Source organism: Danio rerio, chromosome 8, assembly GCF_049306965.1.
Source record: "Danio rerio strain Tuebingen ecotype United States chromosome 8, GRCz12tu, whole genome shotgun sequence".
In the NCBI taxonomy this organism is placed as follows: domain Eukaryota; kingdom Metazoa; phylum Chordata; class Actinopteri; order Cypriniformes; family Danionidae; genus Danio; species Danio rerio.
Window position 1 is genome coordinate 37,204,083 of NC_133183.1, and position 72,089 is coordinate 37,276,171.

The 72,089-nt window shown below is 37.8% G+C and overlaps 4 protein-coding genes across 6 annotated transcripts; all 4 read left to right on the top strand.

Annotated features, from left to right (window-relative positions):
* Positions 1-256: 256 nt before the first annotated feature.
* LOC141375891 (E3 ubiquitin-protein ligase RBBP6-like) lies at positions 257-2,623 on the top strand. Its single transcript, XM_073910966.1, has 4 exons — positions 257-1,915; positions 2,109-2,205; positions 2,309-2,384; positions 2,531-2,623. The coding sequence occupies exons 1-4, from the start codon at positions 1,756-1,758 to the stop codon at positions 2,621-2,623; spliced, it is 426 nt and encodes a 141-aa protein (XP_073767067.1). The 5' UTR covers positions 257-1,755.
* A 7,209-nt stretch (positions 2,624-9,832) lies between these two features.
* Positions 9,833-12,418, top strand: LOC141375755 (E3 ubiquitin-protein ligase RBBP6-like). The gene is made up of 2 exons (XM_073910703.1): positions 9,833-11,630; positions 11,824-12,418. The coding sequence occupies exons 1-2, from the start codon at positions 11,471-11,473 to the stop codon at positions 12,018-12,020; spliced, it is 357 nt and encodes a 118-aa protein (XP_073766804.1). The 5' UTR covers positions 9,833-11,470; the 3' UTR covers positions 12,021-12,418.
* A 149-nt stretch (positions 12,419-12,567) lies between these two features.
* LOC141375753 (E3 ubiquitin-protein ligase RBBP6-like) lies at positions 12,568-16,203 on the top strand. Its single transcript, XM_073910701.1, has 6 exons — positions 12,568-13,781; positions 13,885-13,960; positions 14,107-14,195; positions 14,272-14,332; positions 14,435-14,574; positions 14,670-16,203. The coding sequence occupies exons 3-6, from the start codon at positions 14,161-14,163 to the stop codon at positions 14,842-14,844; spliced, it is 411 nt and encodes a 136-aa protein (XP_073766802.1). The 5' UTR covers positions 12,568-13,781; positions 13,885-13,960; positions 14,107-14,160; the 3' UTR covers positions 14,845-16,203.
* A 5,940-nt stretch (positions 16,204-22,143) lies between these two features.
* Positions 22,144-26,532, top strand: LOC141375725 (E3 ubiquitin-protein ligase RBBP6-like). 3 transcript variants are annotated; one of them, XM_073910642.1, is made up of 7 exons: positions 23,023-23,738; positions 23,932-24,028; positions 24,132-24,207; positions 24,354-24,442; positions 24,519-24,579; positions 24,682-24,821; positions 24,917-26,532. In XM_073910642.1, exons 1-7 carry the CDS (start codon positions 23,579-23,581, stop codon positions 25,089-25,091), a joined length of 798 nt encoding a protein of 265 aa, XP_073766743.1. In that variant the 5' UTR covers positions 23,023-23,578; the 3' UTR covers positions 25,092-26,532. The 3 variants fall into 3 exon arrangements, with proteins under 3 accessions (XP_073766744.1, XP_073766743.1, XP_073766745.1); XM_073910644.1 differs by lacking the exon at positions 23,023-23,738 and adding an exon at positions 23,782-23,836; XM_073910643.1 differs by lacking the exon at positions 24,519-24,579 and having other exon boundaries at positions 22,144-23,738.
* The last annotated feature ends 45,557 nt before the right edge of the window (positions 26,533-72,089 follow it).

Here is a 72,089-nt window from a genome sequence, read left to right on the forward strand (position 1 = left end):
TTTGAACTCTCAGTAATGATTAAATCACACTGAACTGAGCTAAACTGAACTGAACTTAAACACTAAAAACTGAACTACACTGTTCCAGTTACTGAACCACACTGTTCCAGTTACTATGACCATTTATGTGAAGCTGCTTTGACACAATCTACATTGTAAAAGCGCTATACAAATAAAGCTGAATTGAATTAAATTGAATAATGCCAGGTGATCCTTCAAATGTCAGTGTAAATTGTTGAGTGTACCATTAGTGCTCAGTCGTGTTTTTCATAGTTACCAGTGCCGATGGAGTTTTTTTTTTAGAGCGTCATATTCTGCTGGAAAAGTTTCATTTTAATGGTAATATGCCATGAGCGGAGGTGTATGAGTAACTTCACAAGTTGACCATAGTCTAGACCGATGACATGCTCATCTACTCCCAGAACCTGGCAGAACGAAATGTTGCAGCTCGTCCGGTCTTCAATGATGAGCCCAAAAGAGGCCACTTCACAGAGCCGGCCCAAGGCTTAAGAGAACTGAGAGGCAGGACAAGATGGCGGGCTGGACTTGGTTAACTTTAGATTTTACACAAATCTCATTGTTTTGTTTTTTACCTAAAATAGTAATTAAAACATCCAAGATGTGTTTTGCCTCATCAAAATGTGGAATTTGATCAGCAAACTACTCATTCTAAGACAACTATGCCTTGGGCTAAATGACTTGGCTTCAAGTACGATGCCACACGATTCAGAAATGAAGGTACAGACTGCACAAACAGATAAACGACATGATGCATCTCATTTCACCACAACTAAAGGCAGCGACAAAAAAAAAGTCAAGCTCTCACGATGATGACATTTCTCATGCAACCCTTTAGCAAGCCTACATAGTATTTATGCCTAAAAGTCACTGCATGGGTAAATAAGAAACAAGCAACACACACACACACACACACACATATATATATATATATATATATATCCATGGGCCACTGTAAAGTAATATGGTTCTGTCATAACGTTTTGAATGAAAATCTGCATTTGGATAAGACACCTTTAGTATAGTTTTGATTTTAAGGCATAATAAAGATCAAATGCAAGTACGAGTGGATTTACATTGAAAATTTCAAACGCATCAAGAAAACCATGTGCTAAGGAAATTTCAAACCATTTGGAACGCACAGAGACGAGCTTTTGTGCAAAAATGAACTTAAAGGTGCCTTTAAAAAAGTGTCAAAGTACTTTTGAAAACAAAAAAGCAAACCCCCAATAGGTGGCAGCAAGAGGCCGCTTTATTTGAGTAAAGCATTGAACGATTCATTCAGCCAAAGAAGCCAATAGGATGAACGGACAGTTGAATCAATCCCTGAATCATCGACTCACCCGAGTCTTCTTGGCGAAGGCCTGAATCGTTCGTGCAGGGAAACGTCGCTGTGTATTATTCAGAGATGGCCAACTGTTCTGCTGTTTATTTTATTATACTTATCGCAATGATTTTACTACTACTATCAATAAAATTAATATTAATAATGATAATATTGCCGGAAGTTGTACAGCGCATGCGTCACGTGTTCATCATCAGCATCCATGACAACCGTCCTGTGGGTGTTGTTTGAATCTCGCTGTGTCGATTGGCATCTGATCTCTGCGTCCTCCGTGACAATTTTTCCAGATTATCGATATTATTGATCGTTGGATACGTCGATTGATCGCCTGCTGTTCCCATCACTCAGGTTTGACCCTTTTTATTACGCTGTGCTTTGTGTTTGTGTTCAGTATGTCTTGTGTTCACTACAGGTTCCAGAGTCGACTCACCTACGACTCGCTCCAGTTTGAAGGCCTCAACATCAGCGCGGGGGAGCTGAAGCGGCAGATCATGAGGAGCAAGAGGCTGAAGTTCTGCCAGCTGAAGATCAGCAACGCCCAGACTGATGAAGGTGAGTTGAGGAAAAGACACTTCAACTGTTCTACGCTAACATTAGATGCGTTACATCAGACACTTCTGGAAGCTGTAAGGTGGTGCTGATGCTGACATGTAGGGATGTTTTGGCTGTTTTAAAAGGCTAATGGCTCTCAAAGTATACCGTGCTCCATAATTATGTGCTGATTCTGATTTTATTTTGCTGTCAGAATACACAGATGATGCTCTCATCCCTAAAAACACGTCGGTCATCATCAGACGGATCCCTGCGGCGGGACTGAAGTCCTCAAACAGAAGATTTGTTGGGTAAGTGCTGTGAAATGAGCACACGCGTCCTCTGTTAGATGTTATATGAAGACTCCTGGTCTGTCCCTGGTGTTTTAGTCACACAAGCTCCTTTGTTTTGCAGACATCAAGCTGGACGCTGGCGTGAACCTTCACCTAGAGCTGATCCTTCACTCCTCTCACTGGAGCAGTTGTTGAAGGTATTGAACAAATGAATAGCACAATAGCAAAACGCAATGTAAAGCACACAATATACGCACACGCACTCAGCTTCTTAGGGAGATTTGAGATTGTTTGAAGGGTTGAGGGTGAAAAAGATTCAAATGTGCAAATGCCTGTGAAACAGACTGAGAATCTGGCTGAGGCAAAGGCGTCAGAGGAGGACAAGCTGAAAGCGGTGATGTACCAGTCCAGCCTGTGCTACTACTCCAGCAGGTGAGCGTTCAGACACTGACAGGTTTGCTTTGTGAGAGATGTCTGAGCTGATTCTCATGGTTCTGATGTTCACTAGTGAGGCCATGAGGCTGCTTGGGATCCCGGGACACCACATTAGGCACTGCCCCACTAATGTGGTAACTGGGTTTTCCAAGCTCACGGTTGCTGTGAACTTGAGCTCTTGTCCTCATCAGTCAGATTGTTTGCTCAGAGTTTGACTGTCACTCCTCAATTCACAGGGCAGCCGCTCCGCGCCGCACAAGCGCATCCGGAAGAGCACAGGGATTCCCCGCAGCTTCCTGTTGGAGGTGGACGACCCAGACCGAAAGGGAGTCATGATAGACGGCAGCGGCCGATACGTCATTCCCATCATAGACGCGTGAGTAAACTGTACTTCAAGAGTTCACACTTAGATATTGCTTGACAGCTGTAAGCAGGTTTGGCATGCTGTCCCGGGAGAGAACCCTGAGCTCGGAGATAGTTGAGCCCAGGGCTCCCGCCAGGTCCATAGAGCATGTGAGGGGAGTACGAGATCAGGTGGTTCTCGAGAGCTCCCCAAATGCATGAAGCTCGGGACAGCAGCCGTGTATTCGAAGAAACTCCCCAAAAGGCTTGAAATGCTATATCCGGCTGCTGGATATAGTTATTTGAAAAAGAAAAGGTAAAGAGGGCTCCTTTGGAGCAAAGGGTGAAACAGGTTCCTGCGGGAACCCGAGCAGAGTTGGCTTGGGCTGTGAATACTCCTGCTGGAGTAGAGACTCAGGGAGACCCCTGCGGGGGTCAGAGCCATGGGGTGGGCGGGAATCCTGCTGGAGTCATTACAAGGGAAGGGGAGTGAAGGACTCCGGCTGGAGAGGGGGGTGAAGGGGGGCAGGGGGGGCGGGGACTCCAAAGGAGTAATTTGCTCGAGGAACACTCCTTGCGGAGATTGAGCTGGGAGGTGGCAGCACTATATATAATTATATATTTATATGAAACATATAGATATATAAATATATAATGGGGTAATCTAGGGCCTTGGGGGGGCGTTTTTACTGACTCTTGCGAGAGTCGAAGCTCTTGGCTCTCCTGCGGGAGAGAGAGCTGTATGTGCCATCTCCAGCTGGAGTCGGGAAAAGGAATGGTCGGTGAAGCCCCAGCTGAAGGGGGAAATGGCAATTGGGCAATGACCCCTGCGGGGGTCCGGTGCTCGGGATTAACTCCGCGGGAGTTAGAGCTTGAGGGTGACAGCACTATATATAAATATATATTTATATGCGTGGGTGCATATATATATACATATATATAAATAAATTTAAAAAATAAAAGATAAGTGTGAGAAATAAACAAAAAATAAACATAAATAAAAGCTAGGGCCGGGGAGGGTCGGTGACATGACTCGTGTCACAGCTCGGGGTTGGGTGAGCTATTTAGCTGCTCCAGTAGGAGTCGGGAAAGATGAGGGGGAGGTGAAGACTTCTTACTGGAGGGTGACGGGCGGTATAGGTGCTCTGGGGGTGTTCCTGCGGGAACAGAGCGTGAGGGTGACAGCACTATATATAAATTCATATTTATATGCGTGGGTGCATATAGATATAAATTTATATAAATAAAATCAAACAGAGATAAAAATAAATAGTGCTATACTATATGTCATTATGGAATGACATAATATAAAAGCTAAGGCCAGGGCAGTGAGATGATTCCTGCGAGAATCGAAGCTCGGGGTAACGCCCCTGCGGGGGCCAGAGCCATGGGGGGGGTGGGGTCCTACAGAAGTTAGAAAAGTTGGGGGGCAGTGAAAACTTCTGTGGCAGCGGCCGGGGGGGGCGGGGGTGACAAGGGGGCCTGGGCAGGGAGAGAACTCCTACTGGAGTTAGGTGAGTGAAAAGGGGGAGAAGGCTGAGTGCAAATCAGCTGGAAGGAAGAAAGGAAGCTAGATGGCTGGGTCATGCCCGCGCCCTTGGGAGACTGGGTAGTTCCTCTGCCCTCGGGAAGCTGGTATGGTTGGGTCGTATTCTCTCCCTGGACTAGGCCCATGCCCTTGGCCGCTGGGATTACTGCGTCTGCTGGTGAGGGTCCTCTGAGCTTCCCTGAGATGGCTGTGGCTGAGTCAGATATAAGATTTGAAGGCGTCGGGAGACTACTTTCCTAGTGTTTGTATGTGTTGTTACGATAGCCCTTGTGTGCTGCTGTGGTGGTGGCTCCAATTCTGAATGAGTGACTGGATTATGAATCTGGTGGGAAGCCTGAATGGTCCTATGACTTTAAGGTGTTATGAAACCAAAAATGTTATTGAACGGAATGTGTGGATGTGTTGAGCAGTGAGAAACTGATGAGGTGTTCTGGGGTAACTTAAAATGTATAAATGAATGCTGACGCAAATTGTGTATGCTGTGGTTATGGGATTATCATCTTAAAAGGAGAGATGGAGTCAGCTGCGGCTCTGCTTCTGATACCAGTTTCTGAAAATAAAGCAAAAGAGAGTCAGCGATTTCCTATGCAACTAGGAACATGTACAGCAGTATTTGTTTTTTTTTTTTTTTTTTTTTTTTTTTAGAATGTATTGACTATATTGCCCGTTAGAAGCGCATTGGCGGCCCCGATAATATACCCCACGAAGGGGGCAGCATCTGTGTAAAAAGGATATACTGAGGATGAAATTGGATAGCTAATAAATGAATGGCTTCTATTCCAGCGCTTAAGGAAGGAAGCATAAGCAGGTCGCATGCTTTAAGCGCTACCTGATGGTTACGAACCTTTATGAATTTCATTTCTGTTAAACCAGGAGTCACCAAATATGGTACCGATGGGCACCAGATAGCTCACGAGGCTCTCGTGTGTTGCTCACAGGCCTGTTCTAAAATAGCTCACCATAACACCACTTACAAGTAAGCTTTCTCTAATAAAGAAGTAATCATTTAAAAATGTAAATATTTGCAAAGATAAATAAAATAGTGTTGCACGTTGATATATTAATTACGGGGTATTTCCTACCCTGTTAAATCATTGTTGGTAACTTTGAGAGAATCATAACGTGATCAGTGACTACACCTGGATGAATATTATTCATTATTAAAAATACCCAAACTTAAATTATAATTATAAGTAAATTGAGCAATTTGTTATTTGAGAAGTGTTTATCCAACTGGTAGCCCTCCACGTTAATCGGTGCCCGAAAGTAGCTCTTAGTTTCAGAGGTTAGTGACTCCCGTGTTAAACGCTAAAGACAACATTTTGAAGAAAGCTGAAAACCTGTAACCATTGACTTTCACAGGAAGGAAATAAATAATAAGGAAGTCAATGCGGCTGTCCGTAGTGCCCAGCCACAATTCATGACACTTCGTATTCTGCCGCGCCGCGGAGCGCTATTTGTATAATTGATTAGTTTATTTGATAAAGTATGAATGCTTGAGTCTGGTGTGCATTAATCTACTATTCTCTGTCGTAAGTGCGTCGCGTCACCGCGCCGTCGGCGCCTCTGGTGCGCGACGCCCTTCAGGCAGAGTTTGTTACGGCCAAGATCGGATTTAGATCATTTCTCTTCTATTCCGGAGATTGCTGCTGCGAGATGAAATAGGTGAGTGACGAAAAGGCATCCCAGCGGGATAATGCGCATGTGTGTTTGATGTTCTAGATGGAGAGCAGTTTATGCTTAGCGTGATATTTTTCTTCCAGAATATAAAAGGGGACTGATTGTCGATTTATTCAAGTAGCTTATTAATGCTTGAATTTCTATCACTCCAAATTGATGCTTAAGAATTCTATAGAAGTGCTTAAGCCGGAGGTTCTTCCGCAATGAGAATGCAAATATTAGAAAACCGGTCACTAGTTTAGCTGGGGGATATTAGGGAGAGAGAAACGGGAACTTGTAGGTGAATTACGTGCAAACACCGTAGTTATTGGCGAAATCCAGCGGATCGTTTTTTAGCATAAATGTGTGGGCTACTTTTGCATCCGAATGTTAAACGGACTACGAAATGTAATTGTGACCTCCGATTGCCAGAAATCGGGTGGCGGGTGTAATGTTGATTGCAACCGAGCGCTGCAGCCGTCTAGATTAGAGAGATTGCTTGGTTTATAACGTGATAATTTAGGCATATTCATCAGGTAGAATCATGCTGTTAAAGCTGAAAAAGGCAGAATTATGAGGAGATGAAAGAGCCGTTATTAGACGTTTTTTAGAAACGTTCTAATGTCCATTTCAGTAGGGCTGGTATGGATGTGCTTAACAGGGAATTGCTCTGTGATTTCTGGTGTAGCGTTGGTGGACGACTAGTGAGGTTGTGGGAAGGGAGCGCCGAGATCGGCTGTGCTTCAGTAGACGAAACCTGGAATGAGAAATTCAGAAAATTAGGTCAGTTACAAACGTAATTCAGTAAAAGCATAAACATATTGACAAAAGTCGACAAGTAATTTCTATTTTATAATAGAAAATAATCAGCAGTAGCTGCGAGCTTGTAAAAATGAGAGGGGGAAAAAGCAATGATACGCAAGGTAGAGGGGCGGGGTGCGTAGGTGGTAAGGATCGCTGAAAGAGGAGGACTGGAGTGTGCACTGGAATCGGGAGCTGCAGGATGGAGGAGGTGAGGTGGGATTCCCAAGAGTTGCTTTATTGTCCGGGAGATAGGTTTTATCCGTGTTTAGAATTATGATTGCTGCAATATGTCCAAATCCAATATTGCTTTTTAATCCTTTCCTTGATTCTCCGGGGAGGCGGAGAGATTGCGGGTTTAATGTCTGTTTAGGATAGGGGGTGTGGCAGGAGCGTGTTATGTCCTGGGGGTGGCGGTGAAGACGTGGATTCGCAAGTGTTTTGGGTTTAATGCAGCGGCTTTGAATTATGGTCCCGGCGTCTAGGAGTTTGGAGGAGTTCCGTAACAGTCGTTGTTGGATATGAGTGACACATGATGATGCTGGAGAAGGTACGTAGCGGAGCTGGGGATTGCATTGTGATCTGGCTGGAGTGGATAGGCCTACGGCCTCTCGTTGGAGCCTCGGTCTCGAGCTGACTTTCATGCTGGGCTGGTTGTTGTTAAGACGGGGCTGGTGTTTCAGGGAGCCCGGAGCTTTCTTTCTTGTATGTAGCTGCGCTGATGCTGTTGTGATCTCAGCCGTCGTCGCTGTTGTTGTTGTTTTTGTCATTTTTGTAGTTGCTGACGATGGTATTAAAGGTGGTGTGGTATTGTAGTTGAAGAATAGTAGGAGATGTGGAGGATCCGTTTTGTCCGTGAGTAACTTTTGGAGGAGCTAGAGCGGACCTGTCGTTTGTTTCTTCGGAAAAACGAAGATAAGGGAGTTATGTCTAGCTAGGCTACTTATAGTGGGTTAGGATAGATCTGATTGGCTAACTAATGAGTGTAGATAGGTGGCCAGCTGATGTCAATTATATCACGTGCTCCTCTCGAAATTAGTTTAAAAACTTCACTTGGCATAGCCGCATGTTCTAGTGTTTGTCCAAATCTCACATGATGTCTGCTTGTGTGTGTTTGCGCTCGATCTGTTCAGTGAGGCCTATGCTGCTGAGAAGAGAAAGAGGCCGTCCTTCTCCTGCCAGACCGAGCCTTTGCCCTCCTCGTCCTCAGCAGGTGCGGCATCTTCGGTCCGGGACGCCGGAGGGAAACGGTCCCGCTCCCCATCTTCACCAGAGACGCGCGGCGACCAGAAGAGACCACGTCGCTGAGAGACCTTCATCCAAGAGACCTGGAGCCGACGTGTAAATATTGTACATAGTTTATTAATAAAAGATAATAAAGATTATAGCCGCATGAACTGTGTGGACTGGTTAACCTTCACTCCAGCAGTGCAACACACACATACACACACACACACACACACACACACACACACGAATGAATTCATAAACACAATATCATGAAGTTTTGCTTTAATTTAGGAAAAGAGAAACTCTTCTGGGCTAAAATCTGATGGGTTTTTTTCAGCGTTCTTACTTCAGTCTTTAATGTCAGGTGATCCTTCAAATGTCAGTGTAAAGTGTTGAGTACACTATTAGTGCTCAGTCGTGTTTTTCATAGTTACCAGTGCCGATGGAGTTTTTTAAAGCGTCATATTCTGCTGGAAACGTTTCATTTGAATGGTAATGTCCCATAAGCGGAGGTCTTGTGAGTAACTTCACAAGTCGGTCAAAGTCTACACCGGTGACAAGCTCATATACTCCCAGAACCTGCTACTCTCTACCTACACGCTGTCAGCTGATGTTTCAAAACCTCAACACTCGCATACAGAACAGCCTCAGCGTCTGCACCACTTATCGGCACTAGCTGCAAGTCTACACCCCCTCTGTCCAGAAGTGAGCACAGCCTCTTGGTACCATCCCAGCAAGCATTTTTTTGGGGTGTTTAAAGGTGCCAACTGACCATCAAAAGTAAAAATTACTCATTTTATCTCATCCCAACAGGGAAACCACCAACAATAAAGAATGAGTTACTATCTGGTGTCATGGCTTTGCAATTAAAACAAGTTTAGTTATAATGGAGGTCATTGGGGGCAAAAACAGCCACTTGAACAATATGAACAATACATAAGGGTTAAAAGTCTAATAGACGGCTTGGTTAAAACCAGGCTAAATCTAGGCTGTCAGTGAGTGTGCACCCCTAACCCCGCCTCTCACAGTGACCTCACTAGCTCCGCTGAGTGCTTTGTGTCTCAGATTGCATGCAAGTCTGCAGCCAGATACTGCTGGAAGCTAGTCATCAAATACACAGGAACGAATGACTACACGTGTCAATCTGTCTATTAAACTATCTAATCTGTCTAGTCAGTCTTTTATTATCTTTTATATGCAAAAATATTCATTCATAAAAACATATGTATATATGAACACTGGGTCAAATAGGGTCCGTGCATTTTAAATCTAATAACAAAAATAACCCAATGTTGGTTTTGTCCATATTTAAATGAACGTGTGTAAACGCACGCTTTGATCAAACCTTTTATTCCCCTTGATGATATTGTGCTTTTTTTTCCCCTCAATGCCCTCCAAAGTTTCAATGTTTGGCCGTGTCTGCCATATCTGTTTTGTTTAAAAAAAAAAAAGGAAAAAAAAGGAATGCATCGGTTCCTGCATGTAGAATTCAGAAATCTCATGGCATTGAAAGAAAACTGGCAGCAGTTGAGTGCCGAGGTCAAAGGTCAGATGAGCAGGCATCACACCTGATAAACACCTGGGGCAACTGTACAGTAAAAAAAAAAAAAAACAACAAGATTAAGAAATATTGCTTTAATTTGAGAGAGACAAAAAAAACTCTTCCGTGTTAAAATTTGATGTTCCTCCAGCGTTCTTACGTCAGTCTTTAATGTCAGGTGATCCTTCAAATGTCAGTGTAAATTGTTGAGTGTACCATTAGTGCTCAGTCGTGTTTTTCATAGTTACCAGTGCCGATGGAGTTTTTTTTTTTAGAGCGTCATATTCTGCTGGAAAAGTTTCATTTTAATGGTAATATGCCATGAGCGGAGGTGTATGAGTAACTTCACAAGTTGACCATAGTCTAGAGCGATGACATGCTCATCTACTCCCAGAACCTGGCAGAACGAAATGTTGCAGCTCGTCCGGTCTTCAATGATGAGCCCAAAAGAGGCCACTTCACAGAGCCGGCCCAAGGCTTAAGAGAACTGAGAGGCAGGACAAGATGGCGGGCTGGACTTGGTTAACTTTAGATTTTACACAAATCTCATTGTTTTGTTTTTCACCTAAAATAGTAATTAAAACATCCAAGATGTGTTTTGCCTCATCAAAATGTGGAATTTGATCAGCAAACTACTCATTCTAAGACAACTATGCCTTGGGCTAAATGACTTGGCTTCAAGTACGATGCCACACGATTCAGAAATGAAGGTACAGACTGCACAAACAGATAAACGACATGATGCATCTCATTTCACCACAACTAAAGGCAGCGACAAAAAAAAAGTCAAGCTCTCACGATGATGACATTTCTCATGCAACCCTTTAGCAAGCCTACATAGTATTTATGCCTAAAAGTCACTGCATGGGTAAATAAGAAACAAGCAACACACACACACACACACACACACATATATATATATATATATATATCCATGGGCCACTGTAAAGTAATATGGTTCTGTCATAACGTTTTGAATGAAAATCTGCATTTGGATAAGACACCTTTAGTATAGTTTTGATTTTAAGGCATAATAAAGATCAAATGCAAGTACGAGTGGATTTACATTGAAAATTTCAAACGCATCAAGAAAACCATGTGCTAAGGAAATTTCAAACCATTTGGAACGCACAGAGACGAGCTTTTGTGCAAAAATGAACTTAAAGGTGCCTTTAAAAAAGTGTCAAAGTACTTTTGAAAACAAAAAAGCAAACCCCCAATAGGTGGCAGCAAGAGGCCGCTTTATTTGAGTAAAGCATTGAACGATTCATTCAGCCAAAGAAGCCAATAGGATGAACGGACAGTTGAATCAATCCCTGAATCATCGACTCACCCGAGTCTTCTTGGCGAAGGCCTGAATCGTTCGTGCAGGGAAACGTCGCTGTGTATTATTCAGAGATGGCCAACTGTTCTGCTGTTTATTTTATTATACTTATCGCAATGATTTTACTACTACTATCAATAAAATTAATATTAATAATGATAATATTGCCGGAAGTTGTACAGCGCATGCGTCACGTGTTCATCATCAGCATCCATGACAACCGTCCTGTGGGTGTTGTTTGAATCTCGCTGTGTCGATTGGCATCTGATCTCTGCGTCCTCCGTGACAATTTTTCCAGATTATCGATATTATTGATCGTTGGATACGTCGATTGATCGCCTGCTGTTCCCATCACTCAGGTTTGACCCTTTTTATTACGCTGTGCTTTGTGTTTGTGTTCAGTATGTCTTGTGTTCACTACAGGTTCCAGAGTCGACTCACCTACGACTCGCTCCAGTTTGAAGGCCTCAACATCAGCGCGGGGGAGCTGAAGCGGCAGATCATGAGGAGCAAGAGGCTGAAGTTCTGCCAGCTGAAGATCAGCAACGCCCAGACTGATGAAGGTGAGTTGAGGAAAAGACACTTCAACTGTTCTACGCTAACATTAGATGCGTTACATCAGACACTTCTGGAAGCTGTAAGGTGGTGCTGATGCTGACATGTAGGGATGTTTTGGCTGTTTTAAAAGGCTAATGGCTCTCAAAGTATACCGTGCTCCATAATTATGTGCTGATTCTGATTTTATTTTGCTGTCAGAATACACAGATGATGCTCTCATCCCTAAAAACACGTCGGTCATCATCAGACGGATCCCTGCGGCGGGACTGAAGTCCTCAACAGGCCCGGCGCTACGGGGGGGCAAAGGGTGGCATTGCCCCCTCAGACAGAGTTTGTGCCCCCCCAGTTTTTATAAAGGATTGTTCACTCAAACTGAAAATTCTTTCTGTCATTAATTATTAACACTCCCGTCCTTCCAACCTTCAGAACACACATTTAATTATTTTAAAATATATGACATAGCAATTAAATTATGAAAATGGTGAGGTTAAAGCTAGTCCTATAGTCCAGAGATCCGGTCCCCGCGTCAGGTCTGGTGCGCCCGTAAATAGCCTTTAAAACGCGCACACGGCGATGGAGGCGCACTCAACTCACAAGGGAGAAAATGGGTGACATAATAGAAGCAGCTTAATTCATTATATGTTTTGGTTAACTAATTATTTAAACACAACTCTCTTGAACTCTAAAAGGAAAAAACACATAAGAAATTTGCTGTTAAATTAATTTTAGCAGAGACGCAACTGCCAGTCATTTATTAGTTATTCGGGAAGATGTAGCCTAATAAAAATGTTTTAATAAAAATAAATAGTTTACTGCACAGTCCCACAGTAGGCTACACTATAAATAATATTTTAATTTATTTATTAATATTATTATTAATATTATTACAATTAAGCTAAAATTGACAAAACGCAGAACCCTTTGAATGTTTGCTTTCATTTTGCTGAAAAGTGCACTTTTACAGTTGCGTAGAGAAACATCCCATTATGCAACTGCAGTCAAGGTATAACACATAATAAATGCATTTTGCGTTTAAAGATGATCGGCCTGCGAAGTCAAGTTTGCAGTGTTATAAATGGAATAGGTATAGTGCTTAAGTGGATTTACCGCGGATCAACCGAGAAATCTCGTGCGCTGCAGGTAGGCAGAATGATAATCTTTTAAAAGTATGTAACTTAGGCTATACTGCTATTTGCTCATGCAAAATTAAACAACATAAAATATATTGTAGATCTGTTTTAAGAGCTAAAATACAACATATCGAGTTTGTTTTGACTTAGCTCATGGCCCTAAAATGAAAATAACCTGAAAACAAGCTATTAAAAAAGGCCTAATAAATAAAATAATTAATAAATAAAATGACGGGTAGGCCTAGAAACTATGGTACATATGGTTTATGATGGTTTACAATATCACGAAAAAAGCACATTTTTAATAGCCTTAGACAAATCTTTGTTTTTACATTTAAAATGATGAAAAAAAAAGTTATATAGCATATAAAAATTTAACCAATTTTCACGGTAATAACTGTGAATTTTTGTATCTTTTTTAGGTATTTTTCTGGCTACACTAAAAATGTAAAATGTTAAAATGTAACTAAGTAATTGTTTTGAATGACATTAGATTGTCACATTTAGCTTTTCCCCAACACTGATGTTGGTTGTGAAGCGGGATGACTCGGTTAAGCTGATTTCACTATATTTATTTACCGGTTAAATGAATTGTCTGATCGTGGGTCAGCTTGCATGCGTGGGCATAATTTGACGTCTTTACCTAAAACTTTAAACATTCATAGGGCTGTTATTTGAAATAAAACGGAAATAAGGAGAATAACATATGATTTAAAGCACTCGTTTGGCACTGAAGCCATCATCCGTCTGCATTAATAAGCGGTATGCATTACCATCGTTAATAAAATTCGTAATAGCGAAACTGCGTATTGTTATTACTATTAAAACGTAGCCTATATTACTGCCTTAGGTCAGTAACTTAGGCAGTAATGCAAAGTAATAATAAATGCGAATAAATAGCCTAAATGAAAGAAACAAGAGACCAAAATCAGTCACCAGGTCTAGTGCCCCCCTATGGATTTAAAGTGCCCCCTCAGTTTTGACTTCCTGGCGCCGGGCCTGGTCCTCAAACAGAAGATTTGTTGGGTAAGTGCTGTGAAATGAGCACACGCGTCCTCTGTTAGATGTTATATGAAGACTCCTGGTCTGTCCCTGGTGTTTTAGTCACACAAGCTCCTTTGTTTTGCAGACATCAAGCTGGACGCTGGCGTGAACCTTCACCTAGAGCTGATCCTTCACTCCTCTCACTGGAGCAGTTGTTGAAGGTATTGAACAAATGAATAGCACAATAGCAAAACGCAATGTAAAGCACACAATATACGCACACGCACTCAGCTTCTTAGGGAGATTTGAGATTGTTTGAAGGGTTGAGGGTGAAAAAGATTCAAATGTGCAAATGCCTGTGAAACAGACTGAGAATCTGGCTGAGGCAAAGGCGTCAGAGGAGGACAAGCTGAAAGCGGTGATGTACCAGTCCAGCCTGTGCTACTACTCCAGCAGGTGAGCGTTCAGACACTGACAGGTTTGCTTTGTGAGAGATGTCTGAGCTGATTCTCATGGTTCTGATGTTCACTAGTGAGGCCATGAGGCTGCTTGGGATCCCGGGACACCACATTAGGCACTGCCCCACTAATGTGGTAACTGGGTTTTCCAAGCTCACGGTTGCTGTGAACTTGAGCTCTTGTCCTCATCAGTCAGATTGTTTGCTCAGAGTTTGACTGTCACTCCTCAATTCACAGGGCAGCCGCTCCGCGCCGCACAAGCGCATCCGGAAGAGCACAGGGATTCCCCGCAGCTTCCTGTTGGAGGTGGACGACCCAGACCGAAAGGGAGTCATGATAGACGGCAGCGGCCGATACGTCATTCCCATCATAGACGCGTGAGTAAACTGTACTTGGCATAGCCGCATGTTCTAGTGTTTGTCCAAATCTCACATGATGTCTGCTTGTGTGTGTTTGCGCTCGATCTGTTCAGTGAGGCCTATGCTGCTGAGAAGAGAAAGAGGCCGTCCTTCTCCTGCCAGACCGAGCCTTTGCCCTCCTCGTCCTCAGCAGGTGCGGCATCTTCGGTCCGGGACGCCGGAGGGAAACGGTCCCGCTCCCCATCTTCACCAGAGACGCGCGGCGACCAGAAGAGACCACGTCGCTGAGAGACCTTCATCCAAGAGACCTGGAGCCGACGTGTAAATATTGTACATAGTTTATTAATAAAAGATAATAAAGATTATAGCCGCATGAACTGTGTGGACTGGTTAACCTTCACTCCAGCAGTGCAACACACACATACACACACACACACACACACACACACACACGAATGAATTCATAAACACAATATCATGAAGTTTTGCTTTAATTTAGGAAAAGAGAAACTCTTCTGGGCTAAAATCTGATGGGTTTTTTTCAGCGTTCTTACTTCAGTCTTTAATGTCAGGTGATCCTTCAAATGTCAGTGTAAAGTGTTGAGTACACTATTAGTGCTCAGTCGTGTTTTTCATAGTTACCAGTGCCGATGGAGTTTTTTGAAGCGTCATATTCTGCTGGAAACGTTTCATTTGAATGGTAATGTCCCATAAGCGGAGGTCTTGTGAGTAACTTCACAAGTCGGTCAAAGTCTACACCGGTGACAAGCTCATCTACTCCCAGAACCTGCTACTCTCTACCTACACGCTGTCAGCTGATGTTTCAAAACCTCAACACTCGCATACAGAACAGCCTCAGCGTCTGCACCACTTATCGGCACTAGCTGCAAGTCTACACCCCCTCTGTCCAGAAGTGAGCACAGCCTCTTGGTACCATCCCAGCAAGCATTTTTTTGGGGTGTTTAAAGGTGCCAACTGACCATCAAAAGTAAAAATGACTCATTTTATCTCATCCCAACAGGGAAACCACCAACAATAAAGAATGAGTTACTATCTGGTGTCATGGCTTTGCAATTAAAACAAGTTTAGTTATAATGGAGGTCATTGGGGGCAAAAACAGCCACTTGAACAATATGAACAATACATAAGGGTTAAAAGTCTAATAGACGGCTTGGTTAAAACCAGGCTAAATCTAGGCTGTCAGTGAGTGTGCACCCCTAACCCCGCCTCTCACAGTGACCTCACTAGCTCCGCTGAGTGCTTTGTGTCTCAGATTGCATGCAAGTCTGCAGCCAGATACTGCTGGAAGCTAGTCATCAAATACACAGGAACGAATGACTACACGTGTCAATCTGTCTATTAAACTATCTAATCTGTCTAGTCAGTCTTTTATTATCTTTTATATGCAAAAATATTCATTCATAAAAACATATGTATATATGAACACTGGGTCAAATAGGGTCCGTGCATTTTAAATCTAATAACAAAAATAACCCAATGTTGGTTTTGTCCATATTTAAATGAACGTGTGTAAACGCACGCTTTGATCAAACCTTTTATTCCCCTTGATGATATTGTGCTTTTTTTTCCCCTCAATGCCCTCCAAAGTTTCAATGTTTGGCCGTGTCTGCCATATCTGTTTTGTTTAAAAAAAAAAAAGGAAAAAAAAGGAATGCATCGGTTCCTGCATGTAGAATTCAGAAATCTCATGGCATTGAAAGAAAACTGGCAGCAGTTGAGTGCCGAGGTCAAAGGTCAGATGAGCAGGCATCACACCTCATAAACACCTGGGGCAACTGTACAGTAAAAAAAAACAAAAAAAAAACAACAAGATTAAGAAATATTGCTTTAATTTGAGAGAGACAAAAAAAACTCTTCCTTGTTAAAATTTGATGTTCCTCCAGCGTTCTTACGTCAGTCTTTAATGTCAGGTGATCCTTCAAATGTCAGTGTAAATTGTTGAGTGTACCATTAGTGCTCAGTCGTGTTTTTCATAGTTACCAGTGCCGATGGAGTTTTTTTTTTTAGAGCGTCATATTCTGCTGGAAAAGTTTCATTTTAATGGTAATATGCCATGAGCGGAGGTGTATGAGTAACTTCACAAGTTGACCATAGTCTAGACCGATGACATGCTCATCTACTCCCAGAACCTGGCAGAACGAAATGTTGCAGCTCGTCCGGTCTTCAATGATGAGCCCAAAAGAGGCCACTTCACAGAGCCGGCCCAAGGCTTAAGAGAACTGAGAGGCAGGACAAGATGGCGGGCTGGACTTGGTTAACTTTAGATTTTACACAAATCTCATTGTTTTGTTTTTCACCTAAAATAGTAATTAAAACATCCAAGATGTGTTTTGCCTCATCAAAATGTGGAATTTGATCAGCAAACTACTCATTCTAAGACAACTATGCCTTGGGCTAAATGACTTGGCTTCAAGTACGATGCCACACGATTCAGAAATGAAGGTACAGACTGCACAAACAGATAAACGACATGATGCATCTCATTTCACCACAACTAAAGGCAGCGACAAAAAAAAGTCAAGCTCTCACGATGATGACATTTCTCATGCAACCCTTTAGCAAGCCTACATAGCATTTATGCCTAAAAGTCACTGCATGGGTAAATAAGAAACAAGCAACACACACACACACACACACACACACACACACACACACACACACACATATATATATATATATATATATATATATATATATATATATATATATATATATATATATATATATATATATATATCCATGGGCCACTGTAAAGTAATATGGTTCTGTCATAACGTTTTGAATGAAAATCTGCATTTGGATAAGACACCTTTAGTATAGTTTTGATTTTAAGGCATAATAAAGATCAAATGCAAGTACGAGTGGATTTACATTGAAAATTTCAAACGCATCAAGAAAACCATGTGCTAAGGAAATTTCAAACCATTTGGAACGCACAGAGACGAGCTTTTGTGCAAAAATGAACTTAAAGGTGCCTTAAAAAAAGTGTCAAAGTACTTTTGAAAACAAAAAAGCAAACCCCCAATAGGTGGCAGCAAGAGGCCGCTTTATTTGAGTAAAGCATTGAACGATTCATTCAGCCAAAGAAGCCAATAGGATGAACGGACAGTTGAATCAATCCCTGAATCATCGACTCACCCGAGTCTTCTTGGCGAAGGCCTGAATCGTTCGTGTAGGGAAACGTCGCTGTGTATTATTCAGAGATGGCCAACTGTTCTGCTGTTTATTTTATTTATTTTACTATCAATAAAATTAATATTAATAATAATAATATTGCCGGAAGTTGTACAGCGCATGCGTCACGTGTTCATCATCAGCATCCATGACAACCGTCCTGTGGGGGTCCGGCCAAGATGGCGGAGGAGGTGTTGCTGAAGTCTCGTCAGGAAAACTTGAGGTTGGAGCATAAAACAACCAGTAACGCACAAATTAATACTTATGGATAAACATATATTTAAGACTGTTATTTAAGACGTTACTTCGAGTTGAGTTTATGGGCAGAAGAAAAAACAAGCAAGCACAAGTTGCTCACGTGTCATCTAAGTCAAGGATGGATCCTGATCAAAGCGAATGTACCCTGAAGCCTGCACTTTCGGAGGATGAACAAGACTTAGCGACAGGGGAAAAGTCAACGAACGAATGGTTTAACGTTCGACCCAAAATGAGCGATGTCCTGGCAACTCCGTTGCCCGACACCCCAATAAAACCCAGCTCAAAAAGGCAAAACGTGAAGGCATGGATAGTGACAACACATCCGCTGCAATTTTGGCCGCCATTCAAGATCTTGCTGGTAAATATGACAAGATGTTCGAAAAGATTGCGTCAATTGACCAAACAACTGCCGTTACTGCAAAACAGATTGAAAACTTGTCCTCGACCGTGCATCAGCTTGTAGCCGAAGTGTCCACTCACAAGGAAGCCCTTCAGGTTGTGAACACGGAGATTCCCGAGCTAAAACAGGTGAACGCAACTTTAAAAGAAGAAGTGGGAGTGTGCAAACGGTACAGTTGGAGGTGGACACTGAAACTACACGGGGTACAAGAGAAACCGGGAGAGGATGTTCGTAGTGTTGTGATCAATATCCTGAGCAAGGTGGTACCTGGTATCAGTGACAGAATGGATGATGCAGTGGATATCGGCCATCGTCTCGGCCCGCAGAGAAAAGATGGTTCGTGGAGATCCATAATTATTTTGTTTGCTCTTCGACGCTTCCGAGACATTGTGTGGCAGTCAGCTAGAGGATGTACTTTTCTGCGCGATAACAAGCTGCGATTTACAGAGGCATTGTGTCCAGAAGACAGAGTGGCAAGAGAGAAACTTTGGCCCTTGATCAAGAAGGCCAGAGAAGATGGAAAGAAGGCTTCCTTTCGCGGATCTTTTGCTTTAATTGACGGGAAGAGATATGACTATGCCGATGTTAAGTAGGCAAATAACACGGGTAATTCTGCGTTTTTTCCCGCGATCAGGTCGGAGTTAAACGATATTTAGCCAGATATTTATCTGGTTCATATTTAGCCAGAGTTTGATTTTTCAAAGGATTTAATTCCTAATTTATGTTAAATGCTTGCTGTGACTGGTATGCCAAGATTAAAAAAAAAAAAAAAAAAACGTTAATTTACCCATATTTAAATTCTGACATTTTTCTTGGCTCTGTCTAGAATATCCTTATAAAGAGTTATATAAAGATCTTTAATTTTGTTATATTTAAAAAGATGTTTTCTTTTGTCCTAAAGAATTGTCATAGAGGTTATTTTGTTTAATCTATGACTTAGTTGGTTGTTGTTCCTCCCTTCGAGGTAAGGTTTCTACAGTTTCTTCAGTCGTTGGTTTATACATTTATTCTTTGTTTATTCGTTATGGATTTTAAATTTAATTCATTTTCTGTTATGTCTTTGAATGTTAGAGGAATGCGAGATATGGTAAAGAGGAAAGCAATTTTTTTATTTTGTAAAAGCTGCGAATCTGATTTAATATTTCTCCAAGAAACACATTCTTGTGAGTCTGATGTAAAATTCTGGAAGAATCAGTGGGGAAATTTAATTTATTCTAGCCATGGCTCCAATCACTCAGCTGGAGTTTCAATCCTTTTGCATAAATTTAAGGGGCAGATTCTTGAGACTGCAATATCTAACGAAGGTAGATGGATAATCATGGCACTAAAGCAGGATAATTCTATATTTGTTGTTTGTAATTTATATGGATATAATTCTTTTTCTGCTAACAAAACATTATTTTCTCATATTACTCAAAAAATTATTGAAATGCAAATTAAATACCCAGATTCTTTCCTAATTTTAGGCGGTGATTTTAATGAATGTTTGGATAACACATTGGACAGATTTCCTCCTAGAAGCAATAAAGCTCTTCATGTGAATTCTAATAACATCTTATCAATATGTTCATCTCTCTCTCTTACAGATCCTTGGCGCTTTTTTCACCCTGACACGCAAGACTTTACTTGGTCAAATAGTAATTTGTCTTTAAAATCTAGAATTGATTTCTTTTTATTATCTTCATCAGCCTTACAATTTGTTAAAGATGTAAATCACTCATTTGCACCCCTCACTGATCACAATCAAATAATATTGAAATTAGGTTGTTATAAGGAGAATCCAAAGTTACGTGGTTATTGGAAATTTAATAACTGTCTATTAAAAGATGACGTTTTCAATAACAATACAAAAGAGTTAATTAAGAATATATTGTTAGATAAAATGCTAATTGGGTACAAGAATAAATGGGAATTTTTTAAGTACAGAGTCAGACAGATAGCAATAAAAAGAAGTAAAGAACTGAAAGATTTAAAAAATAAGAAAATAACAGAACAGATTAATAGAATAAATACTTTACTAACAGGTAACTTGTCTGAAAAAGAGAAAATAGAATTAAAGGAATTGCATCTACAAATTAATCAAGCTTATCTAGATATTGCGAGAGGTGCATTTGTTAGGTCCAGGGCTAAATGGCTGGAGGAGGGAGAGGCGAACTCTAGCTATTTTTTTGCATTGGAAAAAAGGAACTGTAAGAGAAATTCTTTGACTTCTCTCAATATCAATGGTGTTAAATGCACTGATCCTAAATTAATATCTAACTTTGTTACAGATTTTTACCAAAACATTTACACTTCTGCTTTTGACAAACATTGTAGTGATCATTATGTAAATAAAATTAAAACTTGCGTTCCAGTTATTGATCCTGAGTTCAAAACCTTTTGTGATTCCAATTTGACCTTGGAGGAAATTCAAGTAGCTCTTTATTCCATGAAGAAAGGCAAATCCCCGGGCAATGATGGATTAACCGTCGAGTTTTATATGCACTTTTGGGAACTAATTAAAGACCCATTGCTTTCTATGTATGATGAATGCATTGATCTAAAGGACATGACAACGTCAATGAAACAAGGTGTTATCTGCCTTATTCCCAAACCAGACAAGGACACCAATTTAATAGATAATTGGCGTCCAATCACGCTTCTCACTGTTGATTACAAAATTTTAGCCTTAATTTTTGCTAACAGATTAAAAACGAAAATTAATCAGCTGGTTGCTGAGACACAGTCTGGATTTGTAAAAGGTAGACATATCAGTAATAATATAAGACTTGCTTTGGACCTTTTGGATTATGCTGACTTCATACATTCTAAAGCTATGATTCTTTTCCTTGACTTTTATAAAGCATTTGACACACTTGAACACGGATTTCTTTTGCAGACATTAAAGTTATTTGGTTTTGGTGACTTTTTTGTCAATGCTATTGAAATGCTTTATAGTGATATTAGTAGCTCTGTTTTAATTAGCTTCAACACCTCTAAAAGATTTTCTATTAACCGCGGTGTGAGACAGGGTTGCCCTATCTCACCCTTTTTATTTATTTTAGTAACAGAATTGCTATCGCTAAATATTATATATGAACGTAACTTAGAAGGTATATCTATTTTTGATAGAGAAATTAAAATCTCCCAGTTAGCCGATGACACTGCCTTATTTTTAAAAGATAAATGTCAGTTGTCCAAGGCTATAAGTATAATTGAAGAATTTTCATGTGCTTCTGGATTGAAATTGAATATGTCCAAATGTGAAATTATGATGATTCATGAAACTAATGATTCCTCATTAAATGGTATTTTGGTAAAAGAGACTGTAAAGTATCTGGGTATTTATTTAACAAAAAATTTTGCCACTAGACAACAGCTTAACTTTTCTGGTAGACTTAAAAAAACTCATAGCATTTTTAATCTTTGGCTACAAAGAGACCTTTCCCTTTATGGGAGGGTTCTTTTGACTAAAGCAGAAGGTTTGTCTCGTTTGGTATACCCCTCACTTTCTCTCTCTGTTAATATCCCTACTGCTAAAGAAGTTAACAAAATATTTTTAAACTTTATTTGGAAAAATAAATCCCATAAACTTAAGAAAACAGTTCTAGCAAATAGTAGAAAAGAGGGCGGACTTGAAGTGATTGACTTTGAGGACATAGTAAACACTTTTAGAATAAATTGGATTAAAAGATGCTTAAAAGACCCCAACTCTATATGGTTTTTTATTCCAAACTCTATTTTCACAAAAATTGGAGGTCTTCCTTTTATTTTAAAATGTAATTATCTACCAAATAAATTGCCAATTGCACTGTCAAAATTTCACCAGCAGGTCCTTCTTTCCTGGAAATTGTGTTATTCCCACAATTTCTCACCACATAAATGCTTTTTATGGAACAACTCTGATATTAGAATTAGAAATAAATCTATTTTTCTATCTACATGGTTTAACCGAAATATAATTGGAATTCTCTCAATTTTTGATAAGTCCGGCAACTTTTTGTCTTATGAACAATTTATGTCTAATAATAATTTTCCATTACCTTTTAAAGAATTTAATTCTGTGCAAAAAGCAATTCCGTTAGGCCTAATTCAACTTATAAAATCTCATTTAATGTTTAATGAAAATGTTATTAAAGAACCAGAGCTGATTTTAATTGGAATTAGTCTATTTGACAACAAATGTAATAATAAATATATTCAACAAATTTTTCAAAATAAAAAATATAATGTTCCTAAAGGCAAATTTTACTGGGCATCCTTCATTGACACAACAGACTGGAAAAAAGCCTGGCTATTACCTCATAAGTACTGCATTTCCAATAAAACAAAAGAGGTTCATTTCAAAATTCTTCATAAAATATAGCCAGTAAATGGTACTTTGGCAAAGTATTTGGAGATTGACAGTTTATGCACATTTTGTAAGAGTGAAGACGAAACGCTGATTCACATATTTTTTCAATGTGAAAGTACAAAAAACTTTTGGAAAAACTTATATCTCCATATAGGTAACCACATTGCTTCTTCCAGACCCTTTCATCTTCAGGATGTCGTTTGTTATTATGGAGGTGGGGCTGATGTATCAGAGAATTACATTATTGACTTTTTTATTTTGTATGGAAAATATTTTATCCATAAACAAAAATTCTCTTGTTCGCAGCCTTCTTTTTCACATTTTTTAATAGAAATTGATGTTTTTATTAAATCTCTTAGATTAGTTAATAATAAGAAAAGTGATAGATTTTTAGTTCTTTATGATAAATATTTTGGAAACAGCACGGTTACATAAGTCCTCCTTTCCTCGCTGTATTTGTGTTATGTATGTTTAATTTTATTTATTTATTTATTTTTTCTCCCTTTTGTTTCTTTTTTTATTTAATTTTTAAAGTTTATATTGTTTATCCTGATCTGTTATTGTCATTGTGTTCTTTTGTGTAAATTGTTGAATTTTGTATGTTTGTTATTGAGGTCAATAAAAAAAAAAAATAATAAAAAAAAAAAAAACAACCGTCCTGTGGGTGTTGTTTGAATCTCGCTGTGTCGATTGGCATCTGATCTCTGCGTCCTCCGTGACAATTTTTCCAGATTATCGATATTATTGATCGTTGGATACGTCGATTGATCGCCTGCTGTTCCCATCACTCAGGTTTGACCCTTTTTATTACGCTGTGCTTTGTGTTTGTGTTCAGTATGTCTTGTGTTCACTACAGGTTCCAGAGTCGACTCACCTACGACTCGCTCCAGTTTGAAGGCCTCAACATCAGCGCGGGGGAGCCGAAGCGGCAGATCATGAGGAGCAAGAGGCTGAAGTTCTGCCAGCTGAAGATCAGCAACGCCCAGACTGATGAAGGTGAGTTGAGGAGAAGACACTTCAACTGTTCTACGCTAACATTAGATGCGTTACATCAGACACTTCTGGAAGCTGTAAGGTGGTGCTGATGCTGACATGTAGGGATGTTTTGGCTGTTTTAAAAGGCTAATGGCTCTCAAAGTATACCGTGCTCCATAATTATGTGCTGATTCTGATTTTATTTTGCTGTCAGAATACACAGATGATGCTCTCATCCCTAAAAACACGTCGGTCATCATCAGACGGATCCCTGCGGCGGGACTGAAGTCCTCAAACAGAAGATTTGTTGGGTAAGTGCTGTGAAATGAGCACACGCGTCCTCTGTTAGATGTTATATGAAGACTCCTGGTCTGTCCCTGGTGTTTTAGTCACACAAGCTCCTTTGTTTTGCAGACATCAAGCTGGACGCTGGCGTGAACCTTCACCTAGAGCTGATCCTTCACTCCTCTCACTGGAGCAGTTGTTGAAGGTATTGAACAAATGAATAGCACAATAGCAAAACGCAATGTAAAGCACACAATATACGCACACGCACTCAGCTTCTTAGGGAGATTTGAGATTGTTTGAAGGGTTGAGGGTGAAAAAGATTCAAATGTGCAAATGCCTGTGAAACAGACTGAGAATCTGGCTGAGGCAAAGGCGTCAGAGGAGGACAAGCTGAAAGCGGTGATGTACCAGTCCAGCCTGTGCTACTACTCCAGCAGGTGAGCGTTCAGACACTGACAGGTTTGCTTTGTGAGAGATGTCTGAGCTGATTCTCATGGTTCTGATGTTCACTAGTGAGGCCATGAGGCTGCTTGGGATCCCGGGACACCACATTAGGCACTGCCCCACTAATGTGGTAACTGGGTTTTCCAAGCTCACGGTTGCTGTGAACTTGAGCTCTTGTCCTCATCAGTCAGATTGTTTGCTCAGAGTTTGACTGTCACTCCTCAATTCACAGGGCAGCCGCTCCGCGCCGCACAAGCGCATCCGGAAGAGCACAGGGATTCCCCGCAGCTTCCTGTTGGAGGTGGACGACCCAGACCGAAAGGGAGTCATGATAGACGGCAGCGGCAGATACGTCATTCCCATCATAGACGCGTGAGTAAACTGTACTTGGCATAGCCGCATGTTCTAGTGTTTGTCCAAATCTCACATGATGTCTGCTTGTGTGTGTTTGCGCTCGATCTGTTCAGTGAGGCCTATGCTGCTGAGAAGAGAAAGAGGCCGTCCTTCTCCTGCCAGACCGAGCCTTTGCCCTCCTCGTCCTCAGCAGGTGCGGCATCTTCGGTCCGGGACGCCGGAGGGAAACGGTCCCGCTCCCCATCTTCACCAGAGACGCGCGGCGACCAGAAGAGACCACGTCGCTGAGAGACCTTCATCCAAGAGACCTGGAGCCGACGTGTAAATATTGTACATAGTTTATTAATAAAAGATAATAAAGATTATAGCCGCATGAACTGTGTGGACTGGTTAACCTTCACTCCAGCAGTGCAACACACACACACACATACAGGCATACATGGTTTATGAGGTCAATGTGACTTTTTGGTGGTTTACGGGGACATACCTTTGCCAACATCCTACGAACATAAAACTTGTGCCAAAATTTTTTATTTGAGCTACAAAAGGCAAACAACGCTTAAAAACAGCAATTTTAGTTTCACAACACACTCAAATTAACTATGTGACATTTCACAGGCTTATGGGGACAGACAAAATCATGGTTTACAAGGTCTGTTTACATGTTACACACAAACCTAGCCCCTTCATGGTTTAAAAGGACTGATTAACACATTTTACATATCACACTATTCTGCTATTGCAGTAAGGGTGACAACAGAACAGACTCTGGCTTTCCTCAGCTAGACACCTGCTAAACCCATCTCAGTTGCTAAGGTTCTGCCTGTCACTTCTTAAATGACAAAATACTATTTTGCTTAAAATACACTTTTGATTTAACAATTCTGTAGGCTTATTGTGTTGTATCAGTTAAACAATCTGTTTAATGTACTGTTGAACAATAACCTGAAAAAGACAGCATTTTAACATTAAAGTATGAAGAGTTAATTGTTTAAGGGCCTTTGCTCTTATTTTATAGGACAGTAGATATTTTGAAAGGCAACTTCAGATAAAAAAAGAACATAATTTGCAAAGAACCTTCAACCATGAACAACCAGAAGCACAACTGTACGATAACATATTCATTATTTTATTCTTTTACTTGGCCAGAGCACAAATGTTCCCCTCTGTGAACTCTGTGTGGAGTTTGCATGTTCTCTGTGTTGGAGTGGGTTTCCTCCGGGTGCTCCGGTTTCCCCCACAGTCCAAAGACAAGCGGTACAGGGGATTGAATACACTAAATTGTCCGTAGTGTGTGTGTATGAGTGTGTATGGATGTTTTCCAGTGATGGGTTGCAGCTGGAAGAACAACCGCAACGTAAAACATATTCTGGATAAGTTGGTGGTTCATTTCACTGTGGAAACCCCTGATAAATAAAGGGGTTAAGCCGAAAAGAAAATGAATGAATGAATGATTACAGCTTATAAACAAACTAATGGTATTTTAAAATTTAATTAAGTCGTTCAACAGATTATTCTTTTTCAAATTTAAATATTTATACTAGAACACAACACTAGAATACTGACTAATACAAAACATTGCCACTCAATGACAGAAATAAAAAAATAAACTTTTTTTATTTTACTTTTGAAGTCCAGGAAAACAGCAGGGGAACTAAACATGTATATACATTTTATTATGAAATGCATCAACTATTATCGCTCTGACAAGAACAAAAAATAGATGGATAAAAATAGATAAAAAGATAGATAAAAAGAAAAAAAGATAAAACTAGACATAAAAGTTTGATTCCACAAATTGAATGATACATACAGAATGATATGAACACAAAACAGATTAAAAACTAAATTTCGTAATGTGACAGTAATATAATGTGTTATAATGTGACTAATTAATATCATACACATTTTCACTTTTTTGTCACAGTGACAATATTTGACCATTTTCAAACATGTAAATAAAAAACAAAAAACATGTCTTTTTGCTACTCAACACTGTTGTAAATGTTTAGTCTGAGGGACTGCATTTGTGGGTTATGTATTTTTGTGTGATGGGTATTGCCCAGGCTCATGAAGCAGACGTGGACCTGGACTGTGGAGCAGTACCAGACTGTGGAGTAGTGGCAGACATGGGTTGAGAAGCAGAGGCAAACTGTAGAGCAATGTAGAGACTACCCTAGAGTGATGATGGACTGTGAAGCACTGGCATGGAACAGAAGTGGGTTTGAAAATGGTTAAATATTGTCACTCTGTGACAAGGAAAAAAAATGAAAATGTGTATAATAATAATCAGTCTTTTGAACTCATTACAGCCTTCACGTCTGCTTTTGTCCATGGTCTTCTCATGTAGGTTGTTCTGCCAGTGCTAGAGCCTGAAAGCAATTAAGATGATTAACTGTTAGCATCACTGACTTTTAATAGATCATATCAACTGTTCATCAATATCGTTTAAAAGTCTCTTTCTTGGAAAAAAGGTTAATCCTTAGGTGTGCACTTACACCATGGTTATACATCACACAACTACATGATTTAACAGCAACATATGCGAGTATAACTTTCAGTAGCTGCTTTGAATCATTGTGGACTATTGAAAGTGATATGACCTTTCCATGTAAAGACTTTTCTTAATTTTAAAAAAAGGCAATCAATAATTTCATAATATTCCCTATTATATTTTTCCACTGGAGAAAGTCTTCCGTTTTTTAGTTTAGCTGAATAATAAAAAGGTAAAAACTGCAAAGGTCAATATTATGAGCACAAAAAATAAAATAAAAATATATAAAATTATAAAAATTAAAATTTATTTTTTGATTTTTTTGTCAGCCAGATATCGCAGAGCCCTATTTAAAAATGGCCAGATACAAAAGAGAAAGTGATAAATGGAAGACATTGACGAGAAATGTAGCATAGGAAAAAGCATTTGTGCATTTGCGCTACAAGCACTGCGATAGAAAGTCTGAACGTGTATTGAGTGCTGCTGGAAACATTGCGACTCCAACTAGGTCTGCTTAATCCAGACAATGTGTCAGCATGTTAGCTTTTCTGTCAAATAATTTACCAAAAACAGTGGAGAGTTAGTAGCCTACGCTGTTTTTTCCTCCACATCTCACTTATATTGTTATCAATAGGCTAATATTTTTTGTTCTTCTTTTGATTATTATCATTATTATTATTATTAGTTACTATTTATATTATCACTGATACTGAAAAGTGTTATTTAGGCTATTTGTGAAGTTCTTAAAAATGTAACATTTAATTATTATACAGGAGGGGGGAACCAGTGAATATTGTCCTCACCACTTAAAAAAAATGTGTAAATAAAAAAAAAAAAAAAAAAAAAACTAAAAATAAAGGATAAAAGGAAAAGCATGCTCTTCATCATTTTTCATAATCTGATTTGTACATGCTGCTGTGTGTGTGCACTTAGGCTAGACGAGCAGAGTACACACATCTAAAGTTATCTTACTGTGAGCGTTTTAATGGTCAAATAGGTGTCAAAATGCTGTGTTCAGTGATCATTTATTCATTTATAAGAAGCTTAAAGCACAGTTTGTTTCATATTTTTATTCTATTGTACATATTTCCCTTTGCTCATTTACAGGGAGGAAAATAACTGCATATACAGTTGAAATCCGAATTATTAGCCCTCCTGAATTATTAGCAACCATTTTCCACCAATTTCTGTTTAATGGAAAGAAGATTTTTTTTCAACCCATTTCTAAACATAATAGTTTTAATAACTAATTTTTTATAACTGATTTCATTCATCTTTGTTATGATGACAGCACATACTTTACTATATATTTTTCAAAGTACAAGCATTCAGATTAAAGTACAATTCAAAGGCTTAATTAGGATAATTGGGCAAGTCATTAATATTGACCTTAAAATAGGTTTCAAAATATTTAAACCTGCTTTTATTCTAGCCAAAATAAAACAAATAAGACTTCCTCCAGAAGAAAAAAAATATTATAGAAAATACTGTAAAAAAAATCCTGAATTTGTTAAACATCCTTTTGGAAATATTTATTACAAAAATATAAATAAAAAATTCACAGGAGCGCTAATAATTTTGACTTCAGCTGAAAAATCGTTTTGAATAATCTTGTTTGCAATTATGACAAAAATAATCGTGATTAGGATTTTTCCCATAATAGAGCAGCCCTTACTGTATGTGTAATGTAGCCTACAGTAGATTATGTGATGTGATCAATTAAAAAATACATTTTCTTTTTTCTTAGTAATAAACATGCTTTTACACTATACTGTATGCTTTAGAAAAGATACAATAGATGGTGAGAAGTATAGCCCCAGGCTGCAAAAATTAAACAAATATAAGAATGAAGTTGTTTAGCCTTTATAGCGCCCTATTAAATTGTGTTGGGGTAAAAAGAATGTTTACATTTCTTTGACTATCATGGCGATGTTATTACCTCAAATCTTAAACGTGCGCACATTGCAAGAAATGAAAATCGCGTCACAGCACACACTACAAAATATTAAGGTTATCGAGTCAATGAAACACATCACCTGATTGCAGTATAACTTGCTTTATCAATAATTATTATTATTTATTATAGGCCAGGTTACAAATATTTGAAAATCTGTCACTACATGCCAAACACTCAAAATAGGTTCCCTTTTGCATAGCTATTAGTGGCAGTTATGAATTAAATAAATGGGCATATCGGCACGTAAGGTGAGTCGCCTATTATTTATCGTCTGTTTATTTTTCTCTGTTCATTTCTTTCACATGCATGCAGAGTGAACAGTCTGTGCTGTTTCTGCTTGTTTAATAGAGCGCCTCCTCTTATAGCCGGCCTATTTCGGTATAAAGGACAAAAAATTTTTTTTTTATATACTGTATGCTATTCTATCCCCTATATTAAACACAGCAAATGTATAATTAAATATTAGAAACATAAATATTTTAAGTTTCTAAAAGCACATTTTAATGTTTAAGCATTGTTTATTGGCCGTCGGCGTCGATGATGTGCACCTCTCAAAAAATGTAACTACAAGTCGCAACGACACAGAGCGCAAGGTCGTGATTTGTTTGATGGTCGTGATTGGTCGGCTTGGCAGCGCTGACAAGTCTGGGGGCGGGACCAAGAGCCGTGCGAGTGGTGCGAGCCCAATAGAGCGATTGTTTACACGTGTGGAGTCCCATGAAGGAGCTCTGGATAGAAAGTTTTGTTTTGTGTTTATCTCATAGTTAAAGTTGTTCCACGTCCGCCGGTTCCAGCCTCAAAATGAGCGAGTTTGAGTCACTTGCATGTTCAGGAAGCGTTTAGAAAAAACAAAACAACAGCGAAGAAACTCAACACAGAGGAACATTAACACCTCACTGCCAACTAGCGTTTTGAAAGTGTTAATGCAGACCAACAGAGACATTGCGCAGAAGTAAAATAAACAGCTACGCGGGTTGCATGTGCCGTGGGTTACGCCGATCATAACGCAGAAGTATAAACCAGGCTCTATAAACTTTAATTTCATAAGTGCATACAATATAATATTAATAATAATAAGACAATTAGCATGTTTATCAGGGTAGACGACATGCAGTGAGTGGATAATTTCATATGTGCAATATGTACATTTAAATCTCTCCATTTTGCTGTAATGGCTGTGCTGTGTTTGACTGGGAATAGCTTTTAGATTATAACCCGCGACCCACTTATTAATATGCAGCCTTTTTTGATTACATGGGGCCAGTTGCACCAGCAGTGTGTAAGTTAAAATGAAGCCTAGTTGTGACTTAAAGGGACACTAATTTACAATGTACGCACTACTAAATATTTCTGTGTTGCAGCATTTCACTCAGTTTAAACCTAACGCTGTGTTCCAACTAAAAATTTACCGCAGCCTCCCCCCATGTATAATGGTAGAAAAGAGATGACGGTGAGATAAGTTTACATCGAGGAGCTTGCGATGATCTCCCTCTATTCACAGCCTTATTTTCTTCCTAAATCTCGCATTTCTTTCGGTTTGTGAATGAAGAGTTTAATTTTGTTTCAAGAAATGTTTTGTGTTAACATACATTTCTTTATGACTGGGTTTTTTCTCCCTGCTATTTTTTCTTTAACGTGTAGAATATTTAAAAAATCAAGTTTTATGTTTTGATAACTTTGTGTAATTTGTGTGCATTCACAGCAAATTTTCAAAGAACAGTTATATGTAGATGCATTAGTTGCAGAATTCTAAATCAGTTTAACGATTGAAACACTTTTTATTTGATATTAGGTGATTTAATGCAACTATGTATGGCTTTACGGAGAGCTTATGACCTTACTAACTACGGTTTGCCTTAAGAGCATGTGGTGCAACCGAAGTAAAAACAACTTTAGTTATAAACATGCCAGTAGTTACTATTATTATTATTATTATTACTACTACTTCTATTATTATTAGGCAATTTTCTGAAGCAACCCCTGTAACCAATTTAGTGCTTTTGGGTTGTTGTTGTTTTCGGTTAAAGCGCAATGCCCCATTAACACCTCAGACAGGCTGCTTCATTAATAGCCAAACATTTTGTTTGAGATGAGGGCAGGGGTATATCTTGAGTATATTTCACAAGCAAGGTTGACACAAAATCCCCGGTTATATACCTTTTACCTATAGGGCAACTTCTGGTAATGTAGGCTTATATAGGCTGTTTCTATTCACAGCAACTTATGGACTGAACTACGTGTTAATTAAAATTTCTATATTAGGCTCGTAGCAATTGATATTGGGAGTCATGGAATATTGTTTGCATTTATTTTGCATATTGTTTGCAATATCCAATTTAATAATAATAATAATAATAATTAATATTATATTAAAAAGTTTTTTCTATTTCTAAATAAATAGCCTACTGTAAATTAGGCCTACAACCATTAATGATTTATATATGAAATTAGAAATGAAATTCTTAATAATATTTGTAAAGGAAACAAATATAGGTCTTATATGTGCCGTTATATATATTTCAATTAATATGGAATATAAGTGCATGTTTTCACCAAAACTATGATAGATTTTTTTTTTAAATGTGTGATTGTGTAAAACAATATACTTTGCAAATAAAATAATGTTTTTTTTTTTCTCTCTCTCTAAAGAAATTGTTACCACCTCGTTTAGAGCATCATTATGGGCATTTTACGTTATAACTAATGTGGGTCAAACAATAGATCTGTGACAGAGAAACTACAGGTTTTGGGACACACTCGTCACTACATCGTTCTTTTCCCAAACGACACATTGTACTATGATATTTCTGCCGCGAGTTACGTTGTTGTTTGGGAAACCCAGCCCTGGTGCAGAGCCAGAGGAAGAAGCGTGCTGCGCTTGTGGAGCAGATAAGAAGCAAGAGAAACTTCTAGACCAGGGGAGAGTTTCCCAAACAACGACATATATCTGAATGAAGGGGTAATCTACTGTATTTTAGCCTAATTATTATTTCTAATGTTTACACACTGTGAAATAGGCTAATCCAATCTTAAAAAAACACACACACTAAATCATTTTTTGTGAATTGTTTTTATTCCAAGCTAAATAACATTTTAGAAAATGTTGCATATCAAGCTGTTGGTATCTCCTCGCGGTTGAAATTGGCTGTTATGCGAAAAAAAACAAAAACAAATATTAGCTCGCAGGCTAGTTGCTTTTTAGATTTAATTTAAGCCTATATTCAGCTGACAGCGCACACTCAGCCGCGATACAGAGAGAAAAAGTAAATAATAGATTCTTTAATGTAAACGACTAAGAAAAACTTCGGCTATATACTCGGGAGAGGACGTAATGAGATCTAGACTGGCTGTAAAATATATACACCAATAGTAATAGTTAATCAACGCATTTTATTTAAAAAAAATCTACTCATTTTAATATTGCGATTTTTACATTTTTTAGAGAATGTCTGTTTTTATTAACTTTTCTGTCATTTATTTCAAATTTGTCATTATTTTATTAATTTGATGATGTTAATATTTTACATAGGCTATTTTATATACACATCTAAAATCATTCAAATTAAGGTTGTGACGATGAGGAAATTTCCCCACCGGTTAATCGACATGTGACAACACCGGTAATACCGGTATCATAGTGGGGGTCGGGGTTTCCTCTTTTCTTTCTGCTTTTAAATAGCTTATAAATGCATATAATACTTTCACTTTCAGTTTTGCGGGAATTGCCAATTCGGCGTAAATTGTTTGAATGGACGAATGTGATGAATGTTAGAATGTTTTTAAAACGAATAAGAAAATAAAATAGCAAGATAAGTAATTAAATTGCACAAAGTTTAAATAAGATTAAACGAATGAACAAGAAACAAATATAAAAGAAAAGCTTTCAAAATTACATTACAAAAATGACAGGTTGACACAGTCTTTAAAAAAAAATAAAAAATAAAACATTGTAAATTGGCATTTATTAACAGTGAGGTTTACTTGTTCTTTGCGAGGAATCCTGACCAATATGTTGACCATCTCTGGCTTAAGATGGGATCTTGTGGGGCTTACTATGTTCCCCATCGTGCTGAACACACCCTCAGATGAGCAGCTTGTTGCACGTAAAGATACTTTTTGGTTACATTTGCTAACAGGGGGAACATGTTTGGTTGTCTTTTGTTGTCCTACCTGACTTCAATAGAGTGGAGGAACTATGACGTCAATTTGTATGCAAAAACCCGGAAGCGAGTTAGCATTTTAGCACTTCCGGTTCCCTCGTCCCAAAGTCAATGGGTTTTTTGAATGGGGTTTCAGTAAAATCGCTCAAATAAGGTCCGTGGCTAACACCAACTCAATATACTTTCACGTTTTGTTCTACGACATAAAACACATCAGTTACAGCACACTCTTCAACTTTTAAATCGATTATGCTTCTTTAAAAAGACGGTTGCTATCAAGTTGCTAAATGAGACTACAGGCTGCGTCGGGGGCATTATACGTCATCGAGCTGATCTGGTCTGGAGCGCAGCTCGCTTGGGCGTTTGGATTAGTCTGTGATTTAAGTATTTTCAGAATAGTATTTTATAGTTTGTTGTATTATTCTAATTGAGAATTCAGATTGTGTGTAGATAATTCCTTCACATGTAAAGGCTGTCGAGACAGATTCATTTGTTGATCATTCATTTTAATTAAACGATAATATGAAGATACTGCTCAGTTTCTTTCCTGCTCTCAGTAATGCAAACGTGTGAATAAATGTGTAAAAATACATGCATGTTAACTGTCATTTTAACGTGATCAAGTGATTTCTCGTCTTTTTTTCTTCATCAACACATTTAACTCTGTCATAACTGCAATATTTACACTCCTCCATAAAACGTATAGCAGATGTGACTGTATTGGGCTGTTTTTCGCTGTACTTCGTGACACAAAAGGAATATTGAATGTTATTCTGTGTCCATGATGATGAAACCTGCAGGCATTTGATAGACTTGTTCCTCCTCACGCCGTCGTCTGTTAAGGTAAGCGGGCTGTGTGCACGCGAGCGATACACTTATTTAAATATGTCTCATAATAATACTATATAGGCACATTTATACACATTTTTTAAACTTTTAGAACAACCGCAAAGCAAAACATGTATTTCCCACGTAAAAACGATCCAAAAGGCACAAAGGTCTATGTGTGTTTGCGTATTTATTAGTTTATAATATATAGCGTGGATTACAATATAATATACTGAGAGATTAACTCTTTGTCATGGACGTTATTTCTAAAAATAAGCTTGATAAGTCGTCTGTAGTAGGGTGGGGCTGACGTCACTGACGAGCGCCCCGAAGGCGCTGTAGTCCGTTTATAGCCTTATGTTAGCTTTTTAAGTCTTGCGTTTGCATTTAAGATCCAAAAGTGCTCAATGTTATATTTTCGTGTGACAATTATCCGGCTGAACAAAACGTGTAAGTGTAATGAACAGTGTTTGAACACAGAGCGTATTATTCGCAATCTTCGAAAACCCTATGGGAAAATCCTATAGGGATTTTCACGAGGGAACCAGTTTTATGCTAGCAGCCGATTAGCCTACAAAGTGACGTCATAGTTCCTAGTTACTCCACTCTATTTCTTAATGTATTATTTAGCCTATTGCATTACATATTAATAGCTTAGTCCTTATGAACAATCCGTTTATAAAATAGCCTTATTAACGAATTTATAGGCTAGTGAAGAATAAACCGAATATGAAATATGATCCTTGCATAATGATCACAACTAAACAAGCTAGCACTCATTTTATATATAAACTTTAAATAAAAAAGAAAGAAATGTTAAGAAATTAAACATTGTGTAAAAAATCTAAAGACAGGCTAAATAAAAGTAATTTTATTTAACAGGCTAAAAAAATAATCAACATGTAAATGTATAAATATTTCGATAAGTATTGTTATGGAATATTTATAACTATATGATCTTGCTTTTTTTGGTTATATCCATACAAGCTTTGAGCTCTCTTACAAGCACAGTTGACAGGCGCAGGTGTCTTATGTCACTGTCAGTGGCGGATTACACACAGCATACCCTGGCAAGATGTTTTATTTGTTGCCGATTGGCGTGTTGTTCCTTTTTTAAAACACCTTTTGTTTTTAAAATCCCTCAAGGTAATGTTGTCTATCGAGTTATATAGTCTCCCTCGGAGATATTGTAGTTCAGTAACATGCTTCGCAGCATATAACCGTGAAGCTTAAATAGGCTGAGCATATTTTTATTAATTTTAAGACACATTAATACAAACTAGCCACCGTTTGATTTTTTTTCGTTTACGTATATTTTTATCAATCGAAAAATGCAATGAATAGTTTAATTTGGTTTTCATTTTATTAGAATTAATATAATTAATAGGCTACACAACTCCTATTGGCTCGAATTGCGTTTTGACAGATAAGGCGTGACTTTCTGGCTCAAAGATATTTGTGCCTGTTAATTTCAGCGCTGTATTTTGAAAGATTTCGCAAAGGCTTCAGCTGTTCTACCTGTCAGCTGGTACCAGCCTCAGTTTTGCGACTTGACCTGTGTGGCGTTTCGATGTCTGAATGATAGCGAGAGAGAGATGAGATCAGACCTCAGATTCGATGTGTTGCCGCACTTCACAGTTACTTTATAGCAATTTTTAATATTGGCTCACCTAAATTAACTTTTCATTTATTAAAAGCCGAAATATTTCCAGACAGATGAAGCAACTTTCGGTTTTTAAAGACAGCGGCCTCAGTGATAAAAGACGCGCGCACACAGGTTACATTCTTGTAGGCATATTCATCTTTTATTTTTTTACATGAAATGCATAAAGTGCAAAAAAGAAGAGCTGAACTTCGGAAAAAGTGCTCACTTCAGTTGCCGTGATGATTGCTTTGTTTCTCTGCAGTTGGCTTGTCGATGGCGCGGCATTGCTACATCATTCTTGTTATAATAAAAATAAGATATTTATTATTAAACACTGTGAGATGATGGTCGCGTGATTTTTAAAATGAGAGTATGCCTTGCATATTTATTCTCACGTGATAAATGAAATATGACGCATTACTATGTTCAGATTTTAATTATAAAGCATGCTCTGGCCTTAAGTAAATTATTACGAATTCTATTTTCCATTTAATTAAAATAAATATTTAATAAAAAAATAAATAAATAAAACGAATACTTAGAAAAAACAAATGTGAGGACGGTGTCACGGTAAAAACGTGATGTCACCGGTGTTGCGTCTTAAAACCGGTATCACCGTCAACACCGTCTATCGTGGCAAGCCTAATTTGCTTTTTTAACTTGTGAGAGAAAAGCGAATTTTACCTGTCAGTGGCTGCACATTGCTCCTAAATAGCATAAAGCATTTCTTTCTTTTGTAACATTCTTTTTTTTTTTTTTTACTTTAACCCATTAAAAGAAAAAGTGTCATAATAAATACAATTATTATTAAAAATGCAATTAAGTTTTGTCTGTCGCATAGTTAACTATGTGATGTGGGTAAATGGTGTTTCAATGCTGCAAGTCCTATATTTCAAACCTGCGGGAAGCACTGTAATTGATCGTTTTTTTTTCCCAATAAGGTGGTGTAATAAATACATTACAATTTTTAATTAAAAGTTATTCACATTAAATAATAATAATAAAAAACATTGGTTTAAAGAATGTTAAAAACGCAGGATTATGTTTTAAATAACTCCAAATCGAGGCATTCATTTTAGGCCTCTACAAACTACAAAACGTCAATGCAAATTAATGCAATACTATATGTAAAAATAAACTATTATATACTATAGTGGCCTATAAAAAATGGTCAATATTGCCTTATTTCTCGTCTCGCTCAGCACGTGTGCATTGAATCGCAAGTGACAGATACAGAGGAAATTAATAAAAATAATATAGGCTAGATTTAAAATAATATAGCCCACCTAGCAGTTTTCTTTAAAATTATAATAGGCCTGTATATAAAAATGGACTGAAAATTCTTGTAGGCCTTTTGTGATGTTCAGTTATAAAAATGCTTATCTGTACATTTGTAAAACTGTCCTGTTTAGGCTATACTGCTTCTGCTTTTGAAAAGGAAAAAAATAGTCTGGGCTATACTTTGAATTAATCAAAAACAGTTATAGGTTCAGTTTGAAATTTAACTTGATAAACAGTTAATAATGGCACCTGATGTTCAAAGAAACATCAATGGGGCGTCGATTAGGGATGTTCGGTTCTGGGTTTTTTGGATGAGACTCTTAACTCCTAATTTTGGAGTCGGTGGAATACATATGCATTCACTTAAAATAGTGCAAGGATTAAATATGCTGTCTCATATCGCACTTTACACAATGCTACTACGTCAATTCCAACATTGTGTTGTTCTCTGGTCAGATAAAACCAGCAGTAAATCATTTCCAGCCAAAATAAAATAGTTATCAACCTAAACTTTTTTACAGCATATTTTAATTGTCTAGTTTAACTAGTTTAGTTTAACTTAGAAAATTACAATGCAATCTTGGAGACATAAAGTTAAAACATAATTTTAATATCAAAATGTTTAATGGAAAGATGAGTGGCAGTTCATTAACAAATAATCCCAACTGAGCCCAAACAATGTTAAAAACTATATAGAATAGTCTAATTATTTAGTATAGTCTAAGTATCTAAATACTTTACAGAGAGAATAAAATAATCTGTGGTTGTTCATTTCTTTGTTTATTGATCGGTTGAAGTGTCAAAAAATAAAGTAGCTAGCTTCTTCATTTGATTTAATGACCAATTAAATATTAAACCACATACATGAAATATTTAACTTAAATAATTCATTCATAAACAAACCTAAAATAATAAATAAAAGCAGTGTGACAGAGCAGTATATGCTTTAAGGCACAGTCTCTCTTATAAATGTGGTTTTCTTTAAAGTGTACTTTTAAATAGCTCATTAGTTTACTCTTAAATATTACTGTTTTTTTGTGCAATTTGTTAATTATTGTAATTTAATAAAGGTGTGTTAATGAGACGGCGGAAGAAAAGGAGTGACTCAGACCTAGTTTTTGAACATTTTACCTTGACTATATTTTTATTTAAAAATCCTCTTTTGGAAGTTTTTGCGTTCCCTCGCAGATGTTTTGCGTTCTCGCAAAACTGTTTTTCCACAAACACTTCCTGATTACTTCATACATGTCAACCCTCCTGTTTTACCAGGAATCTCCCAAGCCTTCCGTTTTTGCTGTGATTCTCCCATATTTCTCTTTCTTTCCATTAAAGCTGTGGGTCGATCATCGCTCTTCATATGCAACCTGTGAATTAGCGAATGCATGTATACGGATGTGCTAGGTATGATAAACTGATCCCAGATCAGCTTCTATACACACCATTTAAAGCGACACCTCTGTTATCAAACAAGTGATGAGCAGCAAATGAATCTCTCATTTTCTTTTATTTCATATCAGAGGTGTCAATTTAAGAATGCACAGATCTATAATGAAAGTATTCCATTACTTAAGTAACTGTTTGTGCTCATTTAAGAGAAAATGAGTTGTGTTTAAAATAAAACACACAGGACGAACATGTTTACATATTGTTAAGTATATTTGTCTGTTTAAACACAGATCTGAATCCTGCACTTTAGCTCCTCTTTAAATGGCATGTACAGAAGTTGATCTGGGATCAGTTTATCATTCCCTGATTCAGAGGTTGCATATGAAGGGCGATGATCAACCCACAGCTTTTAATGGAAAGAAAGTAAATGCAGACATTTTTATATTTGTTTCAGAATGCTTTCAAAAATAAAAATATATGAGAAATATGGGAAAATACTTAACAATAGTATGATAGAGGGATAGAATGGTAAAATACGGGAGGGTTGACAGGTATGAAGTGAACAGGAAGTGTGGATAACGCAAAACATCTTTGTGAGGGAACAAAAACTTAAAAATATATATATATATATATTCCTATCACTGTTTTTTTTTCTACCATCCTTTTTTTTTCTCCCACTCAGTTTTTTTTTCTTCCACCCAATTTTTTTCTTCACCATCACGTCCCTTCCGAGTCTCCGTACTAATGCCTTAAAATGTAACTTAATAAATTTTTTTTAATGACATTTGATTGTAACATTTAACTTTTTCCTAACACTGATTTTGGTTGGTTAAGGTTTTGTGAAGCGTGATTCAGTAATGCTGATTTTACTATATTTATTTACCGGTTATAGAATAGTCTAACCGTGGATTAGCTTGCATGTATGGGCATAGTTTGACGTCTTTACCTAAAACTTTAAACCTTTATAGGCCTATTATAGGCCCATATAAGGATAATAAAATTTGATATAAAGCACTCGTTTGGCAATGAACCATGATCTGTCTGCGTTGATAAATGGTATAAAATCAATAATAGCAAAACTGCATATCATTATTACTATAAAAAAGTATATTACTGCCTTGAGTCAGTAACTTAGGCAGTAATGCAAAGTAATAATTAATGTGAATAAATAGCCTAAATGAAAGGAACAAGAGGGACCAAAATTAGTCATGGGATTAAAATGCCTCCTCAGTTATGATATCCTGGCGCCGGGCCTGCTACCCTCGCAAGTATATTATAAACATACGGGAAGTAGGGCTATGCAATTAATCGAAAATTCGATTTTGATTATGGCTTCAAACGAATATGAAAATCATTAATCGAGATAAAACGATTGTTGCATCATATATCGTCCTCTTTTCAGTTGTACACATTTGTTGCTCTGCAAAGCTCAGTTTCACGTGAATATTACTAAAAGCATGCATTGTAATTTTGCAGCACGGCATGTGCATCATTCATTGATGTACATTCAAATCATTCATGTTTTAAAAGCATGAATGAGACCGCATGGTTTGTGTATGCGGCACACACATATTCGCACACTGTGTGCTCAGAGCAAAGCACACACATCTAAAGTTATCTTAATGTGAGCATTTTAATGGTCAAATAGGTATCAAAACGCGATGTTCAGTGATTATTCATATTAACTCTCATTTAAGTAATAAAAAAACTAGTTGAGAATCAAAAGACATGTGAAAGAGAAACCATAAATCAGAACCGTACTGCTCTTAAAGTGAAAGTGCGTGATATTCCTGCTGCCGACTGTTTTTACCATTAATCAAACAACAAAAGAAGACAATCCCTCACTGTTCTTGTCTGAAGGACTTTAGTAGCTATAATCAAAGTTTTTTTTTTTTACAGTGAAGATGCTTAAAGCACAGTTTGTTTCATATTTTTATTCTATTGTACATATTTCCCTTTCCTTTGCAGGGAGGAAAATAAATGAATACAGTTGAAATCTAAATTATTAGCCCTACTTTCCCCCCCCAATTTCTGATTAATGGAAAGAAGATTTTTTTTAACCCATTTCTAAACATAATAGTTTTAATAACTAATTTTTTATAACTGATTTCATTCATCTTTGTTATGATGACAGCACATATTTTACTAGATATTTTTCAAAATACAAGCATTCAGATTAAAGTACGATTCAAAGGCTTAATTAGGATAATTGGGCAAGTCATTGTATACCAGTAATTTCTTCTGCTGACCATCAAAAACTATTTTGCTTAAGGGAGCTATTAATATTGACCATAAAATAGATTTCAAAATATTTAAACCTGCTTTTATTTTAGCTGAAATAAAACAAATAAGACTTCCTCCAAAGGAAAAAATATTATAGGAAATACTGTGAAAAATTCCTGAATCTGTTAAACATCATTTGGGAAATATTTATAAAAAATAATAATAATAATTTCACAGGAGCCCTAATAATTTTGACTTGAACTGATAATCATTTTGAATAATTGTGATTAAAATAATGACCAAAAAAATCGTGATTATGATTTTTCCCATAATAGAGCAGCCCTAGCGGGAAGCACTGTAATTGATAAAAAAATAAGGTGTGTATTAAGGACATTTCAGTATTTATTAAGTGTTGTCCACAATAAATAATAATCATATTAATAAAAACACTGATTTAAAAAGTATTTTGTGACACCTACATCTATCATTACAAACACAGGTTTGTTTTAAAATAATAACTCTGTACCAAAGCGTTTATTTTAGGCCTGTATAAACTATAAAACATCTCTGCAAATTAATGCAATGCAATATAAAAAACAAAATTCAATATTTTGTCAATATTGCCTTGTCTCTCAGCGCACAGGCACACGCACTGAACTTCAAGTAACAGACAGAAAAAATCATTTAAAATAATGTAGCACACCTTGCAGCTTTCTTTAAAATTATGATAGGCCTGTATATAAAAATAGCGCCAGACCGTTTCTCAGTATTTCGCTGGTAATGTTTTTAAATAAATAATTAGGCCTCCTTAAATATTAATTTGCTATTAATGTACAGTAATTGAGACAAAATAACATAATAGTAAAATATAAATATAATAAAAGTAAAATAAGAGTAATAATAAGAAAAAAATAAGATTTTTAATAGGTAAAAATAAGAGTAAAATATAATCAACAAAATGTAAATTAAAACTGTGAATTAATAGGTAAATAAAAAGCTTATTTATTGACCATCTTAGTCCTATCACTTTAAAATAACAAACACTGTTTATCTCTCTACGACGCAATAGTTTTTATTCATAACAATTTGCTTTTGTATGTTATTATTAGCAGTATTAATTATTATATCCATATTTATATTTGTTTTATTAAAAAAAAGCTTAGATTTGCCCACCTGCAGGTTTTAGACCATATGCGGGCAACATGTTTTTTAGGATATAACTCAGGTTTATGACAACACTTAGTTATTATTGTTCATTTATTCATTTGCTGAAAATTAGAACTGCATTTAGAAACAGTTTTGAAACAAATACTTGCGCTTAACAAACACAATTAATTATTATTATTAGGCTAACTGATGTCTGTGCGTAAAGATTTTCCTATCCACCAAGAGCGAAAGTGAAAGTAGATCATTTATCTCTCATTCTCGCGCGGTAGATGCTCTGTTTAACAGTTTTCTGTTAAAAATAACTGTTAACTGTTTGCTTGTGAAATGCTCAGTTTTTCCACTTAAACTTACTTTACGTCATGTAAATAGCAAATGCGCTTATGGCACGATGCAAGGCTATTAAAGGGAATGGGAGATGAGACTCTGATTGGTTTATTCTCAAAATACACCTATAACTCATTAAGAAAATAAACTCAACCCTTTAGATCATGCTTAAAATTTGCTTAAAATAAAAAAGGCCTAAAATGCACATTATTTTTAAAGTAATTTTAGTTACTTAGTTTCTTCCTGCATTGTTATTGACAGAAATTCTTACCATCACCACCATCACTGTCTGGCTTCCTGGATTTCTGTCAAGATTCACCTGTTATTTCCTGAAGGGAGAAAGTGAGAGAGACATTATTATTCACTTATTTAAATTATTTTATTATTTTAATTATTATTAGTTTATTTTCTTAATAAATTAAAACGTGCACTCATTGACTTCCATGTTATTATTTTTCCTACTATTGGACTTTTCTACTTTACAAGTTTATTTTTTCTGTTAAACGAAAAACAAGGTATTTTGATGGAAGAAGAAAACCTGCAATCATTGACTTCCAAAATAAAAACACCAAAAATATGGAAGTCAATGAGTACAGGTTTTCATCTTCCATCTTCTTTTGTGTTTAACAGAAAAAATAAACCCATAAAGGGTGTGCAAATGATGACACATTTGTCATTTTTGGGTATGAGCCAGTCACAGAGTTGTTTTCTACAGAGGTTTGTTAATTCTTAACAAAAGAATTAACAAACCTCTGTAAAAAACAACTCTGTGTTGGTCAAAGCGACTGGCTCATGGAGGTACTGAAACAGAAAAGCAAAGATAAAGAAAATTCAACATTCGTTTACTTACTTTTAAAGTCTCGCATAACAAACCATGCCCTCATAAACCATGAAGAAACACATGTTATAATAGTCTACTGCTAGCACCATGTAAACCTACACATACTGTGTCCTCATAAACCATGAAGAAACACAGATTGAAGGAAGTGAAGGATGAGCAAATGATGACAAAATTGTCATTTTTGGGTGAACTATCCTTTTAAGGAGTGTCAAAATAGCATTACAAAAGAATTAACAAACCTCTGTAGAAGACAGCTCTGTTTGTGTTTGTCAAAGTGACTGACTTATAGAGGTGCTGAAGGAGAGAAGTAAAGAAAGATGAAGAAAACATGAAATTCACTTACTGAAAGCTTTAAGTCTTGCAAAACCAATCATGTCCTCATAAACCATGAAGAAACACACACGTTATAAAATAACAGTCTACTGGTAACATTGTAAACCTACACATACTGTGTCCTCATAAACCATGAAGAAACACACAGATTTAATAAAACAATAGTCTACTGCTAAGTCACATCCAATAGACATACTTGGTCCTCATAAACCATGAATAAACACACAGGACTGCTACACTGCTTTAGCAGAAATAGGAAACTGTTACTTTAGCACTTAAAAGGATGGTTCATCCAAAAATGAAAATGTACTTGCTATTAATATACCCCAAAGCATTCCAACCCTTTGAGGGTTTATTTCTTCTGATAAACAACAAAAACAAGATATTTTGATGGAAGAAGAAAACCTGCAATCATTGACTTTCATAATAGAAAACACAAAAAATATGAAAGTCGATGGTTACAGGTTTCCATCTTCTTTTGTGTTTAACAGAAAAATAAACCCATAAAGATTTAAAACAAGTAAAGGGTGAGCAAATGATGACACAATTGTCGTTTTTGGGTGTACTCCTTTACTCTGCCCTCATAAACCATGAAGAAACATGTTATAATAGTCTACTGCTAGCACTATGTAAACCATTGTAAACCTACACATACTGTGTCCTCATATACCATGAAGAAACACACAGATTTAATAAAACAACAACCTACTGCTAAGTCACATCCAATAGACATACTTAGTTCTCATAAACCATGACTAAACACACAGGACTGCTAACCTGCATTTAGTAAAAATAGGAAACTGTCATTTTTGCACTTAAAGTGATGGTTCACCCAAAAATTAACATTTACTTACTGTAAGAATTGAAATATTGCAAATATTCTGATATCTTTGACAATTCAAAACATGAGCTGAAAACAGAGACTGGTAACTTCACAACTCAGCAAGGGGAATGCGGGAAAAACCAGTTCCTGCTGCATTTGCATCTGAGTCTGCTTCATCCCCCTAACTCACACATATGGTCATTTCAATGTTTGAATGTTCTAGAATTAACCAAACTGACTTTAACTATCATGTTTGATATCATTTGAAATGTCTCAGTGCGATTGGTACAATGGTCTCATTCTCTCAGAAATAGACATAATCAGAACAATAAATATATAACTTCAGGCATCTTTTGAACCACTGTGAGGGGTGTGACACTAAGTGTGAATGCCTTTTGTTATACATTCACACCCCCTTCCTTGAGGGAATTCTTGGATTATTTAAGGTAAGGCCTAAGAAAAGCTCAGGGCGATTCTGCCTAACCAGATCAGCCCATAACATGGGGTCTGCCCCATGTTATGTATATTTCAAAGTCAGGAATGCATCTTTTTCATCTTGGATTTATCTTTGATAATTTGATGTTTTGTATTGATCATTTATGAATTGACTGATTGAATTGGCATAATACATTTACCTGACTAATAAATTGTTATGTTTTGAATGATTCAAACAGAGTTCTTGTTATTATCACTGATAAATGTTGTTGTCCATAGCACTACAAGCCACTGTACAGGTTAGTAACGGACTAAAACATGTTAGACGGAGCAGCGTGGCACGCTATTCAATGTTGTTAGAGATCCGACTAACAAATTGGCATTATTTCATGTATACTTGGACTGTAAAAGGCCAACTATTTAGAACAACAAAATATTGTTGAAACTGCTTTAAATGTGGATATTTAGGCCTTCATCTACAATAGTATAATCCTGCGCGATTATTATTAAAATACTTTGTCTTGATTAAGTAGATAACAGATCCATGGGGACCACACAAAAATCTCCTAAATTGAGTAAGTAGTGTTCTGCCTTTTTAGGAGAGTGGTTAATCGCCTCTGTTTAATGACCAAGACTGACAAGCTTGTAGTAAGAGATTGTATACCCGGCCGGTGCAAGACTCGAGATGCTATCGGAATCTGAGTAAATGAAAATAAGGTATAATAACAAATTAAAAGAATATTCAATCATAATCTAAAATAATGTGAAAGGAAACAAAATAATCTTATCAATGTTTTATAATTGGAGTCAGATAAAACGAGGATAAAAATATTAATATTCTAAACCATCTCATACTAAAATTGGAGTCAGATATGAGTTAAGTTTAATATAAATCAACATTGTGCACTGGAAAGACCGAACATGCAGTGAACCTTCATCCACCATTGGATACCGTCATTGGACCAACTGGCTGGACCCTACACTTACTATGAATTTACCCTCAAGTGTTACAAACTTTTATGGGTTTATTTCTTCTGTTAAACACAAAAGATACTTTGAAAACTGATGAAAACCTGTAACCATTGACTTTCATATTATTGGTATTTTCTATTATGGAAATCTATGGTTACAGGTTTCCATCTTTTTTTTTAAAAGTATTTTCTTTTGTCTTTAACAGAAGAATTAAACCCATAAGGTTTAAAACAAGTAAAGGATGAGCAAATGATGAAACAATTGTCATTTTTGGGTAAACTATCCCTTTAACGACTGTCAAAATAGCTTGACAAAAAATTAACAAACCTCTGTAGAAGACAGCTCTGTTTGTGTTTGTCAAAGTGACGAGCTCATTGAGATACTGAAAGAAAGAAGCACAGAAAGATTAAGAAGACATGTCATTGGCTTAATGAAAGCTTTATGTCTCGCAAACCAATCATTTCCTTATAAACCATGAAGAAACACACAGATTTAATAAAACAATAGCCTGCTGGTAAGTCACATCTAATAGACATACTTGGTCCTCATAAACCATGACTAAACTCAAAGGACTGCTAAACTGCATTTAGTAAAAATAGGAAACTGTCATTTTAGCACTTAAAGTGATGGTTCACCCAAAAATGAACATTTCCTTACTATGAATTTACCCTCAAGTGTTCCAAACCTTTAAGGGTTTATTTCTTCTGATAAAAAACAAAACAAGATATTTTGATTGAAGAAGAAAACCTGCAATCATTGACTTCCACAATAGAAAACACAAAAAATATGGAAGTCAATGGTTACAGGTTTCCACCTTATTTCAAAGTATCTTCTTTTGTGTTTAACAGAAAAAATAAACCCATAAAAATTTAAAACAAGCAAATGGTGAGCAAATGATGACACAATTGTACTTTTGGGTGAACTAGCCCTTTAAGGAGCGTCAAAATAGCTTGACAAAATAATTAACAAACCTCTGTAGAAGACAACTCTGTTTGTGTTTGACAAAGCGACTGGCTTATGGAGGTGCTGAAGGAGAGAAGTAAAGAAAGATGAAGAAAACATGACATTCGCTTACTGAAAGCTTTACGTCTCACAAAACCAATCATGTCCTCATAAACCATGAAGAAACAAACGTTTTGAAATAAGTCTACTGGTAACATTGTAAACCTACACATACTGTGTCCTCATGAACCATGAAGAAACACACAGATTTAATAAAACAATAGTCTACTGCTAAGTCACATTCAATAGACATACTTGGTCCTCATAAACCATGAGTAAACACACAGATTTAATAAAACAATAGCCTGTTGCTAACTCACATCCAATAGACATACTTGGTCCTCATAAACCCTGACTAAACACACAGGACTGCTAAATTGCATTTAGTAAAAATAGGAAACTGTCATTTTAACACTCAGAGAGATTGATCACCCAAAAATGAACATTTACTCACTATTAATTTACCCTCAAGTGTTCCAAACCTACAAACAAACTAGATATTTTGACAGAAGAAGAAAACCTGCAATCAATGACTTCCATAATAGAAATCAAAAATAATATGAAAGTCAATGGTTAGAGGTATCCATCTTTTTTCAAAGTATCTTATTTGTTTTGTCAAACAGAAAAAAAGAAACCCATAAAGGTTTGGAACACTTGAGGGTAAATTAATGGTGAGTAAATGTTAATTTTTGGGTGAATCATCCCTTTAAGTGCTAAAATTACAGTTTCCTATTTCTGCTAAATGCAGTGTAGCAGTCCTGTGTGTTTAGTCATGGTTTATGAGGACCAAGTATGACTATTGGATGTGACTTAGCAGTACAATGTTTTTTTTATTAAATCTGTGTTTCTTCATGGTTTATGAGGACACAGTATGTGTAGTTTTACAATGTTAACAGAAGACTGTTGTTTTATAATGTGTGCTTCTTCATGGTTTATGAGGACATGATTGGTTTAAAGTACCAAAATAGCTTGACAAAACAATTACAAAAACCTCTGTAGAAGACAAGTCTTTGTGTTTGTCAAAGTGACAGGCTCATATAGGTACTAAAAGCGAGAAGCAAAGAAAGATGAAGAAAACTACTGAAAGCTTTAAGGCTCGCATAACCAATCATGTCCTCATGAACCCTGAAGAAATACACAGATTTAATAAAACAATAGTCTACTGCTAAGTCACATCTAATAGACATACTTGGTCCTTATAAACCATGACTAAACACGCAGGACTGCTACACTGCATTTAGCAGAGATAGGAAACTGTTACTTTAGCACTTAAAGGGATAGTTCATCCAAAAATTAACATTTACTCTATTAATTTACCCTCAAGTGTTCCAAACCTTTATGGGTTTATTTCTTCTATTAAACACAAAAGATACTTTGAAAACCAATGAATATTGACTTTCATATTATTTGTGTTTTCTACTATGGAAGTCTATGGTTACAGGTTTACATCTTTTTTTAAAGTACTTTCTTTTGTCTTTAACAGAAGAAATAACCCAAAATGGTTTGAAACAAGTAAAATGTAAGCAAATAATGACACATTTGTACCGTTTGGGTGAACTATCCATTTAGGGAGTGTCAAAATAGCATTACAAAAGAATTAACAAACCTCTGTAGAAGACAACTCTGTTTGTGTTTGTCAAAGTGACGGACTCATGAAGGTACTGAAAGAGAGAAGCAAAGATAAAGAAAATTTACCATTCGTTTACTTACTGTTTTAAGTTTTGCACAACAAACCATGCCCTCATAAACCATGAAGAAACACACGTTATAATAGTCTACTGCTAGCACCATGTAAAACTACACATACTGTGTCCTCATAAACCATGAAGAAACACGCAGTTTCCATAAAACAACATCCTACTGCTAAGTCACATTAAATAGACATACTGTGTCTTCATAAACCATGACTAAACACACAGGACCGCTACATTGCATTTAGCTGAAAAAGGAAACTGTAATTTTAGCATTTAAAGGGATGGTTCACTCAAAAATGAACATTTACTCACTATGAATTTACCCTCAAGTGTTCCAAACTTTTATGTGCTTATTTCTTCTGATAAACAACAAAAACAAGATATTATGATGGAAGAAGAAAACCTGCAATCAATAGCCCCTTTCACACATACAGACCTTTCCGGAAAATTGCCGGCAATTTTCCGGAAAGGTTGTATGTGTGAACAGGTCCTTTTTGAAAATACCGGTAAATTCGTTCTGGCTATTTTCCGGAAAGAGAAGTTGTAACATTACCGGCAATGTGCCGGAATGCTGCGCTGTGTGAATGCAAAAGGAAGATTCCCGTAATAAGCGCGTGCACGTCTAGAACGTGCTGACGTGAGACGTCTGCTTTAGCCAATCACAACAGTCAGACGCATTTACGTCCGCGCGGTTTGTGAGGATAAAAGCCTTTGAATATTTTTCCAGACACATTTAGCTGCTAGAAGTTAGTCAGATCACGTTTATATGTTCTTCTTAATGATAACTGTGTAAATAATCATCGATGAGATGCTTATGATAAGCCGTTGTTTGTTTACCTTCAAGCTTTGCACATGCACATATTATGAACATCTCGACATGCGAAAGTGATCCTGCGAAAGTTGTTCACAATATTGATCATCCACAGAGTTTGTAATTTAGTCAAATGTTTACAAATACAAGCGCAGCCGTTTAAAGCTCATTTGTGGTGAATGTTGTCAGAATTTACCGGTATTTTGGAATGGATGTGTGAATGCTCTTTTCCGGAAAATTTCCGTAACGTCCTCGCCTGTGTGAACAGCGCTTTTTTGAATATACCGGTAAAGTCTTTCCGGAAATTTTCCAGATATTTACCGGTATCACTGTGTGAAAGGGGCTAATGACTTCCATAATAGAAAACACAAATAATATGGAAGTCAATGGTTACAAGTTTCCATCTTTTTTCAAAGTATCTTCTTTTGTGTTCAACAGAAAAAATAAACCCATAAAGATTTAAAACAAGTAAAGGGTGAGCAAATGATGACACAATTGTACTGTTTGGGTGAACTATCCCTTTAAGGAGTGTCAAAATAGCATTACAAAAGAATTAACTAACCTCTGTAGAAGACAGCTTTGTTTGTGTTTGACAAAGTGACTGGGTCATGGAGGTACTGAAAGAGAGAAGCAAAGAAAGATGAAGGAAAAATGACATTCGCTTACTGAAAGCTTTAAGTCTCACAAAACCAATCATGACCTCATAAACCATGACTAAACACACAGGATTGCTACACTGCATTTAGTCTAATTAAGAAACTGTCATTTTAGCACTTAAAGGGATGGTTCACCCAAAAATGAACATTTACTTACTATGAATTACAGGTTTACATCTTTTTAAAAGTATTTTGTTTTGTCTTTAACAGAACAAATAAAGAAACAAGTAAAGGGTAGGCAAATGAGGACACAATTGTACTGTTGGGTGAACTATCCCTTTAAGGAGTGTCAAAATAACATGACAAAAGAATAAACAAACCTCTGTAGAAGACAACTCTGTGTTGGTCAAAGTGACGGGCTCAGGGAGGTACTGAAAAAGAGAAGCAAAGATAAGATTTTTTTAACATTGTTAAATTACTTTAAGTCACGCATAACAAATCATGCCCTTACAAATTACGAAGAAACACACGTTATAATTGTCTACTGCTAGCACTATGTCAACCTACACATACTGTGTCCTTATGAACCATGAAGAAACACACAGATTTAATAAAACAATAGTCTACTGCTAAGTCACATCTAATAGACATACTTGGTCCTCATAAACCATGACAAAACACACAGGACTGCTACACTGCATTTAGCAGAAATATGAAACTGTTATTTTAGCACTTAAAGGGATGATTCACCCAAAAACGAACATTTACTCACTAACAATTTACCCTCAAGGGTTCCAAACCTTTACGTGTTTATTTCTTCTGATAAAAAACAAAAACAAGACATTTGGTGGAAGAAAATCTGCAATCATTGACTTTCATGGTAGAAAACAAGAAAAGATGGAAACCTGTAATCATTCACTCCCATATTATTTGTAAGTATTTTCTTTTGTCTTTAACAGAATAAATAACCCCAAAAAGGTTTGAGACAATTAATGGGTGAGCAAATGATGACACAATTGTACTTTTTGGGAGAACTATCCTTTTAAAAAGTGTCAAAATAGTTTGACAAAATAATTAACAAACCTCTGTAGAAGACAACTCTGTGTTTGTCAAAGTGACGAGCTCATAGAGGTACTGAAAGAGAGAAACAAAGATAAAGAAAATGTAACATTTGTTTACTAACTGTTTGAAGTCTCGCATAACAAAAAATGCCCTCATAAACCATGAAGAAACACATGTTATAATAGTCTACTGCTAGCACCATGTAAACCTACACATACTGTGTCCTCATAAACCATGAGTAAACACACAGATTTATTAAAACAATATCCTACTGCTAAGTCACATCTAATAGACATACTTGGTTCTCATAAACCATGACTAATCACACAGGACTGCTACACTGCATTTAGCAGAAATATGTAACTGTCATTTTAGCACTTAAAGGGATGATTCACACAAAAATTAACATTTACTCACTATTAATTTACCCTCAAGTGTTCCAAACCTTTAAGGGTTTCTTTTTTCTGTTAAACACAAAAGAAGATACTTTGAAAAACGATGGAAACCTGTAACCATTGACTTTCATATTATTTGTGTTTTCTATTATGTAAGTCAATGGATACATGTTTCCATCTTTTTTCAAAGTATCTCATTTGTTTTATTAAACAGAAAAAAAGAAACCCATAAAGGTTTGAAACACTTGAGGGTAAATTAATAGTGAGTAAATGTTCATTTTTGGGTGAACTATGCCTTTAAGGAGTGTCAAAATAGCTTGACAAAAGAATTAACAAACCTCTGTAGAAAACAACTCTGTTTGTGTTTGTCCAAGCGACGGGCTCATGGAGGTACCGAAAGAGAGAAGCAAAGAAAGATGAAGAAAACATGACATTCACTTACTGAAAGCTTCAAGTCTTCCATAACCAATCATGTCCTCATAAACTATGAGTAAACACACATATTTGATATAACAATAGCTTGCTGCTAACTTACATAAAATACACATACTTGGTCCTCATAAACCATGACTAAACACACAGGACTGCTACGTTGAATGTAGTAGAAATATGAAACTGTCATTTTAGCACTTAAAGGGATGATTCACACAAAAATTTATATTTACTCACTATTAATTTACCCTCAAGTGTTCCAAACCTTTAAGGGTTTATTACTTCTGTTAAACAACAAAAACAAGATATTTTGATGGAAGAAGAAAACCTGCAATCATTGACTTCCACAACAGAAAACACAAATAATATGGAAGTCTATGGTTACAGGTTTCCATATTTTTTCTAAGTATCTTCTTTTGTCTTTAACAGAAGAAATATCCCAATAATGGTTTGAGACAAGTAAAGGGGGATCAAATAATGAGACAATTGCACTTTTTGGATGAACTATCCCTTTAAGGAGTGTCAAATTAGCATGACAAAATAATTAACAAACCTCTGTAGAAGACAACTCTGTTTGTGTTGGTTAAAGCCACAGGCTCATGGAGGCGCTGAAAGAGAGAAGCAAAGAAAGATGAAGAAAACATTAAAAGCTTTAAGTCTCGCATAACAAACCATGTCCTCATAAACCATGAATAAACAGATTTAACAAAACAATAGCCTACTGCTAAGTCACATTCAGTAGACATACTTGGTCCTCATAAACCATGAGCAAACACACAGATATTAAAACAATAGCCTATTGATAGGTCAGCAAACTTGACATTGTTTCTCTTGATATCTCAATATTGTAAGCTATAAAAAAAAGCTTTAAATATTAGTAATATTTGTTATTTCTCAAATGTGGTAAAAAACAATATTATTATAATATGTAGGCCTAGTAATGGTTAAAATGCTCAATTTTGCATAGATCTGGCATGTTAAACTTTAAATTGGTCTTTAATGCACAGGACAGAGATGACATCAGAATACAAATTCAAAATTCTGAAGATGAGTGTTAGATGTTTGCTTGCACTCTCTTATGGTCCACATGCAAATAGATCATTTTCACTGGTATAACCAGGCATTTGTCATCATCAGATTTCAACTTGCATTATTTTCATCATTTAACAACAGTAGTTTATACTGCAACTGTGTAAACGTTTAATCTTACACATAATACTCACCGTGTGAATAGAGGCTAATCTAAAGAAAAAACTTTGAATTGTTATATTGCGATTCTCAATATGATAATGTATCGCTACACCCATATTAAATGTATTATTATATAAAAATAACTGCACAGATACAGGAACAATAAGAAAATATCTCTTCAGATCAACATTTAAAAGACAATTATATAGACAAACCTCTTTGAAGCTCACTCTGTTCAGAATTCAAAGATAATGGCTCATGAAGAGACTGAAAAACATAATCAAAACACAGAAAATAAAGCTAAAACAACTCAATTGTGTGCTAAACAGACATTATTAAACATTATATTTAATACTACATACGGTTCAAAATATGCCAATTTTTAAAATAAAATCCAATATACCCTACCTTTGCTTTTTCATGTTTGTTACAGGAGAGAAGGTCAACTCCTCCACATGACACACTCTAAAATTACAATTGTATGTTGTGATATCGTGCAGAACAATGTTTTAAAATTAAACACAAGGTACTTTTTTTTATACAAGATTAAAACTGTAACTCTGCCAAATAAAAACAGTTCTGTCAACACATGAACACTGACTCCACAGAGTATGCATCACAAACTTTTCTGGACAAACAGTGAAAACTGATACAGAAGAAACTAAATCATTGAAAAAATTCATTATGTTGGTTTAATAGTGCACAAAAAGTACACTGTACAGGAAACTGGCCCAAAACAATTATCTAATACTTTACTATTTGATAGTGTCAGGCCCGGATTAAGAACTCAAGAGGTCTGTATTAAAAAAAATAAGAATAGAATACATTTTTTTCAAAACAAATCTATAATATATTGCCCACATTTTTTAAATAAATTATATATATATATATATATATATATATATATATATATATATATATATATATATATATATATATATATATATATATATATATATAGTCTACAAAGATTTAACTTATTTTTTAAGAAAATGAAAATTTTCTTATGAAAATGAAAATTGATGGTATAAGTACACTTGTTCAAGTTAACTGAAGCAGTACTAAAATATATATTTTAAAAGGTATTTATTACTATTCTCCACTGTGCTTTGCGAGAGCGCTTACTGAACAGCACGTTCGTTGACAAGACTGCCCAGGCACGAATGCAATGTGAGTGCAGGCCGTAGGGGGAGACGGAAGGGGGGAAAAGCATGCTTCAGCCTGGTTCATGGCAACTGTACAGTGCGAGTACGCCCTCAGACACACGATGAATCCAGTCTGCACTGCCATTAGCATCCTCCACCTGGTTAATGCTAGCTTGCACATAACATTACCATAACGTCTTCTATACTCACATTCTCCTCATCATGGGTCTGTTTGAAGGAGTGAATACATGAAACATGCCTCAATAAAGATGCACCCTCTCCTCTTTTTCTCTTGTGATTGCCAAATCCACTTGTTCACTCATTTTGATCTACGGCAAATACTACACTACAGTCCGCTCAATTCAGTGCAGGTTATTTCAAAACTTACAAGCACTTCACCAATTAAAGCATGCTGTTTAGTTAAAAAAAGTAAAGAAGGAAAGGAAAAAATCTGCATGCTTTTTATACATGGTGACATTTTCTGACAATTTAAATACAATGATAATAATAATATATGATAGGGGTGTAACGATTTATCGTTGTACGATTTATTGCGATGCAAAAATGTCTCGATATGCATCGTGGCGTTATGACTATATGATTACGATATGACGTCCGTTTTCTCTTATTAGTTGAGCTGTTTGCACGTGAGCTACGTTCCACCTGCTGTCGCACGTGAGTTCAGATTGCAGCAGCAGTAATGTTAGCAAACCAAGATGAGTGGAGTTGAAATAGAGGATGGCCCATCCTCTCAAAATCAGACGTCTGGCAACATTTCGGTTGTACAGTAATTGCTTTAGACTCGTCCGCTTTTTGACACGCATACTGGGTCACACATCCTAAGTTTTAAAGTCTTCACAGTGATTTACATACTTTGCACAGCGACAGGGATACCTCCTAATGGTGTTGAAAGAGTCACATACTGTATTTATAAGGTACAATTCACCCTAAAATATCATTCTGTCTTCATATGATGTATTGGCGGCCGCAAAATCACACATGACATGAGCTGACCGTGAGCTGTTACTACAAAGGGCGGACTATGATAGACGCGTGCGTATGGCAAGCCGTTTTAACATTTAAACCTTTGATCTGACTATCCATAAATATATTTAGAGATATCTCTAATTATATTTTGACTAGTCATAATTATAATTCGACTAGTCAAAATATAATTAGAGATATCTCTAAATGAATTTAATTAAATATGAATTACATATATTTATGGATAGTCAGAACAAAGGTTTAAATGCTAAAACGGCTTGCCATACGCGCGCGTCTGCTTCAGTGAACAGAACCTGCAGGTTGTGACTAATAAAGTAGTAAACAACATTCAGTTTGTGGAACAGAGTGATCTTTCAGGAGCAGCGTGGGAAGTTTGAACAGCACTTAGCAGTGTAAATGAAACCGAAAACGTACACATTATTTAAACAATCATATCGATTTTAGAGTTATGATTACGATGAGCTAACCCTTTAAAGCTAAATTTGAGTACAGAGGTACACAAAAATGCACGTCAACATGATACACTTGATAGCGCCGACATCAGCGACGCCGAAGAAATAGTAAACCTGCCTAAACTGCTAAAAAGAGTCACGACTGTCCTGTGTAATGATAAGACGGCCACCCTGTCACTCATGCCCAACATGAAGACAGCCATCCATAAAAACCTCTCAGACAGATACACATAAGTTCAGGATTATCTTATAGAACTGCTGATTACCTGGAAATGTAGATTTTTTTTTGCACACACAAAAAACGCAAGTGACCAAGCAAAGCCTTAAGCTCTCACTGTTAAATTCAATTGAATAGAAAGCTTATTTTTTTGCACCTTTACTTAAATTGTTCCTTAATTTTGTCTCTGTCATTTCAATAATATTTTTTAAGAAGTTTTTAAATTGTTTTATTTTCCAGAGACAGGCCTGTTTAATATATTTTCTAAAAGAAGGTTCAGTTTAACAAGTTGAAACAAAAGAAATACATAAAAAATAGTTTACTTGGTAAAATTTGCATTTCAGTTAAATTTTCAATTTTTATTCCAAATATCGTGATACATATCGAATCGTGAACACTATATCGTGATACACATCGTATCGTGAGCTGAGTGTATCGTTACACCCCTAATATATGATATTGACTATTTGCTAAGAGGAAATGCCTAGTTTCTAAAAAAAATGTTTTTAAAGAGAGGGAGGCAACCTTTATTAAGACATGTGCAACCTATTAAATGCTCTTCAACAGAGCCATGAGGTAGGAGAATATGGGTGAAGTAGCGCTAGTTGTGGCAAATGATAATCGACAGGCTAACCAGGGTTTGGGAAAGGGCGACTAATAGTGGTGTAACGGATCCAAAATCTGCAGTTCGGATCACTCTACGTTTTTTGAGTTATGGATCGGACCATTTTTTGGATCAGCAAAAAAGGGAGGAGACAATTTGCTTTCCATTTATACAAAAATGTTACTGCATAAAACATTGCTTTTAACAAACAGAAAATAGAACCTGTAATTTTAATAAAAAATAAAAATCAGGAAATAACCAGCTAAAAAAAAGTATTCAATATGAAATATGATCTTTGCTACTGTTGCTGATAATGCAAAATATATAGAAATCTTGCACAACATATATTTATCTTCAATTAATGATTCAACAATTCACACATAAAACTTCATGTTTCATTATACTGTAGGTGTATTATATTTGAAAACCTATTCAATTACATAGTTTTGATGTTTGTTTGTCGCCATCTGTTGGTTACACAATGTAGTTGCTTTCACCAGCATCTTGTTTCATTAAACAGTGATTCTATTCTTACCATAATGAATGCATTAATGCAGGCTAAACAAACAGTGACAAAAAAACACCTTAATAGCCAAAAGCATTTATGTAGGTCCCACAACGTCATCATTATATTTTACAGGGAAGCCAAAATGCTTTCATTCATGCAATTTGAATGACACGGGAGGCGATCTCTCTGCGATTGTTATAAATGTTGGATTAACCTACAAGTTCAAAAAAAGTTATTAATCTACGGGTCACGCGCATTCCGAACCGTGGGTTGTGATCCGTATCGATCACGGATCAACAGTGATCCGTTACACCCCTAGTGACTAACGTCACAAATAAATAAATACAAATGAATTCTATTAAGATGTTGCTAACATTTGAAAATAACTTTATTATATATTTAAAATAACTATTTAGAGAAATAAGATAAACATCCTCAAAACACACGAGGCACTTGTGACTTTATTTAACATTTGCATTATTTTAATTTTTTTTTAAATGTTTCCTAAAAATAAATGTATTTCCCATCTGATATCCAATGGGGAGAAAAAAAATAAGAATAAGTTCAGCAGACGGTATATTAGAACTCGAGTTGATGATCAATCGCGTCAAAACATGTTGCTGTGCATTACAAGCTACACCACTGGCGCTATTTAGTTATGTTGTCTCTGTCGGTCAGACATCACTTGTCTGACAAAATTTGTGTAAATGGCTTATTCCATCAATGTGTGTTATTAACCATTGGTTAATCAGGCCCTGGATAGTGTACAATCTTTAATAGTTTTAACTTTTCACTAATATGGAAATCATTAATATTAGCATTTTTTAGACTCTTAAATTAAACATTAACATTTTAAAGTGTGGTTTTCAATTAGGACATTTCTTTTTATTATTATTATTATTTAAATGTTATTTGTTGACATTTATAATGTCTTGTCATCAAATCATTGTTCATGACTTAATTTTTTTGTGTTAAATTAAGTGAAGTTTATGTATAAACAAATTTCGAGAGGATCACGTGCTTATGATTGCTAGCAGCTGACCCGCATTATCCAATTCACTACTATCCAATCAGATGACTCCTAAACTACTATAAATACCCTGGGGTTTATTCCATTGCTATCTTCGTTTTGAAGAGGCAGCTTCACCGTAGCTAGCTCCGTTGAAGAACCTACTCTAAACCAGCATGGACAACCAAAGCATCTACAAGCTATCACCTACCAGCTATCACCTACCAGCTACAATCTACCAGCTACCATCTACAAATTACCAGCTATAATCTACAAGCTACTAGCTATAATTTACAAGCTACAATCTACAGCAGCAGCAACAACAACTGCAGCAACAACAACTGCAGCAACAACAACTGCAGCAACAACAACTACTACTTCAAAACAACTCCAACAATTGCATCAACGACTTCAACAAACATCAAACCTTCTACTTCAACGCATCTGCTGTGTCTTCAACCCTATTCTTCAGCAAATGACAGCCAAAAACTCCAAAGCCATTGCAATGAAACTGAACTATTACCTTTTTCCTAGCGGTGCACATGCTATGCACATGAAGGGAAGCTTTGCAAAAATAACTTTACCAAACATTTAGACTAAAACATTTATAAATCTTTTGAATAACAAGACTAGTGTAAACAATGATTTTAACTAAAGATACTTGCCTCTTGCCCATCCACTGATCCATAACATTTAACAGCTTGTTTGCTGGAATGTTCAGCAAGCAACAGCTCAAGTCATAAACAATGGTGAACTTGATCAACAAAATGGCCGCCGGGCTTTTTCACCTTTGGCACGCTTGACTGGCTCTCCTTTAAGCCAATAGCTGTAAGGAGAAGCGTCATCACCCAATAAGCTCTCTGGAGAAGGTCCTGCCCTCTCTCTTGACTCTGTTGCAAGTCTTATGAATGAATTTGGACCAGACAAGCTTGTGAATGAAGTTAAGATATCAACAAATGTTATTCATGGATTAAAGTAAAGCCAATTACTAACATTCCATTCACAGTTTTACTAAGTGGTGACATCGCCCTCGAAGTCTTATAGAGTTCAGAGTTTGATGTTAGCAATTTAATAAAAAAAATAAAAAAAAATAAATAAATAAATAAATAAATAAATTATACACAGAGCACTGGGGTCCAATTACACTAGACCAGTGACTCATTTATTCATACACTAGTGTCTTATGTAAGCTTATAATGGCAAGTCAGTTGGATGTGAAACAGCAACAAACAACTTCCTGATTGGCTGCTATGAATAGGAGGACATTTCTGACAACGGAACTTCAATAAACACTTCCAGGACCACCAGACAAACCATACCCCTTATCCTCAGCTCTCCATCCAGTTGCCATTCTGTGGGGGGATGAATGCTCACCTCTACCATCCTTGCACGTAGCGATATCAAGCTATCAGACCATGCATTAATAAAAAGACCATGACATTTGGCTGCAGAACCTGACCCTCATCCAACCCATTACATTTTATATGCTCTTCAAATACAATCACACTCTAAATAAAGGATGCATTTCCACTCACATAGCTCACATCCACGATGCCATATTTCTCAAATTGCTTGAATTGCATTGTCACCCTGATACTAACTTCTGATTTCAGATCTAACCCAAGGATCTAACCCGGGCGTTCCAGCTCTCCCTTCCTTAACCTTATTCTGCTCCAATCTACAATCTGCGACTACCGAACCTGCAACAGTGAATTCGTTAATCAAAAAGAATCGATAATAAACTCATGATAGTACTATTCTTGCCCCACTGTTCAGCGTTCGTGTATTAGTCCTATTGACATTGCGACTTGAGAATTCTCTAGCAAAAACCCTTGATTATTGGTCTCCGCTCCTCACAATTCTATATTCCTAGCATTAACAGCACCATTCCATCAGACGAATACTCGCTGAATTATCATGATTTAGACCAAGCAATTTCGCTCATCAGTCTAGCCGGCCGCAATGCTTGGCTTGCAAAAATAGACATTTCATCCGCCTTTAAAATCATGCCAATTCACCCAGACTTCTGGCACCTTTTTGGCATTCATTGGCGCTCACAATTTTACTTTGCAGTCCGATAAACTTTCGGCTGCAAAAGTAGTCCTAAAATTTTCAATATGCTTAAGAAGCATTATGCTGGATTTTATCTAATAACTACGAAATCCCGCATATCATCCATCTCCTCAATGATTTTCTCCTTATTTCCCTACCTTCTCACCCCCAGCTAAACACCTATCGATCACCCAAAGGTTTTCGAAAATCTAGGCATCCCCCTCGCAGAGGAGAAACTTCCGGTCCCAGCACTTCGATAGAATTTCTGGGCATCAACTTAGATTTGAATAAATTTCAAGCATCCCTTCCCAAAGAAAAGATTGACCGTATAATCTCTTTATCTCAAATTTTCCTCGAGAAACCATCATGCACCAAACGCGAACTGCTATCTATTCTCGCGCATTTCAATTTCGCAATGCGTATAATTCCCCAAGGCCGCCCGTTTATTACTCACCTCCTTCAGCTCTCCACCTCGGTCCCCGGTTTAGAAGATACCATATATCTTTCTAAACCCAGTCGCAATGAACCCAGCTTATGGATCTCCTTCCTTAAGCAATGGAACGGCTGTTCCTTTTTCTATAGCGACCTAATTTCTTCCCCGGTGGATATTAATTTATTCACTGACTCTGCCCCCTCAGTCGGGTTCGGCGGCTTTTACCAAGGTCACTGGTTTACTTCAACGTGGCCCGCAGATGCTCAGTCTACCCAGAAATCAGCAATCATCTGCGCTTTCGAACTATACCCCATAGTCGCAGCAGTGCTTTTATGGGTAGATGAATAGTCCGCCTCTAGCATTCTCGTTCATTGCGACAACGAAGCCACCGTTTATTGCATTAATAAAGGACGCTCGCACGCACTTCCAATTATGCCCTTACTAAGACGCCTCGTTTGGACGGCAGCCAAAAGCAATTCATTATGACTGCTAGACATGTTCCAGTTTGCAAAAATCAAATTGCTGATTCTCTCTCTCACTTTCTTTTCCAGAAATTTCGGCTCTTGGTACCGGAAGCAGACCAGCATCCAACACCTGTTCCACTCTATTCACAAATGATATTGCCATTAAACTTCCATATCTCTGATCCTTTACGCTGTCGCACCAAGGACCCTTGAGTCATATTCAGAAATGGCTATCACATCCAATTTCAATCCCGCAATACACCCCACTATATCTGATCTAACACTGCTGAATGCTGAAACACTCGCCTTTTTCATTAAGCAAAGCAAAACAGATCAGATAAGCAAAGGGCATTTTATTTACATTTTTAACATATTTTCCCCCACTCAGCCATTCCAAACTCTCCTAGCTTTCTCCATTCAAGGAGAGCAAAAGAGTCTGACCCACATGCCCCACTTTTTACTGATGACGCTAACCGTCCAGTAACCCGTTTTTGGTTTCAAAAACATCTGAAAGAAGTCCTTCGCCTTTCGGGCTTTTCCCCCGAATTGTATTCCAGCCATTCATTTAGAATTGGCGCAGCCACCACAGCAGCTCACAAAGGTCTATCCCCACACCAAATCCAGACCCTAGGCCGCTGGTCCTCCGATGCCTTCAAAGCTTACATTCGCCTTAGCCGATCCCACCTCAAGACAGCCCAGCTAGCCCTAATCAGCTAAATTCCAAACTCCAACTAGGGGTACGAGCTCGACCCTAAGTAGGCTGGAGTACGTGTGTGTGCTTGCGTATGGGTGCGCATGGAATGTGTGTGATTGCTCGCGCAAAGACGGCGTGCGTTTGCACACATACACATGCATGTTGCACGCAGATATGCATGGGTACAGGTGTACGTCTAAGTATGCATATGTGCGTGCAAACAATGAGTATGTGAACATAGGGGCACTACATGTTGTGCAGGTTGCATGTATGCTCTTAACTTTCCTTTCAAACCTACTATGCTCCTTCCCTCACCATGCTCTGACCCCCGCAGGGGTTCAATCCGAATTCGACTCTCGCGAGTCACCCCTAGCCCATCCCCGGCCACCCCTTCACTACCACCCCCAGTAAGAGCCTGCACTACCCCCTCCCTCTTCCCGACTCTTACTGCCCCCCCCCCCCCATAGCTCTGACCCCCGCAGGGGTCGCGCTGAGCTTCGACTCTCGCAAGAGTCACCATTTGCGCCCCACCCAGGCCATTAGAAATGGTATGTATGCGCATGTTATACGCATACATCCGATGTATACCTGTTCCGATGCGTGTGCATGCACATGCCGAAACAGGAATAGACGCACGTGCATGCTCACGCACGCAGGTTATCCCCTCTCCTTTTCTTCCTTTGGCGTCGAGTTCCTCCGCCCTCTCTTTTCTTCCTTTCTCATAGGCCATCAATCCTCAGCTCTAACTCCCGCAGGAGTGACTAAAACGAGCTTCGACTCTCGCAAGAGTCCCGCCCCGGCCACCCCCTGCTGCAGTCTCCACCGCCCCCTCCCTTTCCCAGACTTCAGCAGGGGAAATGCCCACAGCAGCTCTGACCCCCGCAGGGGTCGCTCCGAGCTTCGACTCTCGCAAGAGTCAATCACCACCCACGCCCGGCCCTTACCATGTAATAACCATATATATTCATATATATTTATATATGCATATATACTTCTATATTCTCCTTTTCTTCTTTCTGGCGTTGAGATTCTCCGCCTGGCAATTATTTGCCCCTTCTTTCTTCCTTACAGCGTGAGTGCTTCCGCTACTTTTACCCTTCTCTGATCTTCCCCCTTATCTCCTTACCCTCCTATTTCCTCAATTCTTTTCCAGCGTTGAGTCCTCCGCTAACTGTCTTTCTTTCAGCGTCACTCTTTCGCTATGTTCTTCCTTACGCATAGGCCCTCAATCCTCAGCTCTAGCCCCCGCAGGGGCGACTAAAACGAGCTTCAACTCCCGCAGGAGTTCAGGCCCTGGCCACCTCCCACCCTCTCATGCAAGAGTCTCCACCGCCCAAATCTTCCCGACTCTTGCCTGAGCAAACTAACCCCAGCTCCCACCCCCGCAGGGGTGTATATATTTGAGCCTTGACTCCCGCGGAGTCTATCCAGCCCTGCCCCCACCCCGCCTAAGCTCTAGCAGCCTTCTTTGCTCTGCTCCCTTAGAAGCTTCTCTTCCTAAGCTATCAACGCTATATCCAGCAGCCGGATATGGCTTGTTACACCTGCTTTTTGGGGGGCTCTTCAATACGCGGCTGCTGTCCCGAGCTATTCAAAGGCATTTTTGGGGAGTTCCCGAGATCTACCTGAGCTCAAACTCCCCTCCCGCTTTGCAACGGGAGGGAGTCCTGGGCTCGAGGATCTCATGAGCTCAGGGCTCTCTCCCGGGACAGCATGCCAAACAAGCTTATAATTAATCATCAGCTAAGTGTGAACTCTTGAAGTGAAGTTTATGTATAAACAAATTTCGAGAGGATCACGTGCTTATGATTGCTAGCAGCTGACCCGCATTATCCAATTCACTACTATCCAATCAGATGACTCCTAAACTACTATAAATACCCTGGGGTTTATTCCATTGCTATCTTCGTTTTGAAGAGTCCCCCCTTCCTCCCCTACGCCTCCTTCTTAGACGGGTGACACGGTGGCCCAGTGCCTAGCACTGTCGCCTCACAGCAAGAATGTCTCTGGTTCCTGGCTCTACCAAAACTAGCAGACATTTCTGTGCGGAGTTTTGCACTTCTCCCCGTGCTCACGAGGGTTTCCCCCGGGTTCCCCGGTTTCCTCCCACCACCCAAAAACATGCAAGTAAGCCAATTGAACAAGCCAAATTGTCAACATAGACACGCTCCTAGTTAGTAATTAGTTTCAAGAGCATTCACTTGCTACAGCAGGGGAGTTCCCGAGATCTACCTGAGCTCAAACTCCCCTCCCGCTTTGCAACGGGAGGGAGTCCTGGGCTCGAGGATCTCATGAGCTCAGGGCTCTCTCCCGGGACAGCATGCCAAACAAGCTTATAATTAATCATCAGCTAAGTGTGAACTCTTGAAACTCCTTTTTGCATCTTAACATTTTATACACTATGCTTATAATGAAACAATAACTGGGGACTACCTGCAGTAAGAAAAAACATGTACAAAACTTTGGTACCTTTGATGTCACTGATGTACCTCCACGTAAGCATGTCTTTATCCTTCCCCAACCTCACATGATGAGCAGCATCTTTCAAAGGATTTAATCCTCTGCTTTGACTCTTACCACCATTCATTCACTGTTAAAATATTATATAAGGTTAAACTTCACAGTTTATAATATCAATACAATACCACATATGCAAAGCAGTATTAATATATGTGACGTAGTGTAAAATTCTCTAAAGACCAAAACAGAAAATAGTAATATAGTTATCAAATTTCATAATACAGTTATCACATTTCAAACCATTTAACAAAATATAAGTTAGTAGTGCACTATTTTGACAATTTGATCAAATAAAGTTATTTAACTTGGGTAAGTTAACCTCTTTTCATAATAAAAGTTCATTTATTCAAATGTACAGTTTAACTGAACACAAGTTTATCACAAAAAAACATTAGAAAAAATAAAACCACACATTTACATTACTAAATTCAAACATTTTGTTCAATCATGCTTAATAATTCAAGTTTAGTAAATTGTTTCTACGTCATATTTATGTTTAATATACCTTGTTACCATGTTATTTATACCATATTCGAATGGTCATTGCTTCTCACATAAAAGTATGTGTAGGAAAAAAATCACAATTACATAGTGCATCTATCATAACGTTACATCTCATGGAATCAGACGGCGAATTGTTTACCGCGGAGGAGTGAGCTCTGCCCGGTTCTGGGTGAAATCGATACCGGCGCTTCCGAGCCAGATACAGGCCGAGCGCGTGCTATTATTAGCAAATACACATTTTGAAGAACTACGTCTGATGCTGCCATTACAAACACCTATTTCTAACGTTTATTTGTTCTCATCTTCTGTTCCCAGTCACTAATTATTATTGTCTAAAACAGTACGCGCCGGATATAAATATATAAATAAACTTGCTATTTTGAATAACAAGTGGAATAATACAGTACATATAATAATAAATAATGTGCAAAGTATTAAAAACAAATGACTTATTTGTTTGATGTTTCACTGCTTGAAGCGCGACTGTCACGTCCACAGTCTTCATGAGGGACGTTTTCCCGCGATTGAATGTATGGCGCGAAATTGTGTAAGATTTGGCGCGAGTGTGTATAGAAATGCAGTACCAAGTTCCGCCTACAGAGGCGCTGTTCAAAGATCACACATACACATCATGGTTTACAAGACCATATTTGTAAAGGTCATAAAAAGCACACCAAGTGTAATAATAACCAAATAACAATGTAAACTTTTGAAACAAGCCTTATAATTATCATTTAGGTCATTGTAATGAATAATCATCATTTAAACCATTTTTAATATCCACTTAAATTTTTAGTTTATGAGACCACCAAAAATGGTCTCATAAACTAAATGGTCTCATAATGCTGGTGGGTAAACCTGAAAATTGGTTCCATAAACCACATATGCCAACACACACACACACACACACACACACACGAATGAATTCATAAACACAATATCATGAAGTTTTGCTTTAATTTAGGAAAAGAGAAACTCTTCTGGGCTAAAATCTGATGGGTTTTTTTCAGCGTTCTTACTTCAGTCTTTAATGTCAGGTGATCCTTCAAATGTCAGTGTAAAGTGTTGAGTACACTATTAGTGCTCAGTCGTGTTTTTCATAGTTACCAGTGCCGATGGAGTTTTTTAAAGCGTCATATTCTGCTGGAAACGTTTCATTTGAATGGTAATGTCCCATAAGCGGAGGTCTTGTGAGTAACTTCACAAGTCGGTCAAAGTCTACACCGGTGACAAGCTCATCTACTCCCAGAACCTGCTACTCTCTACCTACACGTTGTCAGCTGATGTTTCAAAACCTCAACACTCGCATACAGAACAGCCTCAGCGTCTGCACCTCTTATCGGCACTAGCTGCAAGTCTACACCCCCTCTGTCCAGAAGTGAGCACAGCCTCTTGGTACCATCCCAGCAAGCATTTTTTTGGGGTGTTTAAAGGTGCCAACTGACCATCAAAAGTAAAAATGACTCATTTTATCTCATCCCAACAGGGAAACCACCAACAATAAAGAATGAGTTACTATCTGGTGTCATGGCTTTGCAATTAAAACAAGTTTAGTTATAATGGAGGTCATTGGGGGCAAAAACAGCCACTTGAACAATATGAACAATACATAAGGGTTAAAAGTCTAATAGACGGCTTGGTTAAAACCAGGCTAAATCTAGGCTGTCAGTGAGTGTGCACCCCTAACCCCGCCTCTCACAGTGACCTCACTAGCTCCGCTGAGTGCTTTGTGTCTCAGATTGCATGCAAGTCTGCAGCCAGATACTGCTGGAAGCTAGTCATCAAATACACAGGAACGAATGACTACACGTGTCAATCTGTCTATTAAACTATCTAATCTGTCTAGTCAGTCTTTTATTATCTTTTATATGCAAAAATATTCATTCATAAAAACATATGTATATATGAACACTGGGTCAAATAGGGTCCGTGCATTTTAAATCTAATAACAAAAATAACCCAATGTTGGTTTTGTCCATATTTAAATGAACGTGTGTAAACGCACGCTTTGATCAAACCTTTTATTCCCCTTGATGATATTGTGCTTTTTTTTCCCCTCAATGCCCTCCAAAGTTTCAATGTTTGGCCGTGTCTGCCATATCTGTTTTGTTTAAAAAAAAAAAAGGAAAAAAAAGGAATGCATCGGTTCCTGCATGTAGAATTCAGAAATCTCATGGCATTGAAAGAAAACTGGCAGCAGTTGAGTGCCGAGGTCAAAGGTCAGATGAGCAGGCATCACACCTGATAAACACCTGGGGCAACTGTACAGTAAAAAAAAAAAAAAACAACAAGATTAAGAAATATTGCTTTAATTTGAGAGAGACAAAAAAAACTCTTCCGTGTTAAAATTTGATGTTCCTCCAGCGTTCTTACGTCAGTCTTTAATGTCAGGTGATCCTTCAAATGTCAGTGTAAATTGTTGAGTGTACCATTAGTGCTCAGTCGTGTTTTTCATAGTTACCAGTGCCGATGGAGTTTTTTTTTTTTAGAGCGTCATATTCTGCTGGAAAAGTTTCATTTTAATGGTAATATGCCATAAGCGGAGGTGTATGAGTAACTTCACAAGTTGACCATAGTCTAGACCGATGACATGCTCATCTACTCCCAGAACCTGGCAGAACGAAATGTTGCAGCTCGTCCGGTCTTCAATGATGAGCCCAAAAGAGGCCACTTCACAGAGCCGGCCCAAGGCTTAAGAGAACTGAGAGGCAGGACAAGATGGCGGGCTGGACTTGGTTAACTTTAGATTTTACACAAATCTCATTGTTTTGTTTTTCACCTAAAATAGTAATTAAAACATCCAAGATGTGTTTTGCCTCATCAAAATGTGGAATTTGATCAGCAAACTACTCATTCTAAGACAACTATGCCTTGGGCTAAATGACTTGGCTTCAAGTACGATGCCACACGATTCAGAAATGAAGGTACAGACTGCACAAACAGATAAACGACATGATGCATCTCATTTCACCACAACTAAAGGCAGCGACAAAAAAAAAAGTCAAGCTCTCACGATGATGACATTTCTCATGCAACCCTTTAGCAAGCCTACATAGTATTTATGCCTAAAAGTCACTGCATGGGTAAATAAGAAACAAGCAACACACACACACACACACACACACACACATATATATATATATATATATATATATATATATATATATATCCATGGGCCATGTCATGTTCGTGTCTTATAATAAGGATGCCAAGTTGGAACAAGTGTATTCTTTATTTCAGTTCTGTCTGCAGCCTCATGCTGTCTCATTCTAACTCTCTCTCATGTCACATGAACCCTTACAAACCTCTGATGCCATCTAGTGTTCACACACGTCATTACATACAATCACAACATCCCCCTTTTTCTCAGGCAAAACATTAACATGAACTTTTACATCTTTTGTCAGTGAATTTATCCATTTCTCCTTCAGTAAGACCCTATATTTTCATAACAATGAATATGCATTTTCTCAGTTTTAACATAAATTCAACCCAACATACCTTATGTTCAAAAGGTTTAACATGTAAACTATTTAAATGTCTTATCTTTCATTTACCCACTATAAATTCAGTCTATTAGGCTTTCTAACTTCTCTGGTGGACCTTCTCAACTCAGGAGTAGGTGTGTGTGTGTCAGTGTCACCACCAATAACAGGTGTGTGAATTGTCTCAGGTTCACCACAGGTCACACTTGGCTCTCCACCAGTTTCTTGTTGTGTTTTTAGCAAACTGCGACGATTACGCCTGAGGATTTGTCCATCATCAGTTTTCACTGTATAGGATCTTGGAGCTACTTCTTGCAGAACAGTTGCTTTTGTGCTCCATCCATCAGCATCCTCTACTCTGACTTGGTTGTTAGATGTCAAAGGTGAGAGATGTTTTGTGGTCCTGTCATAAAAGGACTTTTGCTTCATTTTCTGTTTTTGCCAGTTATGTTCAATCTTGGCAGGATTCTTTTGCTTCAGTTTGTCACTTGTATGACTTGGTAATGTTGTCCGAAGTTTTCTCTTCATCAACAGTTCAGCTGGTGAGAAACCGCACTGAAGAGGTGATGCTCTGTAGCTCAATAGAGCCAGGTACGGGTCCGAGTCACTGTCAGCTGCTTTCTTTAAGAGCTGCTTCAGAATGTGGACCCCTTTTTCCGCTTGACCATTTGACTGTGCATAATGCGGACTTGATGTTATATGCTTGAAGTCATACTGTGCTGCAAACTTCTGCCATTCTTGCAATTGAAGCATGGACCATTGTCACTCACCACAATTTGTGGAATGCCATGCCTGGCGAAGATTGACTTGGCATGTGTTATGACACAGGTTGATGTTAAGTTTGTCAATAGCGCCATCTCGGGGTAGTTTGAGTAGTAATCAATTACCACTAAATAGTCCTTACTTCTAAGATGAAACAAGTCCATTCCTACTTTATGCCATGGTGCAGTCGGAAACTCGGCTAACACCATTGGCTCTTTGCTTTGCTTGCTTCTGTGTTTCTGACATGTTTCACATTTACTTATGAGTGTTTCAATGTCTTTGTTAATTCCAGGCCAGAAAACTGTCTCTCTTGCTCTCCTTTTGCATTTTTCGATGCCGAGATGACCTTCATGTATCCTGTGTAACATGTCCATTCTCAAAGCCTGCGGAATGACAATCCTGCCCTTTTTTAAAAGCAGACCATCCACAGCACTGAGCTCTCCTCTGATGTGATAAAATTGTGGAGATGCACCAACTGGCCATCCCTCATCCATGTTTCTCATGACATGCTGCAACTCCACATCCTTTGCTGTAGCCTCCACAATCTGGCTCGACTTTGTGTCTGACACAGGCAGTGCAGCTGACACCATATTTACGTGACATTGTATGTCTTCATCAGTTGTACTCACACTGTTGCCTGCAGTTGCCCTGGATAGAGCATCCGCAAGGACTAGGTTTTTTCCTGGAGTATATATTAGTTCAAATCATACCTCTGCATCTTCATCATTAAACGCTGTATCCGTGGAGACATTTCGTTCAGATTCTTTTTGATGATGGAGACTAGTGGTCGGTGATCAGTCTCAGCCGTGAAAGATGGCAGTCCATACACATAGCTATGAAAGCGTTCCAAACCATACGCCAGCCCCAAACACTCTTTTTCAATCTGAGCGTATCGGCATTCAGTTTTGGTCATAGCCCTAGAAGCATACGCTACCGGTTTCCAGTGCTCTCCTTCAGCCTGGAGTAAAACAGCCCCGATGCCATCTTTGGAAGCATCTGTAGATAGTTTGATCCTCTTGGTGTGGTCATAAAATGACAATACAGGTGCTGTGGTGAGTGTGTTCTTAAGTTGCTGCCACTCATTCTCATGTTTAGCTGTCCATTTAAACTCACAGTCTCTGTGCAGAAGCTCACGTATACATGATGTCTTCGCTGTTAGATTGGGAATGAATTTGCCTATGAAATTGACCATCCCCATGATGCGAAGCACACCTGTCTTGTCAGTGGGCCTTGGCATGTTCTGTATTGCATGTATTTTATCCTGGTCGGGTTGAACACCACGAGCAGAAAGCTTGTCTCCTAGGAAAAGGATTTCCTCCACGCCAAACTCACACTTACTTTTGTTGAGTTTTAGTCCATACTTTTGTATGCGCTCCATCACTCTGCACAGTCTCTCGCTGTGTTCTTGAGCTGTGGATCCCCATATGATGATGTCATCAATATAGACTCGAACTCCTTCTAAACCCTCAATGATCTGTTCCATAGCTTTGTGGAATATTTCAGGTGCTGACTTTATTCCAAAAGGCAGTCTGAGAAAACAGTATCTGCCGAAGGGAGTATTAAAGGTACAGTACTTTGTGCTGTTTTCATCCAGTCGCAGCTGCCAGAATCCTTGTGAGGCATCCAGCTTTGTGAAGTACCTGGCACCTGACATTTCACTGGTGATTTCTTCACGTGTGGGTATTTGATAGTGTTCACGCTTTATGCTCTCATTTAAGTCTTTAGGATCCAAACATATTCTCAGCTCACCATTCTTTTTCTTTGTGATAACCATTGAATTGACCCAGTCTGTAGGCTCATTAACCTTTTTGATCACTCCCAACCTGATCATTCTGTCCAACTCCTTCTTTAGGCCATCCTTCAATGGTGCTGGAACTCTACGCGCTGCGTGCACAACTGGATGAGCATCTTCCTTCAACTGTATTTTATATGTGAAGGGCAAAACACCAAACCCTTTGAACAGATCAGCAAATTTCTGGATTATTGTGTCCACAGAGTTATTTGCTGGGCTTTTGGGTGGGCTTACACAAAACACCCTTTTTACCAGCCCCAATGCTTCACAGGCTCTGTCACCAAGAAGTGATTCACGTCCCTCATTCACAACGAAGAAGAACAGGTGGTGTACTTTTCCTTTTACTGTGGCACTCAACCTGCATGTACCCAAACATTTAATTGGCCGCCCGTTGTAATCTTTTAATCCAGATTCTTTCTTCTTTATGTGTGGCTTATTTTCCATTGCTTTTATGTCATTCATGTTTATGAGGTTCGCTTTTGCACCAGTGTCCAATCTCATGTTGACTATAGCTCCATTTATCAGTATTGGAGACATCCATTTATCTTCACTTTCATCTTTATTTTCTTTGTCTGTATTATTTTCTCGTTCATTTTCACAATTTACTAGTCCAACAAAGAATGTATCACTGAGATCAGGCTCCTCAACTAAGTTTACAGTTTTTCCTCTCAAGCTCTCTTTTCGTTTTGAGAAACACTGTTTAGCAAAATGATTCTTGCCTTGGCAGCAGGAGCATACCTTACCAAAAGCTGGACACTGTCTGGGCTTGTGCCGCGAGCCGCATCGCTTACAGCTGTACATCGTTTCCTCCGGCTGCTGTGCCTGCCGGGTCTGTGTGCGTCTTTTCTGCTGATATTTTACTGCTCCAACTACTGCCGCACCGTCACTCACTTGTGCTGAAGCTACTGCAGACATCTCACTGAACGTCTTCACATGTTTGTGTGACAACTCACTCGCCTGGCATATCTTAATAGCTCCCGCCAGCGTCAGCTCAGTCTCTCGTAGTAGCCTTTCCCTGACTTTATTATCCTCCACACCGAAAACAATCTGATCCCGGATCATGGAGTCCTTCAGCGTCGCGAAGTTGCAGGATTGCGCCTTTAACCGCAAATTTGTCAGGAAGCAATCAAAGGACTCATTTCCCCGCTGTGTGCGAGACCGAAACACATATCTCTCGTACGTCTCGTTCTTCTTCGGAGAACAGTGAGCGTCAAATTTGCTCAGCACCGCATCCAACTTGTCACCATCACCAGGGTTATCAAACACGAACGTGTTATATACTTCTATGGCCTGTGGCCCAGCAATTGTTAGCAGCAACGCTACCTTTCTAGCATCTGGCTTCGTCTCGAGTCCCATCGCTGCAACATACAGGTGGAACTGCTGTTTGAAGGTGTGCCAGTTATCGTCAACATTTCCCACTAGTTTCAAGCTTTCTGGCGGTTTCAGTTCCATGTTGACTTTCACAGTTTACTCCTGGTACCATGTCATGTTCGTGTCTTATAATAAGGATGCCAAGTTGGAACAAGTGTATTCTTTATTTCAGTTCTGTCTGCAGCCTCATGCTGTCTCATTCTAAAGCAGGTCGCAC

Bases quoted from the DNA above. Each gene is read 5' to 3' on its own strand.
- LOC141375753 (XM_073910701.1), top strand. From the start codon at position 14,161: ATGTACCAGTCCAGCCTGTGCTACTACTCCAGCAG. The intron at 14,196-14,271 runs GTGAGCGTTCAG...GATGTTCACTAG, and splicing joins CTGTGCTACTACTCCAGCAG to TGAGGCCATGAGGCTGCTTG. The intron at 14,575-14,669 runs GTGAGTAAACTG...CGATCTGTTCAG, and splicing joins GTCATTCCCATCATAGACGC to TGAGGCCTATGCTGCTGAGA.
- LOC141375891 (XM_073910966.1), top strand. From the start codon at position 1,756: ATGTCTTGTGTTCACTACAGGTTCCAGAGTCGACTCACCTACGACTCG. The intron at 1,916-2,108 runs GTGAGTTGAGGA...TTTTGCTGTCAG, and splicing joins CAACGCCCAGACTGATGAAG to AATACACAGATGATGCTCTC. The intron at 2,206-2,308 runs GTAAGTGCTGTG...TTTGTTTTGCAG, and splicing joins TCAAACAGAAGATTTGTTGG to ACATCAAGCTGGACGCTGGC.
- LOC141375725 (XM_073910642.1), top strand. From the start codon at position 23,579: ATGTCTTGTGTTCACTACAGGTTCCAGAGTCGACTCACCTACGACTCG. The intron at 24,029-24,131 runs GTAAGTGCTGTG...TTTGTTTTGCAG, and splicing joins TCAAACAGAAGATTTGTTGG to ACATCAAGCTGGACGCTGGC. The intron at 24,580-24,681 runs GTAACTGGGTTT...CTCAATTCACAG, and splicing joins GGCACTGCCCCACTAATGTG to GGCAGCCGCTCCGCGCCGCA.
- LOC141375755 (XM_073910703.1), top strand. From the start codon at position 11,471: ATGTCTTGTGTTCACTACAGGTTCCAGAGTCGACTCACCTACGACTCG. The intron at 11,631-11,823 runs GTGAGTTGAGGA...TTTTGCTGTCAG, and splicing joins CAACGCCCAGACTGATGAAG to AATACACAGATGATGCTCTC.